This window comes from Nicotiana attenuata, chromosome 6, assembly GCF_001879085.1.
Source record: "Nicotiana attenuata strain UT chromosome 6, NIATTr2, whole genome shotgun sequence".
NCBI lineage: Eukaryota > Viridiplantae > Streptophyta > Magnoliopsida > Solanales > Solanaceae > Nicotiana > Nicotiana attenuata.
This window is the reverse complement of record NC_031994.1, coordinates 7,074,343-7,146,431: the sequence shown is the minus strand read 5'-3', so window position 1 is coordinate 7,146,431 and position 72,089 is coordinate 7,074,343. Positions and strand designations below refer to the sequence as shown.

Sequence of the window (72,089 nt, the reverse complement as noted above, 5' to 3'; positions counted from 1 at the left end):
GATGATTGGAGCAAGTTTGAATGATGTTTTAGGATGGGTTGGCACTTTTGGTTGAGGTCCCGGGGGCCTCGGGGTGATTTCGGATGGCCATAGGGGTGAATTTTGGACTTGTTGCATTTCTGAAGTTGCTGGTACCTGGTATTTCTGCCTTTGCGGAAAAGGGGCCACATATGCGGTAAGGGAGTTGCAGGTGCGAATTTTGGGTCATTAGAGGACTTTCGAAGAAGTGGATGGTGGTCCGCATATGCGGCATCCACAGAAGCGGATATAGACCGCAGAAGCGGTCCAGGCAGTTAAATGGAACTCCGCAGAAGCGGTGGAATTCCGCAGAAGTGGAAACCGCAGAAGCGTGTATGGGCCACAGAAGCGAAAAGGCCTTCACAGAAAAATGGTTTTAAGGTTTCATTTTGTTCCGCGAGCTAAGGTATTTTTCCACCATTTTTGAACAACCTTGAGAGCTTTTGGACGGGAATTGAAGGTGATTTCGACCGGGTGTGATTGGAGGTAAGTTCTCTGACCTAAATACATGATTTAATGGTAGAATTAACCTAGAAATTTATGAAAATTCATAAAAAAGGGGGAAAAAGCTAGGGCTTGGAATTTGATGGGTCATTTGGGCTCGGATTTGGGAGTTTTGGAATGTATAGACTCGTGGCGAGATAAGGAATCCGATGATGTTAAATTTTTTGATTTTTGAGAAGTGGGCCCGGGGCTCGGGTTTTGCAAATTTTGTGACCTTCGATATTTTTCGAGTCTATTCAATTGGGGTATGTTCCCTTAGCCTATTGTAACGTATTCATTGTGGTTTTGATTACATTCGACGCGCGAGGAGGTCGAATTGCGAGGCAAGGGCATAGCGAGCTAGGATTTTAGCCGGCTTGAGGTGAGTAATGATTGTAAATAATATCCTGAGGGTTTGAAACCCCGGATGGCACATCATAGTGCTATATTGATGTGACTTGCACGCCGGATAGCGAGCGTGGGGTAGAGCGCCGTTGGGGATTGTGACTTGGTCCGTCCCGATTGATGATTTTACCGCGTATTTGACTGAAAAATATTTGTTATTATCATGATTTGGGTTGATTGCCATATTTGGGCTTCATGCCAATTATCTGAACCCTTCAGGGATTTTTATCTCTATTTCCTCACTATTTGATATACTACTTGAACTAAGTCATGTTGATTATACTGTTTTACAAACTCAGCCGCTTTAATTGAACTTTGAGACTTAAACGATATTTCCACTGTTGTTTGGGCTGAGCACTACTATTTAATTGATGCCCGAGGGGCATATGATGTTTTCTAGACTGAGTGAGGCCGAGGGCCATATGTGAGGATATGTTGAGTGTGATGTGAGAAGGCTTTCAGGCATTGAGTGTGATGTGAGAAGGCTTTTAGGCATTGAATGTGATGTGAAAAGGCTTTCAGGCCTTGAGTGTGATGTGAGGAGGCTTTCAGGCCTCGAGTGTGTTGTGAGGAGGCTTTCAGGCCTTGAGTGTGATGTGAGGAGGCTTTCAGGCCTTATGTGTGATGTGAGAAGGCTTTCAGGCCTTATGTTGATATAGCGTTTGGGCCGTAAGGGACCCCTCCGGAGTCTGCACACCCACAGTGAGCGCGGGTACCCATGTGATATGATACTGAGCCCGAGGGGCTGATACTATTCTGAGTGACTGACACTGAGCCCGAGGGGCTGATACTGTTCTGAGCGATGGATATTGAGCCCGAGGGGCTGGTACTGTTTTGAAATATTGCCCGAGGGGCGAACTCTTATGTGCTCAACTTGCATATTTACTTGCCTTTTTACCTGTTATAATGTGGTATTTGTGCCCGAGGGGCGGATTTTTTCGTGCTTATCAGCACTAATGGTTCGAAATCATTTCGTAACTGTTGAAAATGTCATTTTCAAAAGAGATTTACACTGAGCCAAGATATTTCCAAAGATTTTACTTCTTCACTATTTTCTTAAAGGATTGTACCCTGCTTCTATACAGCATGTTGGTTGCTTTACGTGATTTCTTACTGCTCAGTTGTTATTTACCTTTATTACTCACTGAGTTGGAGTACTCACTTTACTCCCTACACCTCGCGTGCAGATGCAGGTATTTGTTCACCCGGTAGCGGGTTTTGAGCTTATTAGAGATTATGCTATCGAAGTTGAGCGAGGTGACCGCCAGCGTTCACGGCACCGCATTTCTTCCTTTTATTTATAAATCCTACTTTGTATATTTTCGGCTTGTAGTTGTATCTTCACACTAATAGATGCTCGTGACTTTTGGCACCCCGATTTGGGATGTGTCGGGATGGTTCTACTATTATTATCTATGTTTTCGTAAATTATTGTTCTTAAATCACGCTTCATAATTGCTTAATGGTGATTTACTGCTTAAAAGAGGTGTTCTGTATTGGTCTGGCTGGCTTTGTCTTCACGAGAGGCGCCATCACGATCGGGTTTGGGAATTGGGTCGTGACAAGTTGGTATCAGTGCCTAGGTTACTAGGTCTCACGAGTCATGAGCAGGTTTAGTAGAGTCTCGCGGATCTGTACAGAGACGTCTGTATTTATCCTCGAGAGGCTGCAGAACCTTTAGGAAAACGTCATATTCTTGAATTCTTATCGTGCGTTCTTGATTCAGCTTGAAAAGAAACTCTTGAAATTCCTTCCATGCGTTCGTAAGCGCGCATGAGCGTTCAGTATCAGATGTGCCTTGATGGCTTGTGATTCCCTGATCAAGGGGCGAGATATGTCTCTGTGAGTTTGATGTTGGGCCAGTCTGGAGGACTTGAGGCCGGATCTTTGCCTATGGCTTGAGCACTAATGTGCTGATTGTGTGAATAAGTGTTTTGAACTTATATGTTCGGTATTGTCCTTATTAGTGGAAGTGGCGGCTGGGTAGCTATGTAAAGAGTGTGTTAGTACTGCGAGATGTATCTGTGTGACTTGGGAGTGACGAGAAAGGCCTGCTGGATGATAGATGAACTATTGAGTTTATGATTTCCATTGTGATTGGATGGGTAGCTCCGAGTTATGGGCACGTGAAGAATCTTTTCATGTTTCCAGGCGAGAGTGAAGTAAGTTTTATGTTGCAGTACGAGTTCAGACTCAGGAAGACTAAGTGGCTGTGTAATGTGAATGGCGGTGGAAGGTATGCAGAAATGTTATATTGAAGCGAAGTAGGTGGGTGATCTCCTGCGAAGTGTCCTGAAGTGGTGCGATCCTTATGTGTATATTAGGAGATCTCATGTGCAGGTGGAAAGTATGTGTTGAAATTTAGAATTTCGGGTCGCTTAAGAGAGTGGTCTTAACTTTTGCAGGAATGAATGCGAGAATTGCAGAAGAGTTATAGTACAGGATGATTTGTGTTTTCACAACATATGAATGATTTGAGTTTAATCTCACTATGTTATTGTGGCATCAATAGAGTAAAAGTGTTATGAGTTATTGAGGGTATTTTGATCTATGGCTTCGAGCCAAGTGGGGGAGTCTACTGTGAGTAGTTGATTGCACGGTTAGGTGCTATGCTGGTTCCAGTTTGAGGTGTGCGGGTGAATCAGTTATGGCTTGTGGGAATTGAGACCGAGGATGTTGACGCAGGTTATATTATGCTTCATAGGGTAAGGAAATCACAGGATGTCTTAAGTTGTTGCTGGTAGAGAATGCTCAGTGCATACAGCAGTAAGTTGCTTGGGTGTATTAGGATGAGGATTTCAGTTTGCGGTATCGGGGTGCCAATGAGGCACGGGTGGTTCTGATCGTTAGGTCAGGTAACTTGCAGTTTGAATAAGAGTGTATGGCTTTCGAGAATGGTTCTAATGTGTTCTAGATTCTGCAGGAAACAATCAGGTATTTTGAAGTGGCACGCGTGGTTAGAAACTGTGTTTTCATTGGAAGAGGTTCAGATTTGTGGTATTTCTATGTTAATTATGGGGTTCTATGTATCAGTATCGGGAAAGTAAAGGTGACGGATTCGGATTTGTAGGAAGTTCTTCGGATCAAAGTATTCGGGAGCGTGACGTCTTGGGAATATTTAAGAGAGTATTCAACGGCTTATGGGCCTTAGACAGCATGGTCTTGTGCTTGGGTCTCGTGTAGTGCTTTGGGGTTGAGAGATTGTGGTACTACAGCAACAGGGCGCATCAAGTTGAAAATGAATCAGAAGGAAATCTAGATTAAGTAGCTTGGTAGTGGACCGAATCGGTATGGAAAGGATATGATTAATTCCTTGTGTGTGTTCGGGGTAATGAGTTCGTACAGGTATTTTGCAGCAAATCTCTTGAGTTCTGACAGCTTGCTTAGCTTGGTCTAGTTAGAAGGATTCAGTCCTGGCAGTTTAGCTTGTACAAATGGAATTGGGAGAGAGTTCTTGTTGGGTTTTACCGTGGTTTGGAGATGTATATTTTCTATGGGCAGGCGGAGCATGGGATGTGTAATGATTTCCTTCTAAATAGGATCAGTGGATGTTCTTGGCTAGATGAGTTACAGTTCAGTTCTGAAGAGAATTTCATAAAACTCCTAGGCAACGGGTAGCCTCAGGTAATCAAGGAAATGGTACTGCTAATTGGAAGTGATTTGACAGGAGTATATGTTTCAGAAAAAGGGTAATGTGATTAAACTGATGATACTTCGGTAGTATTGCGGCACTTTCTTGTTGGGTCGACTAGTGATCTTTAGGTTGCTTGGTGTCATAGGGAAATCTTAGAGTATCTATCGTAGAATCATTGGGTATTAAAGGTGTGGCATGTGTTCGGACGGTGAAATTGGGATCGGATATGGTGATTCATGTGCTGTGTGGATGTGGAGACGGAAGCTCTCCTAATCAGACTATGATGGGGTATGTTGGATCCGGATGTGATGTTGGGGTTGAGACTGGTTGTCTCCGTGTTGGGTTATTCAGGACTATTGCGCTATGGGCTATGCCGGAATGCCACGGGTTGAGTGGCAAGGTGTGTCGGAGTATATCCTGGTAGAGTGGTTTTATATTTCGAAGACCCGGCGGACGGCTGAGTGTGATGTGAGAAGGCTTTCAGGCCTTGAGTGTGATGTAAGAAGGCTTTCAGGCCTCGAGTGTGTTGTGACGAGGCTTTCAGGCCTCGAGTGTGATGTGAGGAGGCTTTCAGGCCTTATGTGTGATTTGAGAGGGCTTTCAGGCCTTATGTTGATATAGCGCTTAGGCCGTAAGGGGCCCCTCCGGAGTCTGCACACCCACAGTGAGCGCGGGTACCCATGTGATATGATACTGAGCCCGAGGGGCTAATACTGTTCTGAGTGACTGACACTGAGCCCGAGGGGCTGATACTGTTCTGAGCGATGGATATTGAGCCCGAGGGGCTAGTACTGTTTTGAAATATTTCCCTAGGGGCGAACTCTTATGTGCTCATCTTGCATATTTACTTGCCTTTTTACCAATTATACTGTGGTATTTGTGCCCGAGGGGCAGATTTTTCCGTGCTTATCAGCGCTAATGGTTTGAAATCGTTTCGTAACTGTTGAAAATGTCATTTTCAAAAGAGATTTACACTGAGCCAAGATATTTCCAAAAATTTCACAACTTCACTGTTTCCTTAATGGATTGTACCCTGCTTCTATGCAGCATGTTGGTTGCTTTACATGATTTCTTACTGCTCAGTTATTATTTACCTTTATTACTCACTGAGTTGGAGTACTCACTTTACTCCCTGCACCTCGCGTGCAGATGCAGGTATTTGTTCAACCGGTAGCGGGTTTTGAGCTGATTAGAGATTATGCTATCGAAGTTGAGCGAGGTGACCGCCAGCGTTCGCGGCACCGCATTTCTTCCTTTTATTTATATATCCTATTTTGTATATTTCCAGCTTGTAGTTGTATCTTCACTCTAATAGATGCTCGTGACTTGTGACACCCCGGTTTGGGCTGTGTTGGGATGGTTCTACTATTATTATCTATGTTTTCGCAAATTACTGTTATTAAATCAAGCTTCATAATTGCTTAATGGTGATTTAATGCTTAAAAGAGGTGTTCTGTATTGGTCTAGCTAGCCTTGTCTTCACGAGAGGCGCCATCACGATCGGTTTTAGGAATTTGGTCGTGACACATTCCCTATCTGTAGTATAATGAAAATCAATTTCATAAGGGTTGTAGCCCGGTTTAAACATTTCACATCAATCGTTCTGAATCACAAGTAATATTCACATAGTGCCAACTGAAACTATCAATTTTTCTATTTATAAATTCCGAAAAATAATTTCATAACACATAATGAACCCCCATCGGGTAGGGCATCAAATTCATAATTTTTAACCAAACTATCCCGAATTTATATCAAAACCCACTGTAGTGAGTAATAGAAAGTCACTTTTGGAATCACAACCCTTAATAGTGCACAAAATCACAAACTCACCATATATGGAGCATGATAGGAGGTCTCACCTCGATAATGGAATTGAACCAAATAAGATTAGTGCTCGTCTATTAAGAATTAAATTTTAACCGTAATGACACCATCTGGTGTAACGGATTTAGCCAATTCATAGCAATTATATCAACGGGGCCTCCCCCTCTAGGGCGCCCTCTACCGGCTTGTTCTCCACCTCTAGCTGGCTGTACAGGTGGAGTATTAACTGGAACGGGGCCTATAGCCTGAGTGTTCTGATGAAATTCACCTCTGCCAAGTCTGGGTCAATCTCTCATGATGTGCCTAAAATCACCACACTCATAACAGCCCCTCTGCGGGCGCGACTGCTCATACTGAGTCAATGCCGGATAACTGGAATAACCACTGCAAGAACCCCGTGCCAGTAGTGCACTAAAAGTATTAACTGAGTACTACGAGAACTCTGAATTGTGGACTAGGCTGACCGTCTGCCCGAACCTCCGTCATGATGAGTGTTAGATGCAGAGTAGAATCCACTAACAGATTTTTGAGACCTCTTGGCCTCCTTAGACTCCCTTTCATCATTCCCAACACGTTCTAACATTTTGGCAATCTACTACTTGCTGAAATAGAGTATCAGACTGCAATTCTCGAGCCATGAATAATTTAAGATCATAATCGAGCCCCTCAATAAATTTGCGGACTCGCTCTTTGACTTTAGGAACCAAAACAGGTGCATGACGGGTTACCTCACTAAACATGATGGCATAATCTGACACTATTATGGTGCCCTGATGCAACCATTCAAAATCCGTGCACCACGCATCCTAGAGAGTCTAGGGAACAAACACTTTCAAAAACATTTTCGAAAATTTATCCCAAGTATGTGGTGTTGTATCGGCTGGTCTACCCTCTTCATAAACTTGCCACCATTGATATGCTACATATGACAACTGAAATGTAGTAAATTCAACTATGTTCTCATTCACAATACCCATGGTGCGAAGAATACAGTGACACTTTTCTAAAAATCCTTAGGCATCCTTGGCAGTTGTGCCACTAAAAGTAGGTGGGCTATACCTCTTAAACCTCTCAAGTATCTTTTGTTCTTCTTTTGATGCCTCTCACTTCAGGCTGAACCGGAATAATAGGTTGTATCGGCACCACACCCAGAATCTGACCAATGTGAACATGTTGCTCTGGAGTATGGGCGGTAGGAGACTAAGCTCCTCCCCAATCTGTGAAATATTTGGTAAAACGGAGATTAATCTCGCCTGAGTCAAAGTACCAAACACGTTCAAGAACTGTGCTAAAGTCTCCTGAAGTCTGGGGGTAACAATAGGTGCTTCTGGTACTTTTCCCGTAACCGGCTACTAGCGGCTCCTGAACTGCTACTAACAGGTGCTCTAGCTGCGGCACGTGCCCTTCCCCATCCTCTACCTCAGCCCCGTCCTCTCGCAGCCCTAGCGATATGTGCAGGTGTACGCTCTGCTGACCCGATATCACGTGTCCTCACCATCTACGGGAGAATAGAGATACAAAGTCTTAAACTTCAAAATCAATAAATTCCACATGCTAGGAAAGAAAAAAAATGGAAATTTCCTAACAGTTCTGTAGCCTTACGAAGATAAGTACAGACAATTATGTATCGATCCGCAAGACTCTACAAGACTTGTTCGTGACTCGTAAAACCTATGAACCTAGAGCTCTGATACCAACTTGTCACGACCCAAAATCCCACCACATGCATCGTGATGGCCCTTAGTGTAATGACCCGACCGGTCATTTTGAGCTCTAGTGCATCGTTCGGTAATTTGGGGCCACGAGTAGCTTCACTTCAGGTATTATGATTTGTACGCATGGTCGGAATTGAAATTTAAAAAGTTCGGAGTTGATTTGGGAAGAAAATTCTCATTCCAGAAGCTTTAAGTTGGAAGAAGTGACTAAGGTTGGATTTTTGAGTAAAATACCTTGGGAGAAGCGACCCCGCAGAAACGAGGCAATGAACCGCAGAAGCGGCTGGGAGTGATTGGGGTAGAGGCCGCAGGTGCGAAGGAGTTTCCTCACCTGCGTGATAAGAGATGCGATCTTGGCAATGCAAAAGCGGATTGGGGCAGCTCCCGTAGAAGCGGAATTTGTACTGCACCTACGGAACCACAAAAGCGGTCTAGTGACCGCAAGTGCGAGGATCGCTTGGCAGTAGGCTTACTTAAGTACGGGATTTCGTCATTTTTCCTTCATTCTCTGTTGGTTGGGGCGATTTTGGAGAGCTTCAAAGGGGGATTTTTATCAAGCAACACAAGGTAAGTGATTCCCACTTATTATAAGTTAAATACATGGTTTTTTTAAGGATTTAAACATGGAAATTAGTAGAAATTATGGGTTTTGAATTTGGGCATGGAATTGAGAATAAATTATATATTTGAGTTCGTGAGGTTATGGGTAAAGTTTATCTTCGAAAATTTTCGGAATCCGGGCACGTGGGCCTGAGGGTGATTTTTATCGACTTTTCGAACCGAGCTGGAAATTATAGTAAATAGGATTATAATGAGTATTGAAGTATATATTTATGGAGTTTCTCATTTATTGACTAGTTTGGAGCGTTGGGCATCGATTTGAGTTGTTTGAAAGGTTTGGGAGCCGGCTATACTAACCTTGTAAGAAGAAATTAACCCCATAGGTGAAATAATTCAATTTGTGCTTCTATTCGTGGGGGGACACGTACGCACGAGGTTTCGAGAGTCCGTGCATAGCTACTATTATGCTTAAGTCCGGGTAGCCTAGGACCCAAATCATGCTATACTTTCGATGTTTGTGACCTTCTTGTTGACTGAATTGCTTAAATCATATCGAAACTTGGTAAAGGAACTTCAAAAGTTTAAACGTCATTCTTCTTGACCGTTAATGAGAATTTGTATTTCTTGAGTAATTGCCCTTAATAAATCATGAATTTGGTTGTTTTAATTGTATTTTCTTTGTTGTGGAGCGGGCCGAACGCCTCGGCAGATTAAAAAGATGAATCTATGGTTTGTGCCGTTCGACCCTCGGTAGTGCACCATTTATATTTATATGTTGGATCGGGTCGTACGATCTCGGTATGATTTGCACATGATTTAATTGATTGCGTTGGATATTATAATAAATGATATAGCCTCATTGGCCTGAGATAAATTTTTAAATGATGAGAAATAAATTTAAAGATTTCTTAATTATAAAGGAATTGCTTACTACTTCATAATATTGAGTTTACAACTGTTATATATAATCCATGTTTAAATTATATCATTGGCATTCTGTTCATAGCCCATAGTAAGTTTTGGAGTCGACCCCTTGTCACTACTTCTTCGAGGTTAGACTGGATACTTACTGAGTACGTGTTGTTTACGTACTCATGCTACACTTGCTACACATTTTGTTGTGCAGGCACCTACATATTTAGTGGCCTTGTTAGGCGTAGTGGCGTGGTTAATGCAGGGACTTAGGTGAGCTGCATTCCATATTACGAGCGGCAGCCAACAGAGTCTCCTTCAGAGTAGTTATATTTTTGTTCCTGTCCAAATTGTTTTGGACAGATGTTGTATTTTATTCTATTTCCTAGTTGATTCTCATGCACTTGTGACACCGGGTTCTGGGATGATTATGGGTTATTTAGTATTGAGATTTGTAAAAATATTATTATTTACTTTGTAATTTCTATCTTCTACTATTTAATTGAAGGAAAACTATAATTTCAAAAATATTAAAATGAGAACCAAATTAATTATTTATTGTTGGATTGCATGACAGCGGTGTCCGGCGCCATCACAACCTTTGATAGATTTTGGGTCGTGACAATATTGTATCAGAGCACTAGGTTCACTTAGGTCTCACGAGTCATGAGCGAGTCTAGTGGAGTCTTGCGGATCAGTACGAAGACATCTTCACTTATCTTCGAGAGGCTATAAGGCTGTTAGGAACACTCCCTTTCTTGATTCCTCATCGTGCCATTTGATTCCTTTGAGGCTTATGCCTTTGTTTCATTCCTATTAAATCTTATTGGACGTGAAGCACTTGTTATAAATCGGGAATTGAGGAATTGTAATGGTTGTGCAAATGTGGTGCGGGATGTTTCTCTCTAATTAATTGATTGGGCTATTGTCATCGCCTAATGGATGGTCGTTCTATCGTTCAGCTCAATATCAGTACTACTTATGGTTTTGAGATTTTGCATTATTTGTTGTGACAATTTGTGCGTTGCTATCGCACAGTGTTTGCGTAACTGTAGGATGCTATCTATGCGACGAAGCAGTAAATGACTTGGAAGTAGGTTTACTCAGTGCATGATTCAAAGATTCAGTATTTTCTTTCCGGCGGGGGAAAGGCAATCGAGCTATGAATGCCTAGATTTTGGTTGATGGAGTAACGAGACTTGGTATTTTCGAGCATGGTAGAATTCTCATCAGTAATGTGGTGTCTTCGCCCATGATTAAATATGTTAAGTTCTCCGATGTGATAGTCTTCATCAAATCTCCCTCGGGGTAGGGTAGTGTGAAATAGTACCGGAGAAGCAGCAATTAGAGATCGCGGTGTGCGGTGGTTCAGGATTGAATCGGTGTTCCTGGTGTTGATGGGTGATGGCTAGAGAAAGATGATATTCGAAGGGGTTTAAAGTGGTAGCGATCTTTTGGTTCAAGTGCTACAGAGAGGGACATTGACTTAAGGCAACAACTGGGTAGCGAGGATGAGGAAGGATATGTGGGAGGTGTATTATGGTGGCTAACTTCTAGAAGGCCAAGCGTGAGAAGCAGTAGTCGAGTGGTTGCTTAAAGGAGTGAGATTGTCCAAAGTGGGAGAGTGGCAGAGTAATATATGGGTTCTGTGGTAGGATGACTACACTCCTTGGGATAAGTTTAGAGTGATTCAGGATTCATGGTGGACAGTGACTAGGTCTACGGACATAATTTGGAATATTGGCTACTATACTAGGGGAAGATTGGATGCGACAGAAAGGAGTTTGCTTGATATGGAGATTAATACAACATGACTTTAGATTGGAATGTATTGTTGCACCTTTAGTTGATGTCAATGAGGAGTGAACAGACTTGTACAACTGGTGAATGAGCACGGGTTCAGGATGGGTTAGTGATTTTGTAAGTAATTGTACCTAGTGCAGCGACGTTGGTAGATGTCGGCATATGATTCCCACGGGTGGGTCATCTCCTCTGAGCAGGCTAGCGGTCACGTGGATTTGACGAAGCGTCTATGAAGAATTGTACTTGCTATCCGGTAAGAGGTTGAATATGTAAATGTAGCTAGTGATTCAGAGCGTGCATGAAATGTTAACAGAAGGATTTCGAGGAATTTGGCGGGTGGGTTGTGCAAGACAATGCCAATGGGGGATAAAGAATCTCTGTGGATTACAGAGCTATGTAATAGGTGGCTTCAATCTGAGCGGGAGAGCCCCACCGCCTACAATTAGATTGCATGGTTATCTAATTGTGAGGTTTCTGGTTATCGGCAAATTGATGGGTTATTACAACTAAGGAAAGAAAACATAAGTGGTAATTTGAGCAAGGGATTTTGGGAATGTGTGCTATATTTGGCCATATCAATTCATGTTAGGCTTTGGGAGGACTTAGTTTATGCTTCGTGTTGATGTGATCCACAAGGAAAGTGATTTAGCCGGGTGCTTCTTTGAGAGGGTGTTCATGTGCTAGCAGAGCCTTGAAGATGATTATATTCGGAACCAAGTCAGAGTGGGTGACTCTCGACAAAGGTCCTAGTGGATTCAAAAGTTAAAGTGTGGTGCCTAAGGATTTCGAGTCTGTAGTATGGTTGAGTATCGCGCTTTTGCAACGGATTATGAAAAGGGGCTTGGATTGTTCTCTATTATCTTCGGGCTGCCATGTAGCATGGGAGGAATGGGATAAAATGACTTCGGATTCATAGAGGAATTATCAGAATAAGAGTACCAGTTGAACATGGGAATATGCGCCACAAGGAGGGTATGAGATGGTTCGTGGGTTTTGAGACAACATGGTCTCGTGAAATAAGGTCACTCGGAATAAGTGCGGATGTGGGGTCGCAATGTTTGGAATGGATCTATTATTATTCCCAAGGCAAGTCTGGAGTAAATTAGAACAAAGTCAGATCGGTTCGCAATGGTTGAATTGGCATAATGGTTCGCAATGGTTGAATTGGCATAATGGTGGCAATGATCAGTTCCTTCAGTGTGTTACGTTATTCATGTGATTTGTGCCAATGCTTGCAAGGCTTGACGATTGCCGTGATTGATTTTAATTGGAGGCATTCGAGTATTATGGCATGTTATGTGTAGATGGATCCCGAAAGAGTTATGGTGGTATAGACCACTACTTGAGGTTTGTATTTTCTACGGTTATGGGAATTCAGTCGCGTGTTGCAATGGTTCTCTTGAAATGAGTTAAGTGAAAGGTTTATATATGATGAGGCGTGTACCCTATTAGTGATTCAGGAGTTATGATGAAATTATTGTATTCTTGCATATTGGCATGATTAGGTGCAGTGCATAGCATGGGAATTGGAAGTTGAGGATCAAGGTTGTGGTTCGGTGTTGACAAGAATGTCACAAGCTCGAATGAGCGGGAAAGGATTCAGATGGTTAAAGTAAGCTGGTATTGTAGAGTCACCTGAGATCGGTGTCATGTGTAAGAGGCCTTGTGTACGAATTTACTGGTTATTGATTCGTTTTGCAGCATTCGTGTGGCCAGTGGTATGGATGTGCAAACTTGTTACCTGGTGCGGAAGGTCGTGGGAGCGTGACCCACAGGAAGATTGTATAAGTGTGACATGTAGAAACTTGATTGATTGAATATTGAAACCAAGTATGGAGATTGTGTTACTACCGCTAATGTGAGAGTTTAGGCCTGGAAGGCGCTCTACTTATTTGGTTGTGAACTATGGATGTTTGTTCCGGATTTGATAACTATTCTTGTGTGTCATGGAAAAAGGGTTACTATGGACCCTTGAAAGGTCATTAGCCTAGTACGGTGCGACCGGATGTGTTCATTTCAGCATAACATTATTTATGGAAGTGTATTCGGACGTTGGATGTTATTTTATAGTCGGCTATTTAATGTAATCTCGATTGTGCTATGTGGGTTGTGAGGTGGTTTGATTATTCGCACTCGTATCGAGATCCCGAGTAGTTCTTGGTGCTATATGAGCAGGATGGCTCTCATTATACAGGTCATTTATTGCACCTTAGTTTTGCTCGGGTTTCGTGGTGTATGGCTATTTGTCTCCCTAGGATTTGTGTTATGCACTTCGCGTGCTTGTGGTTGATATTCGGGTATTTACAGGTATGAGCTTTTTTGCTCGGTAAGTATTTCCTTTATAGATTATTATGTATAGATCGGGTGGCATGCCGCCACGGGTATCATGGTTGGATCGGGTTGCACGCTGCAACAGTATTATGTGCGGATCGGGTTGCACGCCGCAATAGTGTGATGTTGAGTATAATCCCTTATATCTATTCTTATGTTTTTTTTTCTCATTTTCTGAGGAAGGTTCATAACACCTTTGCGGTTGTTTAATTAGTTACGTGGGTTGAGTAGTTCCTTCCAGGGTTTATTTTTCCTTTGGTATCACATTCGAGTTTGTAGCTTGTTGGCACATTGAGGCATCATATGAGACTTTTAGCAGTGTCTGAGGTGGCTTATTACCTTAGCAGCTTGTACTGGGTGAGACGAGATTATTGGACCTGGGATCGGTGCGATCAGATTTGTATGAAGCATATTAAAGAGCAAATATCGATATTCAGTCCAAAATGAGGTAATGGTTCTTGTCGGGAGGCTAGACTCCACGGATTGTTACTCGGTAGTAGGTCAAGAATTTCTACACATCTCTTTTGTCGTGGTAGTATTGCGAGAGTTGAAACAGGATTTATATGCGTCAGGAGGTGTGTTGTGGGCATCAGATTCGTGGGATTCCGGCTATCGTTATCAGAGGTTATGGTCATGTGAATTATGCGGTGCATGGTGTTAATTCAGTAAGAGTATACAATCATGTATTGATAAATCGTGTAGTGATTAATACGGTGTTCGTATGAAGGAAACAGGCCTGCAAGAGAATTCCGGATGATGGAATTGGGCTCTAAGGCTTATTTGACTACGTAAAAGGAGAATCTTCAGGCTGGCTCGAACAAGTGTGCTCAACTGAGTTATGGTAGCACAGGTAGGTGCACAAGGTATTAAACAATGATTTCGAACAACTCTAGAGCAGTTCTTAGCACGTTCGACGACGAACGTGTGTTTAAGTGGGAGAGAATGTAACGACCCGACCGGTCGTTTTGAGCTCTAGCGCGTTATTTGGAAATTTGAGGCCATGAGTAGCTTCACTTCAAGTGTTATGACTTGTACGCGTGGTCAGAATTGAAATTTGGAAAGTTCGGAGTTGTTTGGGAAGAAAGTTCTCATTTCAGAAGCTTTATGTTAGAAGAAGTGACTAAGGTTGGATTTTTGAGTAAACGACCACAGAATCGATATTTGAAGGTTCCAATAGGTTTGTATGATGTTTTCGGACTTGGGCGTATGTTCGGATCGAGTTTTGGATGTCCCGGGAGCGTTTCGGCGCCTATTCTGGAAGTTGGCATTTTGGAGGAATTTCATCAATTTGGGTTGAAGTGCATTTCAATGTTATCAATGTCCGTTTTGGATTTCGAGTCTGGGAATAGCTTCGTATGGTGATTCTGGTATTGGGAGCACGTTCAGAAATGGATTTGGAGGTCCGTAGGTCATTTGGGGGTCATTTGGCGAAAGTTAGAAATTTGAAAGTTTTTGAGAAGTTTGACTGAAAGTGGACTTTTTGATATTTAGGGTCAGATCGAGCGTGATTTGTTAGGTGTCAGCATTGAATGTTAAATTTTAAAGTTCTAAAGTTCATTTAGCTTTAATTGGGGTGCGATTCGTGATTTTGACATTGTTTGATGTGATATGAGGCCCCGAGCAGGTCCGCGTCATGTTTTGAAACTGGTTTGTATGATTGGACGGGGTCCCGAGGGCCTCGGGTGGATTCCGAGTGGTTAAACGATTAAATTTGGACTTGAAAGGAAGCTGAAGGATTCTGTCTGCTGGTGTAACCGCTTCTGCGGAAGCTTCATCGTAGAAGCGGCCCCACAGAAGAGAGGCAGTGAACCGTAGAAGAGGCTGGGAGTGAATGGGGTAGAGGCCGCAGGTGCGAAGGAATTTCCGCTGCGATCATCGCAACGCATAAGCAGACTGGGGCAACTGGGGGCATTCCCGCAGAAGCGGTCCAGTGACCGCAGGTGCGAGGATCGCTGGGCAATAGACTTACTTAAGTACAGGATTTGGTCATTTTTCCTTCATTCTCTCTTGGTTGGGGCAATTTTGGAGAGCTTCAAAGGGGGATTTTCATCAAGCAACATAAGGTAAGTGATTCCCAGTTATTATAAGTTAGAACATGGTTTGTATAAGGATTTAAACATGGAAGTTAGTAGAAATTGTGGGGTTTTTTGTAGAAAACCTAGAATTTGGTATTTTTGGATTTTGACTACGAATTCGGGCATGGAATTGAGAATAAGTTATATTTTTGAGTTCGTGAGGTTATGGGTAAAGTTTATCTTCGAAAATTTTCGGAATCCGGGCACGTGGGCCCGAGGGTGATTTTTATCAACTTTTCGAACGGAGTTGGAAATTGTAGTAAGTTGGATTATAATGAGTATTGGAGTATATATTTATGGAGTTTCTCGTTTATTGACTAGTTTTGGAGCGTTGGGCATCGATTTGATTTGTTTGAAAGGCTTGGGAGTCGGCTATGGAACTTCGGAGCGAGGTAAGTCTCCTTTCTAACCTTGTAAGAGGGAATTAACCTCATAGGTGAAATAATTCAATATGTGCTTCTATTTGTGTGTGTGTGTGGGGGGGGGGGGCTACATACACACGAGGTAACGATAGTCCGTGCATAGCTACTATTATGCTTAAGTTCGGGTAGCCTAGGTCCCAAGTCATGCTATACATGCGATATTTGTAACCTTCTTATTGAGTGAATTGCTTAAATCATATTGAAACTTGGTAAAGGAACTTTCAAAGGTTAAACTTCATTCTTCTTGACTGTTAATGAGAATTTGTATTTCTTGAATAATTGCCCTTAATAAATCATGAATTTGGTTGTTTTAACTGTATTTTCTTTGTTGTGGAGCGGGTCGAACGCCTCGATAGATTAAATAGATGCATCTATGGTTCATGTCGTTCGATCCTCGACAGTGCACGATTTATATTTATATATTGGATCGGATCGTACGACCTCAGCATGATTTAATTGATTGCGTTGGAAATCGTAATGAATGATATAGCCTCATTGGTCCGAGATAAATTGTTAAATGATGAATAATAAATTTGAAGATTTCTTAGTTATAAAAGAATTGCTTACTACTTCATAATATTGAGCTTACAGCCGTTCTATATAATCCATGTTTAAATTATATCATTGGCATTCTATTTATAGCCAATAGTAAGTGTCGGAGTCGATCCCTCGTCACTACTTATTCGAGGTTAGACTGGATACTTACTGGGTACGTGTTGTTTACGTACTCATACTACACTTGCTGCACATTTTGTTGTGCAGGCACCTACATATTTTGTGGCCTTGTGGGCGCAACGGCATCGTTAATGCGGGGACTTAGGTGAGCTGCATTCCATATTACGACACGCAGCCAGCATAGTCTTCTTCAGAGTATTTATATTTTTGTTCCTGTCCAAATTGTATTCCGGACAGATTATGGGTTATTCAATATTGAGATTTGTAAAAACATTATTATTTAATTTGTAATTTTCATCTTCTACTATTTAATTGAAGGAAAACTATGATTTCAAAAATATTAAAATGAGCACCAAATTAATTATTAATTGTTACCATGCCTGACAGCGGTGTCCGGTTCCATCACGACCTTTAATGGATTTTGGGTCGTGACACTTAGTCTATAAGACTAAGTAAGCCGATTACAATTACAATTCAAGCCTTTCTTTCCAATAGAATTTAATACAAGTGTTGAAATCAAAAGCGGAAACAATTATAACAACCTCCCAAGACTAGTAATACCGAGTCACGAGCTCTAGCTGAATACATGGAATGATCTCAAGGATCGAATATACAATACTGTTCGAATAATAATTAACGGTACGATACAATGAAAAACTCCAAGGGACTACGACGATCAAGTAGTTCTACCTTGAATCCTTACGATAAACACACTAACTCTGAGTCCAATATCTCCAATACCTGGCTCTGCAGATAAGTGTAGTATGAGTTCACCACGGTCAGTACTAAGTAAGTATCAAGACTAACCTCGGTGGAGTAATGACGAGGTACAGTCAAGACACTCACTAATCAAATAACCTATGCAGTATAGCAGTATACAATAGTACTGGAAAACAACTAGCAATGATAACAATGAAAATAAACTGGTAATATAAATAGTAGGGCAACAAGAACACAATAATTATTGCTCAAACGAATAAGGAACACAAGTACAACCTATTAATCGAGTCCTTCAAATATAAGTCTTTCACCTATAAGTTTTTCAAATAAAATTTTTTAGAATATAATCCTTTCAAATAAATATGTTTCCAATACACTTTTTTCAAATAAATATCTTTCCAATATAATTCTTTCAAATAAATATCTTTCAAATATAATTCTTTCAAATAAAAGTCACTCTATGACACCTCATTTCATAATCATAAAATACGGGCCTCAGCCCATTTTTATATTTTTGTAACACGGACTCAGCTCACTTTCATATTTTTCACGGCACCTCGTGCCCATTTTGCTATCATAACTGCACGGACAACTCACGTGCCAATAAATAAATCATCATTTACTCACGGCACCTTGTGCCCACATCTCATATCACAACTTCACGGAATGTTCACGTGCCAAAATAAATTTTTTTATATATCCTCGACACCTCGTGTCCATATTTCATATCATATCTGCATGGGCAGTTCATGTGTCAATAACATAATCCGACAGGCAATAGCCACAGGCTCACAAGTTCAACATGGATCGAACGATTACTATAATGACCCGACCGGTCGCTTTGAGCTCTAGCACGTCACTCGGCGGTTTAAGGCATTGGGTAGCTTCACTTGATGTTTTATGACTTGTACGCGTAGTCAAAATTGAATTTCGGGAAGCTCAGAGTTGATGCGGAAGGAAAAATTCTAATTTTGAAAGCTTTAAGTTGGAAGAGTTGACCAAGGTTTGAATTTTGTGTAAACGACCTCAGAATCAGTATTTGAAGGTCCCAATAGGTTCGTATGATGATTTTGGACTTGGACGTATGTTCGGGTTGAGTATCGGGTGGTCCGGGAGCATTTCCACGCTTATTATGGAAAGTTGGAATTTTGGATGAATTTCCTAAGTTTGGGTTGAAGTGGATTTTGATGTTATTGATGTCCATTTGGGGTTCCGAGCCTTGGAATAGCTTTGTAATGCCATTTATGACATCGTGTGCGAAATTCAAAGTCATTCTAGATTGAATTGTTACGTTTCGGCTTAAGATATAGAATTTGGAAATTTGAAAATCTATAAGTTTGATTCGAGGTGCCATTCATGATTTTGATGTTGTTTGACATGGTTAAGGCTGCGACTAAGTTCGTATTATATTTGGGATGTGTTGGTATATTTGGTTAAGGTTCCGAGGGCCTCGGGTGGATTTCGGATGGTTAACGGATCGATATTTGGACTTAAGGAAAAGCTGGAAATTTCAAGTTGCAGAAGGGATTGCTTCTGCGGAAGCTAGGTTGCAAAACAGACATCGCAGGATAGAGAATAGCATCGCAGAAACGGGGTAGGCTGGCTGGGGAAGGCTTTGCTGAAGCGGAAAAATAGAACGCTTCTGTGGCCTCGTAGAAGCAACAGAGTGGTCGCATAAGCAAGCTAGAGCGCAGAGGCGACTACGGCTTTGCTCTTGCGGTTGCGGAGAAGCGGGAAAGAGCCTGCAGGTGCGATGGGGCGGCTGACCAGTGGAATTCGCAGATGCGCATTTGTGGTCGCAAATGCGGCCAAGCTAATCGTAGAAGCGGAAAGTCGCCTGGGCAGAGGTGTTCTTTTTAAAAGCGGATTTGGCTCATTTTCATCTCATTTTCTTCCATGAGAGCCGACCTTGGAGCAATTTTGGAGTTCCATCTTCATCATCTATTATGGGGTAACTGATTTCTTCTTATTGCAAGTTAAATACATGGTTTATATATGGATTTAAACATGAAAATTAGTAGGAATTTGGGATTTTGGTAGAACGCCTAGAAATTGGTATTTTTGGATTTTGACAACGAAATTGGACATGGAATTAGGAATAAATTATATATTTGTGTTCGTGGTATTTTGGGTAATGATTATCTTAGAAAATATTCGAAATCTGGGCGAGTGGACCCGAGGGTTGACTTTATTGACATTTTGAGTGGAGTTGGGAATTGTTATAAATTAATTTATTATGAGTATTAAAGTATATTTTTATTAGTTAGCACATTGTTTGACTAGTTTTGGAGCGACGGGCTTCGGTTTGAGGTGTTAGAGTGGCATTGGAGTCGGTTAGGGAACTTCGGTGCGAGGTAAGTCTCTTGTCCAACATTGTGAGAGGAAAATACCTCCTAGGTGATGTAATTGTTATGTGCTACTAGTTGTGGGTGCTACGTATCAACAAGGTAATGAGAGTCTGTACGTAGCTAAAAGCACGTTTATGTCCTGGTAGAGTTAGGACTTTATCCTGTAATATTTGAATTATGTTAACTCATTCTGCTGGCTTAACTAATTGAATTTATGATTGAAATTGATTTAGAAATGCATATATATTAGTTTGAGCCTTATCACCTTGAGTAGTTTACAAGTTATTTAAGAAAACGGTAAAAGTCATATTCACTTTGTGCTCATATATACTGTATTTTATGCACGTGTCTCGTAATCCAAAAATCTCCTTCCTTTCTTGTGGAGTAGGACGAATGCCTCTGAGGTATAATAGATACATCTATCGTTCATGCCACTCAACCCTCGGCACTGTACACATTATTCTGGATCGGCCCGAATGACCTTGGCAGAATCGTGTGCTATATCGCTAGTAGTCCGAATATTCACGAGATTATCTTTCTACTGATGGGCACTTTACATGGTATTCCTTATCCGTTTGGTACTAGCACTTAATACACCTGAGCTATTCAGGTAGAATACAATATTGAGAAATTTATAGGTTTAAAAGAAATATTTGGGAGATTATGTAACTTACAAACTCACCCTATTATTGTTGTGTACTTCATATCTGCTTAGGATTTATTATATTGCTTTATTGGACCTCTAGTAAGTGTTGATGTCGACCCCTCATCACTAGTTCTCCGGGGTTAGGCTAGATACTACTGGGTACGCGTTGTTTTACGTACTCGTGATGCACTTCTGCACTAAATGTGCAGCATCTGCCAGGTTCATTTGGTGACCATCTTGGTGCGTAGGCGCAACTAGTGAGGAGACTTTAGGTGAGCTGCATTCCAGGCTACGCATCGCAGTCCACAGAGTCTCCATCATCCTATTTATGTCATCCTGTCTCATTTACATTCTAGATAGAGGTTGTATTATATTGTACTCCTTAGCGAATGCTCATGCACTTGTGACACCGGGTTTTGGGGTTATGCTTATTGATGTTTACGATTTCGTATATTATTAGCACTTTTCAATTATTTTATAAACTACAAATTTTATACGTTCCCATGGATTTAGAAGTATAAATTTCCTTCCTTATTAAAATGTATGATTTCAGAAGTACTAAAATGAGTAATTAAATTGGTAAATCACCGATGTCTTGCCTGACGGCGACGTTAGGCGCCATCACGACCTATAGTAGATTTTGGGTCATGACAACTTGGTATCAAAGCTCTAGGTTCACTTGGGTCCTACGAGTCATGAGCAAGTCTAGTAGAGTCTTGCGAATCGATATGGAGACATCTGTACTTATATTTGAGAGGCTATCAGGCTGTTAGGAGCACTTCCCTTCTTGATTCTTCATCGTGTGATTTGATTCCTTTGAGGTTTACGCCTTTATTTACTTCCTACTAAATCTTATGTGACGTGAAGCGCTTGTTATCATGTCACGACCCTATTCCTCGGACCCGATCGTGATGGCGCCTCTCGTGTAGACAAGGTCAGCCAATTAAACCCAATTTACCTTTTTAAATAGTTAAACAACACAAAGCAGTCTAAAACATGATTTAATAATTTAAGTAGCGGATAATATCAATAAAGTGCGGAAGTACAACCCAACACAGCCCTAACCGGGGTGTCACAAGTCACGAGCATCTAGCAACACTGAATACTCAAATGTAACTACAGAGTTTAGTACTGAAATAAGAATATAAAAAGGAAAGAGATAGGGAGGAGCTCCGGGCTGCGAACGCCAACAGCTACCTAAAGACTCCTCGAGATCCGCCTGAAGCTGGAATGAATCGGCACTCGGGGGCGGGTCCAACTATGCCTGAATCTGCACACAGGGTGCAGGGAGTAAAGTGAGTACTCCAACTCAGTGAGTAACAAATGTAAATAACAATTGAAAGTAAGGAAACACGTAAGGCACAAGGCATACTATAATGAAGCAGTAAAACCATTTAAAAAAGCAGTAAATCAGTGAAGAGTTAAGTAAAAATCCTTTCGCAGCAAATAAACAGGTAACTGACAGGCAATTAAGGTAAAGTAAACAAATAGAAGTTCGCCCCTCGGGCACAGTATCCACAAATCCGCCCCTCGGGCAACATCTCAGAAACAATACCAGCTCCTCGGGCTCAATCTCACATCACAATGGGTACCCACGCTCACTGGGGTGGGCAGACTACTGGAGAGGCCCCTTACCGCCCAAGCGCAATAACAAGCCAAATCGTGGCATCATAAACAAGATCTCGGCCTCATATCAATATCAAGCCACCTCGTGGTGTACATATCCCTGGCCCTCAGCCTCAAATCAATATCAGTGTAAACTCACAACATAGGCCCTCGGCCTTACTCAGTCAAAAATCCTCACAAGTCCCTCGGGCAATAATAAAACAGTATTTTTCAGCCCAAACATCATTTAAAATATCATTTTAAGTCTTAAAACTGAGTACGCATGGCTGTGTAAGAAAACAGTGTAAAATAACAGGACTGAGTTTAAGTATAAAGTCGAAACAGTGAGGAAATATCAATGAAAAAGCCCTGAAAGCTTCAAATAGTTGGCACTAGGCCCAAATATGGCATTCAGCCCAAATAATGATGATACCAAATAGTTTTTAATCAAACACACGATAAAATCTTCAATCGGGACGGACCAAGTCACAATCCCCAATAGTGCACGACCCCGCGCCCGTCATCAAGCGTGTGCCTCACCTCAACATAGCACTACGATGTGCAATCCGGGGTTTCAAACCCTCAGAACATCATTTACAATCATTACTCACCTCGAAGCAGTCAAATCTCTAGCTCGCTACGCCTTTGCCCCTCGAATCGGCCTCCACTCGCGTCAAATCTATCCAAAATCAGAACAAGGACGTCAAAATAGGCCAAGGGAACGAAGCCCAAGCAAAAACAATCAATAATTAACACAAATCCCGAAATTACCAAAACCCGACTCCCGGGCCCACGTCTCGGAATTTGATAATTTTTACACCAATAGATTCCTTATCTTCCCACGAGTTCATACATACCAAAAACTTAGAAATCCGACCTCAAATGTCCCATCAAAACCTCAATCATAGGTCTCCAATCCTAAACCCTAGCTTGCCCAAATTTCACCCTCAATTTCCATAAATTCTAGCTCTAATCCATGAAATAATAGCATAGGACCGAGTTTTAGGTGTAAAAATCCTTACCTCAATGTAGCTCCCTTGAAATCCCTCTTCCAAATTGCTCAAAAAGCTCCAAGGCCGAGTAAAAAATGGTGAAATAGCTCAAATTCGCGAAATGAAATAACTAATATGTTCTGTCCAGTCCTTTCCGCATCTGCGGCACTTCAACCGCATTTGCGGTACCGCATTTGCAGTTAATTCCTCCGCTTCTGCGGAATTCACTTAAAAGTCCAAAATCGCATCTGCGATAAGCCATCCGCACCTGCGACTCCGCAGGTGCGGTCCAACATTGCATCTTCGGCTCCTGGTAAGTCCTCAACATTCCGCTTCTGCGGATCCTCTTCCGCACGTGCGACGCCGCACCTGCGGTCCCCAAACCGCAGGTGCGAAAACACCAGAAGCAGCAATCTCAGCAGCTGCAGTAACACCTCAACCTCTCCGTTAACCACCTGGAATCACCCCGAAGCTCCCGGGACCTCAACCAAAAGCGTAAACATATCCTAATACCTTATTCAAACTTTTTCCAATCATCAAAACACTTCAAACAACATCAAATCAACCAAAACATCTCGGATTCAAGCCTAAGTTTCTAAAAACTTCCGAATTCCACTTTTGATCAAAAACCCAACCAAACCACGTCCGAATAACCTGAAATTTTGCACACACATCCCAAATGACACAACGGAACTGTTCCAACTCTTGGAATTCCATTCCGACCCCTATATCAAAATCTCGCCTATCAACCGTAAATCGCCTAAATATCAACTTCGCCAATTCAAGCCTAAATCTTCTCCGAGCCTCCAAAACCCATTCTGATCACACTCCTAAGCCCCAAATCACCTCCCGAAGCTAACCAAACCATCGAAACTCACATCCGAGCCCTCTAACACATAAGTCAACGTCCGATTGACTTTTTCAAACTTAAGCCTTCTTAAAAGAGACTAATTGTCTCAGCTTCACCAAAACCAATCCGGATTCAATCCGACCAACCCGATATCATAAAACACAGATAAAAAAAGCAATAAGAAGTCAGAAATGGGGAAACGAAGCGGTAACTCATGAGACGACTGGCCGGGTCGTCACATCCTCCCCAACTTAAACAAACGTTCGTCCTCAAACGAGTCAAGAAACATACTTGAAGCCTCAAACAGGTGAGGATATCTGCTTTGCATCTCCCGCTTGGTCTCCCAGGTAGCCTCCTCCACGGGCTGACCTCTCCACCGCACTTTCACTGAAGCTATATCCTTCGACCTCAACTTTCAAACCTGACGCTTCAAAATAACTGCTGGCTCCACATCATAATTCAAATCATCCTCCAACTGAACCGTGCTGAAATCCAGAACATGAGACGGATCTCCAATATACTTCCGGAGCATAGAAACATGAAACACCGGATGCACACTCGACAAGCTGGGTGGAAAAGCAAGCTCATAAGCCACCTCCCCAATCCTCCGAAGTACCTCAAAAGGCCCAATGAACCACAGACTCAACTTCCCTTTCTTTCCAAATCTCATAACACCCTTCGTGGGCGAAACCTTCAACGGAACCTTCTCACCAACCATGTAGGACACATCTGGAACCTTCCTGTCAGCATAACTCTTTTACCTCGACTGCGCTGTACGAAGTCTCTCCTGAATCACCTTCACCTTATCTAAGGTATCCTGCACCAAATCTGTCCCCAAAAGCCTAGCCTTACCGGGCTCGAACCAACAAACTGGAGATCTACACCGCCTCCCGTACAATGTCTCATATGGAGCCATCTGAATGCTCGATTGGTAGCTATTGTTATAAGCAAACTCTGCAAGTGGTAGAAACTGATCCCATGACCCTCCGAAGTCAATAACGCAAGCACGTGGCATATCCTCCAATATCTGAATAGTGCGCTCAGACTCCCCGTCCGTCTGAGGGTGAATCAACTCCACCTGAGTACCTAACTCCCGCTGGACAGACTTCAAAAACTGGGAGGTAAACTGAGTGCCCCGATCTGAAATGATGGAAACTGGGACACCATGCAACCGAACAATCTCCCGGATATATATCTCTGCTAACCGCTCTAAGGAACAAGTAGTACAGATAGGAATGAAATGCACGGACTTGGTCAGCCGATCCACAATCACCCAAATAGCATCGATCTTCTTCAAAGTCCGTGGGAGCCCAACTACAAAGTCCATAGTGATCCGCTCCCACTTCCACTCTGGAATATCCATCCGCTAAAGCAAGCCACCCGGTCTCTAATGCTCATATTTCACCTGCTGACAATTGAGACACCGAGCTACAAATCCCACAATATCTTTCTTCATTCTCCTCCACCGGTAATGCTATCTCAGATCCAGATACATCTTCGCGGCTCCTGGATGAATAGAATACCGCGAGCTATGGGCCTCCTCCGGAATCAACTCCCAAAGCCCATCTACATTGGGCACACAAATTCGACCCTGCATCCTCAATACCCCATCATCTCCAATAGTCACATCTCTGGCATCATCATGCTGAACTCTGTCCCTAATGTCAAGCAAGTGTGGATCATCATACTGGCGCTCTCTAATGCGCTCATATAGGGAAGACCGAGAAATCACACAAGCCAATACCCGACTGGGCTCCGAAATATCCATCCTCACGAACCGATTGGCCAAAGCCTGAACATCAACCGCATGAGGTCTCTCCCCAATTGGAATGTATGACAAACTCCCCATACTCACTGCCTTTCAGCTCAAAGCATCAGCCACCACATTGGCCTTTCCAGGATGGTACAATATAGTGATGTCATAATCCTTAAGTAACTCCAACCACCTCTGTTGCCTCAAATTAAGATCCTTTTGCTTGAACAAATGCTGAAGACTGCGATGATCGGTGAACATCTCACAAGATACACCATACAAATAATGCCTCCAAATCTTCAACGCGTGAACTATGGTAGCCAACTCCAAGTCATGAACGGGGTAGTTCTTTTCATGGGGCTTCAACTGACGAGAAGCATAAGCAATAACTCTACCCTCTTGCATCAACAAACAACCATTCCCTACTCTCGAAGCATAACAATACACGATATATGAACCTGAAGCTGATGGCAAAACCAATACTGGAGTTGTGGTCAAGGATGCCTTGAGCTTCTGAAAGCTCTCCTCACACTCGTCCGACCATACGAATAAAACACCCTTCTGAATCAACTTGGTCAAGGGCGATGTGATAGATGAGAATCCTTGAACAAACCGGCGATAATAGCCTGCCAAACCAAGAAAGCTGCGAATCTCTGTGGCTGAGGACGGTCTGGGCCAACTCTAAACCGCCTCTATCTTCTTTGGATCAACCTGAATACCCTCACTGGACACCACGTGTCCCAAGAATGCAATTGAACTGCGCTAAAACTCAAATTTGGAGAATTTTGCATAAAGTTTCTCCTCCCTCAATATCTGCAACACAACCCTCAAATGCTTTGCATGCTCCTCTTGACTACACGAATATACTAGAATATCATCAATGAAAACTATGACAAATGAGTCAAGATAAGGCCGGAAAATGCTGTTCATCAAATGCATGAACGCTGCTGGGGCATACAACCCAAAAGATGTAACCAGGAACTCATAGTGACCATATCTGGTCCTGAAGGTCATCTTAAGAATATCTGAATCCCTAATCTTCAACTAGTGATAGCCCGAACGGAGATCGATCTTGGAGAACACCCTCGCTCCTTGAAGCTGGTCGAATAAATCATCAATGCGAGGCAAGGGATACTTGTTCTTAATTGTTACCTTGTTCAATTGTCGATAAACAATGCACATTCTCATAGTGCCATCCTTTTTCTTCACGAACAGAACCGGCGCGCCCCAAGGCGACACACTAGGCCGAATGAACCCCTTATCAAGGAGTTCCTGAAGCTGCTCCTTTAACTCCTTCAACTCCGCTGGTGCCATACGATACGGCAGAATAGAAATGGGCTGAGTGACCGGCACCAGGTTAATACCAAAATCAATGTCCCTGTCCGGTGGCATGCCCGACAGGTCTGCAGGAAATACATCATGGAAATCCCTCACAACTGGGATAGAATCAATACATGGAGCCTCAGCTCCAACATCCCTCACAAAGGCTAGATACGAGTGAAAACCCCTCCCAACCATACGTTGGGCCTTCAAGAAAGAGATCATTATGCTAGGAACATAATCAGCCACACCTCGCTACTCAATTCATGGCACACCGCCAATGTGACTGTCTTAGCATGACAGTCCAGAATAGCACGACACGGAGATAGCCAATCCATGCCCAAAATAACATTGAAATCCACCATACTCAATAATAAAAGATCCACTCGGGTCTCCAGACCCTAATAGTCACCACACACGACCGGTACACACAGTCTACAACAACAGTATCGCCCACCGAGGTAGATACATGAACAGGTAGGGAAAGAAACTCACGGGGCGTACCCAAATAACGAGCAAAGTATGATGACACATAAAAATAGGTGGAACCGGGATAAAGTAATACAGAGGCATCTCTGTGGCAGACTGAAACAATACCTGTAATAATAGCATATGAAGCGACAGCATACAGTCTGCCTGGAAGAGCATAGAAATGGGCCTGACTGCCCCCTAATCGACCTCCCCCTCTGGGGAGACCCCTGGCTGACTGACCCCCACCCCTAGCTGGCTGGGGGGTGGTGGTGGAGCAACTGGCGCTGAAGCTGATGACTGGCCCCTCTGCTGGGATGAACTAGCAACACGATGGGGACACTGCCTCCACATATGCCCCATCTCTCCACACTCGTAACAACTCCCAGGTGCTGGAGAAGGGGACTGATGGGAACCCCTCACACCGGAGTGACTAGCAGATGCACTCGGCATAGAAGAGCCTTGAACAGATGGATCACGGGATGAGCTCTGAGCCGGAAGGGCACTAAGTGAAGAATGGCCCTGGTGTGAACTGTGAGAACCATGACCCGATGACGCCCCTCGATAACCTGGGCGATCAGACTGACCATGTCGGAACTGTCGTCCTCTGTCGTGCTGAAATTAGCCCCTCGAAGGAGCACCACTGTAGCTACCAGATCCTCGAGGCCTCTTGGCCTCCCTCTCCTCTCGCTCCTGGCGATGGACAAACTCAATCTCCCGGGCAATATCCACAACCTCCTCGAATGTAGCACCAGTCACCCTCTCCCTGGTCATGAGAATAGGGAGTTGATAGGTAAGACCATCGACAAATCTCCTAATCCTCTCTCTATCTGTTGGGACCAACCAGATGGCATGACGAGCCAACTTAGAGAACCTCAACTCATACTGTAACACGGTCATCTCCCCCTGACGCAACCACTCAAACTGCCTGTGCAGCTCCTCTCTGCGAGACTGCGACACATACTTCTCCAGAAAGAGAACGGAGAACTGCTGCCAGGAAAGGGGTGTTGCACCAACAGGCCTACGCCTCTAAAAATCCTCCCACCAGGTAAAAGCAGGTCCTAAAAACTGATAGGTAGTGAAAGCGACCCCGATGGTCTCCAGAATACCGGCTGTACGAAGCATCCTCTGACATTTGTCCAAAAAGCCCTGGGCATCCTCGCCCTCTCCTCCACTGAAGGCCGGAGGCTGAAGTCAACCAAATCTCTCCAACCTACACTGCTCATCCTCTGGCATGACAGGAACTAAATAGCCCTGAGCAGCGGCAACCGGCTGAGCTAGGCATGCCCCCAGCGTTTGAAGTCCCTGCACAACCTGCTCAGGTGTGCGGGCGGCGGGAGTCTGATTGCCTCTCCCGGCCTGAGAATTATCTGAGCCAAGGCCTCCTGAAGACTCGGAATCACAATAGGCACGGCTGGTGCCTGAGCTGGTGCTGTTGGAGGGTCCCCAGCTGGGACCTGGTCCTGAACTGGGGCAGCTGGTGGATCTGCAAGTACTTCCCTCGCTGCTCTGCCTCTACCACGGCCACGGCCACAGCCGCGTCCTTGGCCTCTAGTGGCCCCAGCTGGTGGTACCGGTGGTCGTCCACTCTGTCTGGTAGCGCGCATCCTCACCATCTGTGAGAGAATACAATAACAAAAGTTTAGTACTCGGATCAACAAATTCGCACGACAAGAAGTTCAAGAATGTGAAGTTTTCCTAAAGGTTTTGCAGCCTCTCGAGGATAAATACAGACGTCTCCGTACCGATCCGCGAGACTCTACTAAACCTGCTCATGACTCGTGAGACCTATGTAACCTAGGCTCTGATACCAACTTGTCACTACCCTATTCCCCGGAACCAGTTGTGATGGCACCTCTCGTGAAGACAAGGCCAGCCAATTAAACCCAATTTACCTTTTTAAACAGTTAAACAACACAAAGCATTCTAAAATATGATTTAATAATATTAAGTAGCGGATAATATCAATAAAGTGCGGAAGTACAACCCAACACAACCCTCACAAGTTACGAGCATCTAGCAACACTGAATACTCAAATGTAACTACAGAGTTTAGTACTGAACTAAGAATATAAAAAGGAAAGAGATAGGTAGGAGCTTTGGGCTGCGAACGCCAACAACTACTTAAAGACTCCTCGAGATCCGCCTGAAGCTGGAATAAATCAGCACTCGGGAGCGGGTCCAGCTACGCGTGAATCTACACACAGGGTGCAGGGAGTAAAGTGAGTACTCCAACTCAGTAACAAACAACTGTAAATAATGACTGAAAGTAAGGAAACACCTAAGGCACAAGGCATAATATAATGAAGCAGTAAAACCATTTAAAAAAATAGTAAATCAGTGAAGAGTTAAGTAATAATCCTTTCCCAACAAATAAACAGGTAACTGACAGACAATTAAGGTAAAGTAAACAAATAGAAGTTCGCCCTTGGGGCACAGTATCCACGAATCCGCCCCTCGGGCAACATCTCAGAAACAATACCAGCCCCTCGGGCTCAATCTCACATCACAATGGGTACCCGCGCTCACTGGGGGTGTGCAGACTCCTCGAGGAACCCCTTACGGCCCAAGCACAATAACAAGCCATCTCGTGGCATCATAAACAGGCTCTCGGCCTCATATCAATATCAAGCCACCTCGTGGCGTACATATCTTAGGCCCCCGGCCTCAAATCAGTATCAATGTTTCCTCAGAACATAGGCCCTCGGCCTTACTCAGTCAAAAATCCATACAAGCCCCTCGGGCAATAATAAAAAAGTATTTCTCAGCCCAAACATCATTTAAAATAATATTTTAAGTCTTAAAACAGAGTACACATGGCTGAGTATGAAAACAGTGTAAAATAACAGGACTGAGTTTAAGTATAAAGTCGAAACAGTGAGGAAATATCAATGAAAAAGCCCTGAAGGGTTCAAATAGTTAGCACTAGGCCCAAATATGGCATTCAGCCCAAATAATGATGATAGCAAATACTTTTTAATCAAATACGCGATAAAATCATCAATCGGGACGGACCAAGTCACTATCCCCAATAGTGCACGACCCCACGCCCGTAATCAAGCGTGTGCCTCACCTCAACATAGCACTACGATGTGCAATCTGGGGTTTCAAACAATGAGAACGTCATTTACAATCATTACTCACCTCGAACCGGTCAAATATCTAGCTCGCGATGCCTTTGCCCCTCGAATCGGCCTCCACTCGCATCAAATCTATCCAAAACCAGAACACGGACGTCAAAATAGGCTAAGGGAACGAAGCCCAAGCGAAAACAATCAATAATTAACACAAATCCTGAAATTACCAAAACCCGACCCCCGAGCCCACATCTCGAAATTCGATAATTTTTACACCAATTGATTCCTTATCTTCCCACGAGTTCATACATACCAAAAACTCAGAAATTCGACCTCAAATGGCCCATCAAAACCCCAATCATAGGCTCCAATCCTAAATCCTAGCTTGCCTAGGTTTCACCCTTAATTTCCATAAATTCTAGCTCTAATCCATGAAATAATAGCATAGGAAGGAGTTTTAGGTCCATAATCCTTACCTCAATGTAGCTTCCTTGAAATCCCTCTTCGAAATCGCTCAAAACGCTCCAAGGCCGAAGTTAAAAATGGTGAAATAGCTCAAATTCACGAAATGAAATAACTTATATTTTCTGCCCGGTCCTTTCTGCATCTGCGGCACTGTAACCGCATCTGCGGTATCGCATTTGCGGTTAAATCCTCCGCTTCTGCGGAATTCACTTAAAAGTCCAAAATCGGCATTTGCGATAAGCCATCCGCAGGTGCGGTCCAACACCGCATCTACGGTTCCTGGTAAGTCCTCAACATTCCGCTTCTGCGGCTCCTCTTCCGCACGTGCGGCGCCGCACTTGCAGTCCCAAACCGCAGGTGCGAAAACACCAGAAGCAGCAATGTCAACAGCTGCAATAACACCTCAACCTCTCCGTTAACCACCCGAAATCACCTCGAGGCCCGTGGGACCTCAACCAAAAGTGCAAACATGTTTTAATACCTTATTCAAACTTGTTCCATCATCAAAACACTTCAAATAACATCAAATAAACCAAAACACCTCGGATTCAAACCTAAGTTACTAAAAACTTTCGAATTCCGCTTTTGATCAAAAACCCGACCAAACCACGTCCGAATAACCTGAAATTTTGCACACACATCCCAAATGACAAAATGGAACTATTGCAACTCTCGGAATTCCATTCTAACCCCTATATCAAAATCTCGTCTATCAATCGAAAATTGCTAAAATATCAACTTCGCCATTTCAAGCCTAAATCTTCTCCGAGCCTCCAAAACCCATTCCGATCACACTTCTAAGCCCCAAATCACCTCCCGAAGCTAACCAAACCATCATAACTCACATCTGAGACCTCTAACACATAAGTCAATGCCTGGTTGACTTTTTCCAACTTAAGCCTTCTTAAAAGAGACTGTGTCTCAACTTTACCAAAACCAATACGGATTCAATCCGACCAACCCGATATCATAAAACACGGATAAACAAAGCAATAAGAAGCAGATATGGGGGAAACAAAGCAGTAACTCATGAGACGACTAGCCGGGTCGTCACATATCAATAGGGCATCGAGGAGTTATAGTGGTACTGGAGATGTGGTGCAGGATGTATTTTCCCTGCATATTCGGGCATGCTATTATCGTTGCCTTGCGAAAGGATGTTCTATCATTTTAGCTCAGTATTTGTATTTCCTATGGTTTTGTGGCTAAGCATAGATTACTATGATGTTCATGCGTTGTTATCGCATACCATTGTTATTATGGTAGAGTGCTTGTATAAGTGTCGAGGCAGTGAATGACATGAAATGAGGATTTCTCAATGCGTGGCTTAGAGGTTCGATATTTAATTCCAGCTAAGGAAAGGAAATCGGACTATGGGTGTTCAGGCTTTGTTTAGTGGAGTAACGAGACTTGGTGTTTTCGAGTGTGGCACCATTCTCATTTGTGAAGTGGTGTCGTTGTCCTTGTTTGAACGCTATAAAGCTCGCCAGTATTTTGGTTTGCTTGGGTTGCCTTCAGGGCAGGGTGTTGGGAAATGGTGCCTGAGAAACGGTTGTCGGAAATGGCAGTGTGTAGCGGTTTCACAATCAAATCGGTGTTTCTAGTGCTGATGGCTCAAGAAAGATGATCTTCTATGAGGCTTAAAGTTAGTAGCAATTTATCATATCAGGTGCTACAGAGATGGATTTTTCTTTGAGGCAGTATTTGGGTAGCAAAGGATGAGGAAGGACATGGTGGGAGGTGTCTCACGGTGATTGAATTTCTAGTAGGTCAAGTATGGAAAGCAGAGGTCGAGAAGTTGCTTAAAGGAGAGGGTTTAACCAAAGTGGGAGTGGCAGATTAGCATATGGATTCTGTGGTAGGATAGCCACATCCCTTCAAGAAAGTTTAGAGTGATTCGGGAATCATGGTGGACAGTGACTAGGTCTACATATTTTATTTGGAATGGTGGCTACTATGCTAAGGAAGGTTGAATATGACAGAAAGAAGTTGCTTGGAATGAAGAGGGCTGTGAAAACTTGATTATCGTTTTTGGGGGCAACATGACTTCGAGTTTGGAATGTATTGTCAAATTTTCAGTTGATGTTAATAGGGTGTGAACAGACTTGTACAGCTGGTGGACGAGCATGGCTCAAGAGGGTTTACTGATTTCGTGATAGTTGTACCCAGTGTAGCATCATTGGAAGATGTCGGTATAGAATTCCTCAGGTGGTATATCTCCTGTGAGCAGCTCAGCAGTTACGTGATTTTGATTAAGTTTCTACGTAGAGTTCTACTTACTACCCGATAGGAGGTCGAATATAAGATTGTCGCTGATGATTCGGAATGTTCATGAAAAGTTTAACATGGGATTGCAAGAATTTGGTGGGTTGATGGTGTGAGATCATGGTAATAAAGAAGGAGAAATCGTTGTGGGTTCTAGATTTATGTGATTGTAGTCTACGGCTATGTAGGAGAGACCACTATCTACGATTGGAGCGCGTGGTCGTCTGCTTGTGTAGTTTTGGGAAGACTCAGAGTTTATGCCTCTTGTGAATATGATGTACAAGGAAAAGAATTCATCTGGTTGCTTCTTTGGGAGTGTTCATGTGCTAATAGAGCTTTGGATTTTGGTTGTATTCGACCAGGTCAGAGTGGGTTCCTCTCAACAACGGTTCTAGTGGGTTCAAGAATTAAAGTTTAGTGCCTAAGGATTTCGAGTCTGTTGTGTAATTAAGTATCGAGTTTTAGTAGTGGATTATGAAAGGGACTTGGAGTGTCCTATGTTATCATCGGGTCTGCGTTGCAGTATTTGAAAAAAAAGGAATTAGCTTCGGGTTCGCGGAAGGTATTGCAGAATGGGTGTACTAGTTTGAGATGCTATGGTGCGCTTGAGGAGGGAATGAGATGGTTCATATATATTGAGACGATATGGTCTCATGATTCGGGTCACTCGGGATGAGTACAAATTGAGTTCGTTATGTGTTGATGGATCTCGGAGGAGTTATGGGGTTTAGACCACAACCTGAGGTTTGTGTTTTCTACGGTTATGGGAATTCAATTGCATGTTGTAATTGTTCCTCTGAAATGCGTTGAGTGAAAGGGGTTCTCGATGATGAAGTATTTATTCTATTGGTGGTTTGGGAGTTATGATGAAATTCTTGTACTGTCACGTAGCGGCATGTTAGGTGCAGTGAACAATATGGAAATGGATGTTGAGGATCAATATTGCGGTTCAATTTTGATAGGATGTCCCGAGCTCGTAGGAGTAGGGAGGAAAGGATTCGGTGTTCAGAGTAAGCTGGTATTTTCTTTAGCGTCACCTGAGAATGGTGTCCTGTGTAAGAGGCTTTGTGTACTGATTTATGGATTTTCGATTTGCTTTACAACATTAGTATGGCTAGAGGTATGGATGTGCAGGCCTTGCTACCTGCTGTGGAAGGTCGTGGTAGCGTACCTCACGGAAAGATTATATAAGTGTAACATGTAGTCACTTGATTTTTAAAGATTGAAACCAAGTATGGATATTATAGTACTATCTCTAATGTGAGAGTTTATGCCTGGAAGGAACTCTATTCATTTGGTCGTGGACTATGGCAGTTTGTTCCGGATTGGACTGCTCCTTTTGTGTGTCAAAAATAGGGCCATTGTGGATCCTTGAAAGGTTGTTGGCCTAGTATGGTATGATTAGAGTCGGGTTGAGTTCCATTGGTGGGCCTAATGTGAGTATTTACTCTATGTCAGATCGGATGTGTTCATACGGCATAGCATTGCTTACGGAGAAGTCTTTGGGCGTTGGATGCTTTTTCCGTCATCAGCTATTCCATGTAATACTCGATTGCGCCATGTGGGTTATGAGACGGTTTGATTATTTACACATGTGTTGTGATCCCGTGTAGCTTGTGGTGTTGTGACAGCAAGATGACTCTCGAGATGCAGGTCAGTTATTGCACCTTAGTCATGCTTGAGTTTTGTAGCATATGGTGCTCTCCATCTCCCCAGGGATTGTATTATGCACTTGGCGTGCTTGTGGTCGATATTCGAGAATTTCGTAGGTATAAGTATTTTGATTGACAGGTATTTCCTTAATTATAGTCATGTGTTGATCGGGTGGCACGCCGCCACGGGTATGTTGTTTGGATCGGGTTGCATGCCGCAATGGTATCATGTGTGGATCGGGTTGTACCCTGCAATACTGCGATGTTGAGTATGGTTCCCTATATCTATTTAAGAGGAGAGACTCAATGAGTTTCTACACATCTCTTCCATCGTGGCAGTATTGCGAGAGTTAGAACATGGCTTATATGTGTTATGAGGTGTATTGTGGGCAACTGTACGTGAAATTCCAGCTATTATGGCCAGAGGATGTTATTATAGGCAACCGACTTATGTGGTGCATGGTGCGATTTCAGCATAGGTGCACGGTCATGTTGGGTACAGTGCGTGGTAATTGATACGGTGTTCGTATGTTAAAATCAGGTCTGGTAGAGAAATCGGAGGTTGGAATTTGATTCTAAGGCTTATTGACTAAATATAAGGGATAATCTTCAGTCTGACTTCAGCTGATGTGCTCAACTGGGTTCTGGTGGCACGGGTAGGTGCACGAGATGTTAAACATGATATTGTGGACAACTCCGAATCAGTTCTAGGCATGTTCGAGGACGAACGCATGTTTAAGTTGTGGAGAATGTAACTACCCGACCGGTCGTTTTAAGCTCTAGCGTGCCGCTCGGCGGTTTGAGGCCTTAGGTAGCTTCACTTCATGTTTTATGACTTGTACGCGTAGTCGGAATTAAATTTCGGGAAGTTCGGAAGGACATATTCTAATTTCGGAAGCTTTAAGTTGGAAGTGTTGACCATGGTTTGACTTTTGAGTAAACAACCTCGGAATCGGGATTTGAAGGTCCCAATAGGTCCGTATGATGATTTCGGACTTGGGCGTATATTCGGGTTGAGTATCGGATGGTCCAGGAGCATTTCGGCGCTTATTATGGAAAGTTGGTATTTTGGATGAATTTCATAAGTTTGGGTTGAAGTGAATTTTGATATTATCGATATCTGTTTGGGGTGTCGAGCCTTGGAATAGCTTCTTTATCTATTTTGACTTGTGTGCAAATTTTGAAGTCATTCTGGATTGATTTGTTACGTTTCGGCACAAGATATAGAATTTGGAAATTTGATAATCTATAAGTTTGATTCGAGGTGCTATTCATGATTTTGTTGTTGTTTGGCGTGGTTTGAGGCTTCAACTATGTTCGTATTGTATTTTGGGACGTGTTGGTATATTTGGTTAAGGTCCCGAGGGCCTCGGGTGGATTCCGGATGGTTAACGGATCGATTTTTGGACTTAGGGAAAAGCTGGAAATTTCTGGTTGCTGGTGCGATCGCTTCTGCGGAAGCTGGGTCGCAGAAGCGACTTCACATGAGCCACATCACAGGAGCGAGAATAGTATCGTAGACACGGGGAATACTGGATGGGGAAGGCTTCGCAGAAGCGGAAAAATTGAATGCTTATGCGGCCTCGCAGAAGCGACGGAGTGGTCGCATAAGCGAGATCGAGCACAGAGGCGACTATGGCTTCGCACCTGCGGTTGCACGGAAGTGGGAAAGAGACCGCATGTGCGATGGGGTGGCTGAGTAGTGGACTTCGCAGATGCGCATTTCTTGTCGAACAAGCGACGCTGCAGAAGTGGCCAAGCTAATCGCAGAAGCGGAAAGTCGTCTGGGCAGAGGTGTTCTTTTTAGAAGCAGGATTTGGCTCAATTTCATCTCATTTTCTTCCATGAGACCCGACCTTGGAGCAATTTTAGAGTGTCATCTTCATCATCTATTATGGGGTAAATGATTTCTTCTCATTGTAAGTTAAATACATGGTTTGTATATGGATTTAAACATGGAAATTAGTAGGAATTTGAGATTTTGGTAGAAAACCTAGAAGTTGGTATTTTTAGATTTTGACCACGAAATTGGACATAGAATTAGAAAAAAATTGTACATTTGAGTTCGGGGTATTTTGGGTAACGATTATCTTCAAAAAATTTCGAAATCCGAGCACGTGGCACTTTATATGGTATTCCTTATCCGTTTGGTACTGGCACATAATAAACTTGCGTTGATGAGGTAGAATACAAGACTGAGAAATTTATAGCTTTAAAAGAAATATTTGGGAGATTATGTAACTTACAAACTCACCCTATTATTGTTATGTGCTTCATATCTGCTTAGGATTTATTATATTGCTTTATTGGACCTCAAGTAAGTGTCGATGTCCTCCCCTCGTCACTACTTCTCCGAGGTTAGGCTAGATACTTACTGGGTACGCATTGATTTACGTACTCATGTTGCACTTCTGCACTAAATGTGCAGGATCTGACAGGTTCATTTGGTGACTATCTTGTCGCATAGGCGCAGCTGTTGAGGAGACTTTAGGTGTCTAGACCCAAATCATAACATGTCGTGATGGCGCCTATCAAGAGTACTAGACAAGCTGACATTTTAAAAACAATTCCAATATTGCACAAAAGGTAAATCAAAAGCTCGTAAATAAAGCAGAATTTTCAAAAACAAAGCTCAATCTCAAAACACAAGTGCGGAAAAATAGTCCCTACTTCGGGGTGTCACTAACTCATGAGCATCTAAACATAACCGGTCCAAAAATAACGCGACTATCATAGTCTGAAATCCAAATACAATGAAATGAGAGATAAAGAAGAAGAAAGCAAGGTTGTGAATTCCCGGCAGCTACCTCGCTATCTTCAATAATCAGTTACGAGAACTATCAACACCCTCCGCGTCTAGAAACTCCTGGATCTGCACATGAAGTGCAGGGTGTAGCGTGAATACAAGAAACTCAGTAAGTAACAATAATAAATAAGAAACTGAAAGATAGTGACGAGCTACACAAATATATTGCATTTTCAGTAGTCTCAGCAAGGAAAATAGACATGCTTCCCAAATCCGGTAAATCAAGTCAAATCAGTTTGTTTAAGTCAAGTTCAAGTAAAACCGGATAACAATATCTATGAGAAGTTTTCAAACAATGATGTAAGGCAACTGTGTGCATCAATAATGAAATCATATACAGCCTCTCAGGGCAATCATCACTTAGTTCTCCCATTCACTCCAACCTCACAATCACTCATCCCTCACCATTATTCATTCCTCACGATCACTCAACACTAGGCACTCACACTCAGTAGGTACCTGCACTCACTGGGGGTGCGTACAGACTCCAAAGGGACTCGTACAGCCCAAGAGCTATATCAAGCCAATCATGGCACAATCAATGAAACATGCTGCGGCCTGCAGCCCAATCCCATAGATATCCTCACAATCAGGCCCTCGACCTCACTCAGTCGTCAATCTCTCCAGTCTATCGGGCTCTCAAAAATTAGAAAAATCAGCCCAAACACTAATAAATGTATCAATAAGAATAACAGAGACTAAGATATGATATGCGAGTAAAAACTACGACTGAGTACAAATAGCATTTAGCAGGCAATTCAACATGTAACGGTGCCTCTATGGGACCCAACAGTGCCAACACATAGCCCTAAACATGGTTTGTACATGATTTACAGTCAAATTTCTATAACACATCGAGAGCATATAGCTAACAGCAAGTTATTCAATTTTACAGTTTCACAGGACGGACTAAGTCACAATTCCCTCAGTGTACGCCCACACACCCGTCACCTAGTATGTGCGTCACCTCCAAAATAATTACATGACACAAAATCCGGGGTTTCATACCCTCAGGACCAGATTTATAACTATTACTTACCTCAATCCGAGCAAAACGCTACTCCAAAATGCCTTTGCCTCGCGAGTCGGCCTCCCAATGCCCCGAATCTAACCACAAATAATACAACACAATCAATACGGGCTAAAGGAATCAATTTCACAAGAAAAATATGAGATTATTGCTCAAAATCCGAAATGGACTCAAATCCGGCCCCCGGGACCATCTCGATATCCGACAAAAGTCATAAAACCCGAAAGCCCATTCACTCACGAGTCTAACCATACAAAATTTACCAAAATCCAACACCATTTGGTCATCCAAATCCGCAAAATTTACTCTCCAAATCCCTAGCCTCAAATCCCAAATTTCACCCCAACACCACATAATCTAGGTGGGAAAAATAATGGGAAAAAGATTTATGATAAAAAAAAAAAAAACGAGTACAAAAGCTTACCTCAATAATCCCCTCAAAAATCCTCTCCAAAATCGCCTAAGTCTGAATCCAAAATGTTGAAATGAGACTAAAATCGCGAACCCTTGTTTTTAAACATTCTACCTAGGCTTTTCGCACCTGCGGCCATTTATCCGCAAATGCGGAACCACTTCTGCGGTCAATACTCCGTTTCCGCGAAATTCACTTAAATCACTGGGCTCGCACCTGCGGAGGCGCTTCTGCGGCGCTTCGTCTGCTTATACGGAAACAACCAAGCCTTCCAACTTCGCATCTACGGGCTCGCATATGCGCATTCTCCTTCGCACCAGCCTTTGCCCCATTCCAGTCCCAGCTCCGCATCTGCGCCAACCCTGCCGCACCTACGGCTAATACCCTCGCATGTGCGATTATACCAACAACAGGCCAACTTCAGCAATTCCACCAACTCAAAGTCAAGTCCGTTAACCACTCAAAATTAACCCGAGACCCCGGGACCTCAACCAAACATACCAACCAGTCTTATAACCCAGTACAAACTTGATAGAATTCTCAAACAATATCAAAAACACGAATTACACACAGATTCAAGCCAAATGAACTTCAAAATTTTCAAATTCTACAAACGAAGTCAAAACCTATCAAATCACGTTCGATTAACTTCAAATCTTGCACACAAGTCATAAATGACACCACAAACCCACTCCAACTTCCGAAAATCCAATCCAACCCTGCTATCAAAAAGTCCACTCCCAGTCAAACGTTCCAAAATTCTAACTTTCGACATTTGAAGCCTAATTCTACTACAGACCTCCAAATCACAATCCGGACACGCTCCAAAGTCCAAAATCACCTAACAGAGCTAGTGGAACCATCAAAATTCAAATCCGACGTCATTTACACATAAGTCAACATCCGGTTAACTTTTTCATCTTAAGCTTTCTATTAAGAGACTAAGTGTCTCAATTCATTTTGAAATCATTCCGAACCCGAACCAAATAACCCGATAAATCATAATACAGCTCTAGAACACAAAAGGAGCAAAAATTAGGGAACGGGGCTACAACTCTCGAAATGACCGGCCGGGTCGTTACATTAGGTGAGCTGCATTCTAGGCTACGCATCGTAGTCCACAGATTCTCCATCATCCTATTTTTTTCATCATGTCACATTTACATTCTAGACAGAGGTTGTATTATTATTTTACTCCTTGGCGAGTGCTTATGCACTTTTGACACCGGGTTTTTGGGTTATACTAATTGATGTTTACGGTTCTGTACATTATTGTCGCTTTTCATTTCTTTTACAAACTACAAATTATGTACGTTCCCGTGGATTTATAAGTGTAAATTTCCTTCCTTAATAAAATACTAGTTGCAGCAGGCCCGGGCCCAAACTCAAGATATTTTCATAGAATTAATAATTTTATTTTAATTAAATAAGTTTAATTCGTATCACATTCTTTTACTGCATAACTAATTTAATATAGTGACACGTCTATCAAGTCTTGTTGATAGGTCTTCGTAATTATTAAAGTTTCTTAGTCACATAATTAAATAATTTTGTTAAAGAAAAAAAATATTTATGAGGAAGCAAGTTTGGTCGGAGAATTAGCAAATACCAAAGGGACACAAGTGATTCAATATTCTATAAACTAATATGATTTAAAGTGCTCAAAATAATTACAACTCGGACAAGATCATAGATTGAAAAATATTTGGCATTTTTATGAATTTGCGAGCATATAATTTCTTTAGTTATAGATTTTTTTTTGTATTTTATTACTTGTTCACTCATAATTTCACGTGGCACGCGTTATGTAGTTAAATGTGGGGTTTTAAGCTTAGTTTAGACGAAATTAAAAAAGAAACCTAAATTTATCAATGTGAACCTTAAGGATGATTTTATTTTCATATTTTACGCTTAAAAAATAATTCTAAGTTACCAACCAAGAAATTTTAAGTAGATTCGATTTTGGCTGATAACACTACCTTTATTATCAATGTTATAACGTGGCACTGTCAATAATTTATACTTTTAGTATTTGTAATGCATCATAGATATTTTAAAGGCGATGGATATGATTATTCATAAAAAGATTCAATTCAATTCAATGAGCTAAGAAAAAAAGTTAAATAAATGAGAATCGTGCTTGGTTCAACAAGAATAATATATCAACTTTTAATATCAGCAAAAATTAGGATAATTTTACATTTTAACTCCTTCTCCTTTTCCTATTCTTCATCCCCCAATGTAATTGACATATTTTAAAAAATATAAAGGTTATTACTATTTTTCTTTCATAAATGCTAATTTATTAATTATTGAAAACATATTTTATGCACTTTAGGTTAAAAACAGTTAGAAAGCTTATAAAAAATGACTTCGCATGCAAAGGAAGAAAGTTCAACCAAAACCAGAATCAACATAAGTTTTTGAAAACAACTCTTATTCATTAAAAGATCTTAAGTGATTTTTAAATAATTTATACCAATTAGATTCAATTAAACCCATAAAATAGTAGGTTTTAATTTTCTTTGAAGTAAAAAAAAAGGTGCATCGAGAAATTAGTAGTAGATGAGATAAATACTTAAAAACACGTAAAAAGGCAATCACAAATAGTAACTTAAATTTTAAATAACTATATTTCCAATATAGAAAAGCGAAATTTATTTTAATCCTTTAAAATCATAAATTTGTTTTAGTCCTTTAAAATCTTAATTTTCAGTGTTCATGAAATTATTTACTTCAGACTCAGGTTATGCTTATTATCAACTCATTTAGGATTTTAATAATATATTTTAATTCACCCATGTTAACGAAGACCCATATTTTTATCTTTTAGAATCCTCTATATAACACCAGTAAACTTTCTTTAGTTTAGAGTCTTTACATAAATTGACCTAATATTAGTCTTATAAGTATATAAATAAAAAATAATTCAAGTACATTAATAAATAAGAGATTTAGAACTACCCGAAAATAATTTTGACATGTCTTTATTAGTACATATATGAGCTCTAGAGAGATAAGAATATGAGTAGGAACATATGACGTGGGACATGTCTAAATGTATAGCAAGACCTAACAAATTGTCGACTTGGAGAAAAAATTTGGCATACTTTGCCTAAATTTACTGAAATGTATCAGGTCAAATAATGTAAAAAGTAACCTAAGGGCAAAAAAAATTCATAGGAAGTTATATTTGCCAATTTCAAAGGCCCAGGTGGGAGCGGTCTTTAGAAAAGAAATATTTATGCAAAATATCCATTGAGATTAAACAAATACGCTCTTTTATCCATTTGAAAATTATTTACAATATATACCTACCAAATGAAACTAATTATATCTACCTACCCATACCCATCTCAACGTTTTTTACCCATTGACTTAGCTTAGCTTGATTTCACTTGGCTTTGTTTGACTTGGTTTGAATTGACTTGACTTGATTAGGTTTAGCTTGGCTTGGCTTGGTTTGAATATGATTGGCTTGAATTAGCTTGATATATAGCAGCTTGAATTGACTTTATTTGGCTAGGTATTAAAATAATGGGGAAAGGGCAAAGTAATGGGTAGGAACGAATAAATGTTATCCGCTCCATGGGTATTTGCTAAAATTTTCGAAAATGAGTGATTGACAAAAATGAGATATGCAGGGAAAAGACAACTACATTAGCCATGTGTAGCAGTTTCACATCATTAAAAACAGAAAAAATAAGGCAGGACAGCTTTTAAGAAGTAAATAATAAAATAAAAAGTAAATTTGACTTTAAAAAATAAAGTTAGGACCTAGAAGTAATTAATTAAAAAGTTTACATTTTTTAGGAAACTTTTGTGAGGACTACTAAAGTCCTTGGTTCTCCCTTATTATATATAGTAATATTACTAGTTGCAGGAGGCTCGTGCTAAGCCCGGGCCCAAACTCTATATATTTTTCTTAGAATTAATAATTTTATTTTAATTAAATAAGTTTAATTCATATCATGTTTTTTTTACTGTATAAAAAATTTAATATAGTGACACACCAATCAACTCTTGTTGATAAGTCTTCATAATTATTAGTGTTTCTTAGTCACATAATTGAATAATTTTTTTAAAGAAAACATATTATATATGAGGAAGCAAGTTTGGCTGGAGAATTAGCAAATACTAAAAGGGACACAAGTGATTCAATATTCTATAAATTAATATGATTTAAAGTGTTCAAAATAATTACAGGTCGGTCAAGATCATAAATTGAATATATTTGGCATTTTTATGAATTTGTGAGCATATAATTTCTGTAGTTATAGATTTCTATTTGTATTTTATTACTTATTCACTTATAATTTCAAAGGCGATGGATATAATTGTTCACAAAAAGATTCAATTCAACTCAATGAGCTGAGAAAAAAAATTTAATTAAATGAGAATCGTACTTGACTCGGCAGGAATAATATATCACCTCTTAAAATTAGCAAAAAATAGGATAGTTTTAAATTTTAACTCCTTCTTCTTTTCCTATTCTTCATCCCCCAATGTAATTGACAAATTTAAAAAAAAATATAAAGGTTATTACTTTTTTTCTTTCATAAATGCTAATTTATTAATTCTTGAAAATATATTTTATGCACTCTAGGTTAAAAATAGTAAGAAAAGTTATAAAAAATGACTTGCGCATGCAAAGGAAGAAAGTTCAACCAAAATCAGAATTAACATAAGCTTTTGAAGACAACTCTTATTCATTAAAAGATCTTAAGTGATTTTCAAATATTTTATACCAATCATATTTCAATTAAACCCATAAAATAGTAGGTTTTAATTTTCTTTAAAGTAAAAAAAAAAAAAGATGCATCGAAAAATTAGTAGTAGATGAGATAAATACTTAAAAAAAACACGTAAATGACAATCTCAAATAGTAACTTAAATTTTAAATAACTATTTTTCCAATATAGAAAAGCAAAATTTGTTTTAGTCCTTTAAAATCGTAACTTTCAATGTTCATGAAATTATTTATTTCAAACTCACGTTATGCTTATTATGAACTCATTTAGGATTTTAATAATATATTTTAACTCACCCGTATTAACGAAAACCCATGTTTTTATCTTTTAGAATCCTCTAAATAACACCAGAAACTTTCTTTAGTTTAGAGTCTTTACATAAATTGACCTAATATTAGTCTTATAAGTATATCAATGAAAAAAATTTCAAGTATATTAATACATAAAAGATTTAGAACTACCAGAAAAAAATTCTAACATTTTTTTATTAGTACATATATGAGCTCTAGAGAGAGAAGAATATGGTGTCAAGATCCAATTCCCAAACCCGGTCGTGATGGCGCCTCTCGTGAAGACAAAGCCAGCCAGACCAATACAGGACACCTCTTTTAAGCAGTAAATAACCATTAAGCAATTATGAAACATGATTTAATAACAATAATTTGCGGAAACTTAGATAATAATAGTAGAACTATCCCGACACAGTCCAAACCGGGGTGTCACAAGCCATGAGCATCTATTAAAGTATGAATACAACTACGAAATCTGAAGTATACAAAATAGGACTGATAAACAAAAGGAGGAAATGCGGTGCTGCGAACGCTGGCAATCACCTCGCTAAACTCCGATAACTAAGCCTCCGATCGGCTCAATCCCGCTACCGGGGAAACAAATACCTGCATCTGCACACGAGGCGCAGGGAGTAAAGTGAGTACTCCAACCCAGTAAGTAATAAGAGTAAATAAAGACTGAGCAGTAGCAAACAGTGAATCCACATTCACGTTAGGCTCAATAAACACAACAGGCTTTCAAATCATAATACGGGTCAACCTTCCTTTTTAAATCCAACTTTTAGTAAAAATCATTTTGAAATACCTCCCAGCAGTTTCAATAGGGGTTCAATACCATTTAAAAGAATAATAGCGAATAAATCCATAATCGGCCTCTCGGGCAAAGCATAGTTCATAAAACAGCCCCTCGGGCAAAACAGTAATTATAGACATTTCATAACTTGAAAATCTCGGTGGAAATAACCCAATGCCAAATCAATGATAAATTTCTGAACATCTCATAAACTCCAGTTTAAATAAAGGTTGTTTTTAAAACATTTGTTCAACTTTCCGATAGAGGCTCAATATAAAGATGAGTGAAAACAGTTGATAAATCAACATATTCGATAGAAACTCACTTTAAAGGGGAGTGAAATCAATAAGTTCATAAACAGGCCTCTCAGGCAAACATCACTAACATGCATGTATATAATTATTGCCCCTCGGGCTAGCCTCTCTGTCACTCATGACTCAACTCTTACCAATCAGAACTCGTACTCAGCATTTACGCTCAATAGGTACCATATAGTAACCGCTACGGCGTGCAGCCCGATCCATATATCGCTGCGGCGTGCAGCCCGATCCATAGATATATAATCCTCACAACTAGGCCTTCGGCCTCTCTCGGTCATTAACCTCACCATCACACTCTCAGTCTATCTCAATCATAAATCTCACAGTCAGACCCTCGGTCTATCTCAGTCATCATCTCACGATCACTCGGACCATCAGTAAAATAGGAAGCTAAGCCCAAAACAGTTTCCACATGTTTAAGAATATAGCGATAAAGCCAGATTTGAGTAATAAACAGGTAAAACATGACTGAGAATATGCTTCCAAACAAGTAGAATGAGAAAAGATAGTACAAATGCCCCTAAGGGTCTCAACAAGTCGGCACAAGGCCCCAAACATGGTATACAGCCCAAGATATAATAGTATCAAACAATTAACTAACAAGTGCGCTTTGAAATAATCGTTCGAGATGGACTAGGTCACAATCCCCAACGGTGCTCTACCCCATGCTCGTCATCTAGTGTGTAAGTCACCTCAAAGTAGCACAACGATGTGTAATCCGGGGTTTCAAACCCTCAGGACAGTATTTACAATCATTACTTACCTCAAGCCGGCCAAAATCCTAGCTCGCTATGCCCTTGCCTCGCAAATAGACCTCCTCGCGCGTCGAATCTGATCAAAACCACAACGAATACGTTACAATAGGCTAAGGGAACATACCCCAATCGAAAAGACTCGAAAAATATTGAAATTCACGAAATTTGCAAAACCCGAGCCCTGGGCCCACTTCTCGAAAATCAGAAAATTTAACATCATCGGATTCCTTATCTTGCCACGAGTCTATACACACCAAAAACTCTCAATTCGGACCACAAATGGCCCCTCAAATTCCAATTTACAATCTTAAAATCCCAAGCCCTAGTTTCGTTCAATTTAGCTAAATTCTCAAGAACTTCAAGGATAATTCCACAATATAATCGTGTTTTTAACTCATAAAACTTACCTCCAGTCAATCTCCTTCGAATCCCCCTTCAAATGCTCCCAAGTAGCTCCCACAATGCTCAAAAATGGTGAAAATTAACTTTTTCTCACGGAACAAAAATGATTTAAAAGAACCCCTCTGCCCAGACCTTTTCCGCTTCTGCGGTTAAATAACCACTTCCGCGACACCGCTTCTGCGGCAAAAGTTTCGCTTCTGCGGATATCACTAAGGCCCCCAAGAACCGCTTCTGCGACTCAAATTCCGCATTAGCGGTACCGCTTTTGCGGTCAACCTCCCGCTTCTGCGGAAGTCCACTTAAAGTCCAAATCTCGCTTCTGCGGCCTCCCTTTTCGCACATGCGACCTCGCTTCTGCGGTCCAAATTCCGCAGAAGCGGAAATACCAGAAGCAGCACACTTTTTCCCTTTTTATAAGTTCAAAACTTCCCGTTGACCATCCGAAATCACCCCGAGGCCCCCCGGGACCTCATCCAAAAGCACCAACACCTCCCATAACATCATCCGAACTTGTTCCAATCATTAAAACACCTCAAATAACACCAAAACAATCAAATTACATCGAATTCAAGCCTAAGTTCTTCTAAAATTTCCGAATTACGCATTTGATCAAAAACCCGACCAAAACACCTCTAAATGACCTGAAATTTTGCACACACATCCCAAAATCACATAACAAAGCTACAGCAACTCTCGGAATTCTATTCCGACCCTCGGATCAAAATCTCACCTATCAACCGGAATTCGCCAAAATACTAACTTCGCCAATTCAAGCTTAATTCTACACCGGACCTCCAAAACCAATTCCGATCACGCTCCTAAGTCACAAATCACCTAACGAAGCTAACTTAATCATAAAAGCTCCGATCCGAGATCTTATACAAATAAGTCAAACCTTGGTCAAACCTTTTAAATTCGAAGCTTTCAACTGAGACTGTTCCTTCAAATTTCATCCTGATTCTCCTGAAAACCAAAACCAACGATCTACATCAGTCATAATACATTACACGGGGCAAGCCATGCCCAGGAACTGGCGATGAAAGTGCAAAAGCTCAAAACGACTGGTCGGGTCGTTACATCCTCCCCCACTTAAACACACATTCGTCCTCGAACGTACTCAAAGTTGATTTAATAGCCCACCAATAGCTGAATAACCTTACAATGCATATACCCGGGGGTGATCCCACGTCGCCCTATCTCATATAGATCCGATAACACATTTTGACTAAAATCACACAATCCAGCCTAGCCCATAAATCATAGAACCACATTGCCCTTTCCGAAATCATACACAAGATCAGAACCTCACATCTATACTCAGAATAAGCCCGAACTAGCTGTAATAACCCATACCTGCAACCTCAGGTGCAATCATATGATATACTACATAACCCAAACACTCGAAACGATAACTTCTATTCACAACAGTTGCCCACAACACCCGAATACCGGTAGAAAACCTCTTATCAACTAATGTTTTATTCCAACACTTCTATATACTGCTAATGATAAATGACACATGCAATAACCGTAACCATCTCTCAGGTCAACCATCCATGAAGTCACTTCCCTATTGGCTAATCCCACAGCAGATTTTCGAGCCGAACCTCGATATTAACCTTCCAACAAGCTGAAATCAGATCCGTTCGCATTCATTAATGACCCCAACGATCACCTCGAATACAACACACCTCTCCGCCAGAGGCATCCCTGTGGCAGACTGAGATAATACCTGTGAGGACTGCATCTGATGCACTGGCGTCTCTCCTATCCAGAAGAGCATAGAATCAAGCCTGACCACCGCCAGTACGGTCCTCACCCCTGGGGTGACCTCTGGCTACCTGACCCCCACTCGTAGTTGACTGAGTGGGTGCTGAAGAAACAGGAGCAGAAGATGAGGGTTGATCCCTCTGCTGAGACTGTCGACTACGGAACCGAGGACACTGTCTCCTCATATGACCCAACTCACCGCACTCGTAGCAACGACCTAGAGCTGGGGAAGGGGACTGATGAGAACCCCTCGCTGCAGATGAACCCTGGGCTGAAGAAGCAGGAACACAGCTCTGAGCTGGAAGGGCACTCAGTGCAGGCTGGCTCTGCTGATGACCCTGATGACCACGGCCTGACGAAACCCCACTGGACTCTGAACGACCTGACTGAGGAGGTCTGAAGGAACGACCTCTGCTGCGCTGGAACTGGCCCCTAGACGGAGCACCACTGAAACTACCTGAACCTCGAGGTCTCTTAGCCTCCCTCTCCTCACGCTCCCGACGACGATCTGTCTCAATCTGACGAGCCGCATCAACTACCTCCTCAAATGTAACTGTCGTAGCCCTTTCTCTAGTCATCAATATGCGGATCGGATAGTTGAGGCCATCCACAAACCTTCTGATCCTCTCGCGATCTGTCGGGATCATCCACGTAGCATGCCGAGCTAGCTGTGTAAACCTCAACTCATACTGAGTCACTGTCATACCTCCTTGAGTCAACCACTCGAACTGACGACGCAGCTCTTCCCTGTGAGACTGGGGTACATATTTCTCCAAGAATACCGTAGAGAACTGCTGCCACGTGAGGGGCGCGGCTCCAATAGGCCTACGCCTCTCGAACTCCTCCCACCAATTAAATGCAGGCCCTGTGAACTGGAAGGTAGTAAAAGCCACTCCACTAGACTCCAGAATACCCGCAGTACGAAGCATACGCTGGCAGTTATCCAGAAAACCCTGGGCATCCTCGCCCTCAACACCACTGAATGTCGGGGGCTGAAGCCTACCGAACCTCTCCAACCGACGATGCTCGTCATCCGGCATAGCTGGAACCACATGAGCTGGAGCTGGTGCGACTGGCGCAACTGGAACAACTGCTGCAACTGGTGCAGCTGGCTGAACTGGCTGAGCTGGAGCTACCCCAGGTGTCTGTAAGCCCTGAACAACCTGCTCGGGTGTGCGAGCATCGGGGGTCTGATGACCACCCCCGGTCTGAGAAGTAGCCGCCGCTGTAGTAGCTGATACCGCTTGAGCCAGGCCAGTGCAGACGTACAAGATCTGAGCCAAAGCCTCCTGGAGACCAGGAATCACGATAGGCACTGCCGGTGCCTGAACAGGTGCTGCTGGAGCATCTACAACTGGAATTTGACCCTGAGCCTGGTCAACTGGTGCTGGAATCTGACCCTGAGCCTGGTATGCTGGTGGGTCAGCAGGTGCTGTTCCTGCTGCCCTGCCTCTACCGCGACCACGGCCTCTAGGTGGCACTGGTAGTCGTCCGCCACGTCCGTTAGCGCGGGTTCTCGCCATCTGCGAGAGAATAGAATACGGAAATTTAGTTTTCTCATAATAACAAGCCGCACGATTTGAATTTCAAGAAAGTGAGGTGTTTCCTAAATGTTCTGTAGCCTCCCGAGGATAGATACGGACGTCTACGTACCAATCCGCGAGACTCTACTAAACCGGCTCATGACTCGCGAGGCCAAGTAACCTAGGCTCTGATACCAACTTGTCACGACCCCAAACCCGGTCGTGATGGCGCCCAACAACATTGCTAGGCAAGCCAGACCACAATCGTTCCCAAATTAACCGTAAACCTCAAACCGACAATCTAAAGAGATTATAATAGTTTTAGAATAATAATCCAATATTTATAATAGAATAATACTTAGAAAATACGAAGTCTGATAAAACGCTCCCAAAGACCTGGGGTCGCGAGTCTAGAGCCTCTAAAACAATCTGAATAAAAATATCTGATTTTGCACGCATATCCAAAATCACCTAACGGAGCTACTGCAACTCTCGGAATTCCATTCCGACCCTCGGATCAAAATCTCACCTACCATCCGGAATTCGCCAAAATTCAACCTTAGCCAATTCCAGCCTAATTCCACACCGGACCTCCAAATTCAGTTCCGATTGCGCTCCTAAATCACAAATCATCTCCCGAAACTGGTCGAATCATCGGAAATCCATTCCGAGCCTTCTAACTCATAAGTCAACATTCGGTTGACTTTTCCAAACTAACCTTATCATAAAGAGACTTATTGTCTCATTTCTAACCAAACTCTATCCGAATTACTTCAAATTCTCCAAACACGTATAATGAAACATATAGAAGCATAAAACGGGGAAAACGGGGCGGTAACTCTCGTAACGACGGGTCGGGTCGTTACATTAACACGGAGGTCATCCAAGTGATTCTGCAACGACTTGGAAGACTCCGGAATCGGAACTGTGGAATCCTTACAAAAATCACTCCGGGATAGGGTGCGTTGTGGCAGCAACACTTCCACGGTAACAGGACTCATATCTTCTTCCTCCTCCGCCCCACTACTATCGGAAGGGGGTGGCGCGTTCGACGGGACAGCCGCTGGGATCCTCTCATTACCACGGCGAGGTTTAGGCATGATCGCAATGAAAAAAGAGTTACGCACAACACAGGGAAGGAAGGTTCTCGATCAGAAGGATCACACCGGGAGATGGAATGTATTTGTAAATGATCAAAAGTTTGGGTCAAGTTAAACCCCTCCCCTATTTATAAGGATTGGGAAGCGCTAGAATCGAAGAGACAGAATTCGAACCAGCGCGGAAACCAAGCGCCGGAGCTGTCGATTTCCTACCTCGAGAATACGCGTAATGATGACGCCTGCGGATGCTGACATCATATGGGGAAAGGCGTCACGCTTTGGCGATCTGACAGTCATGATGAATGCCTCCTATATGTCACATCACAGTCCCTTGGTAGGGTCAAACTCTCCCAAAATGAAGGTGTTAATTCCGCCCATCGAGGACGCACCTCACTGCGACCCCGACGAGCGGAGGGACTAACTGTATGGGGTCGAATTTGACTGATCACGTCCCCAAGTAAGCACGACCAACCGTATACACACAAGTCCGGCTGAAGGAATGACTCAAGGACAATACAAAGGACGACCTCGCAATCACGTCGGTCCCTCTATAGCATTTATTTTTATCTTTATCTTTTTGGCAGTTAAAATAGAGCCCCTCCGCTATATAAGGGGGGTCTCAGTTGTGTAAAAGAGGGGGGATTGATTATCAATAATACTCTCTATCTCTCTCTATCTGACTTGCTCTCTCTCATCTCTCTAATATCATCATATTTCTCTGTTTCCCAGTTCATCTTCTCATTACGAATCAAAGTGCAAAAATTATCCTAGAGTCAATTATTTTCGATTACGATTTACCCCTCCTTGTATATTGATTGATTTGCTTAAAAATTGTTCGATAACTTTTTAAGTCAAACAGACATTATTAATCTTATTGCAAGTAACTAATAAGAGTAAAGTTGCTACTCCGAAGAGAGCTACAACTATTTTATTTATGAATAAAAAAACAACAATTTTATTTTAGGAATATCCAACTTTCACCCCTTGCTACTGAAGCAATCTCGTTGAAAGATTTCAGAGCCAACTTTATATTTTATCCTGTAATTTCTCCACAACACTGATCAAATTTGACACCTTTTCATACTGCAAAAGAAAAAAACATATAAAAAATAATAATTAATATATATGGATATTTAATGAGATGAAAATTAAAGTTTGAAAACTAACCTCAGCTTCCAATTGGGCAATCTCCATTGTTTCAAGATGTTTCTTGTGTTCTTCACTACAAGTACATGTTGGAATGTTCTTCAAACATTCATTCAGCAATTTGTGTTCCAGAAGGAGCATTTCATGATTGAGCTTAAGTACCTTATTTTCCAACTTTTCCCTAAGATTTAAAAGCACCATAAAAGCTTTACGAAGATTGTAAATTAATTAACAAGCAAAAAAAAAAAAATTGAAAAGAAACTCACCTGATAAGTTCTAGTTTTGAACTAGAACCCTGATTTCCAGAAGCCATTAGTTAGAAAATAGAGAAAATTAAGATAAACCTTTTTTTTTCTTGAATTTGCTATATGATAAGTTGCTTCTCATGAATAGAGGAGAAAGCCCTTTAAATAGATGGTTTTCACAATGTTCTTACCAAATATAGTTTGGAAAGTTCATATTATCATAATATGAAATTAATAAATTCTTAATAATTGGAATATCTTGAGAAAATGGTAACAAATTGATTTTATTATTCAATTTTCATGAGATTAATTGAATGTAACCTAAGAAGGCTTAGATTGGAACTTTAGATCATGAAATATAGTTTTTTAGGAACAAATTTAAAATTCGGCAACTACTGTCCAAATGTTGGTACATAACCAAATACTGTGAGTGCCAAATTTGAGTTCAGATTAGGATACCGCTTATATATGAAAAACTCTAGGTACGCAACTAAAATTGGACATGCCCGACTCGAAACAACTTTCAAATATATATATATTTTTATATATATACATATAAGCAATTAAAAAGCAATTTTATGTATAATACATATATAGTTTACAAGAAATTGCTTTAGATTAAAAATTTTAAAAAAAAAAATAGCCCGGAATGAAAAAGCATGTTAGGCCCGTTTAGGCCCGCGGGCCCGGCCCATTTAGCCCGGGACCATGTGGGCTTAGGACCACAGTGGGCTGGTTCCACCCATTAGGCTCGTTAGGCCCGGGACCGCCTAAGCCTAGGCTCGTTTGGCCTATTTAGGCCCGGGCCCGGACCAAAATATAGCCTTACTAACAACACAATGACCTAGTTTCTTACGGTCACACATATTAATACAACTTGAGTAATTACTTCTAATTATAATTTTTCTATAAATAATCATCTTTCACATATGCTCTATCTGAGCGTCCTAAGTATAGCGACTTTACCTACGGTATAATGTTTGTCAGAGAAAAAGGACACAATTTAAAATATTTTAATTTTTAGAACATAATATTGGTTGAAATAGAATCATAACCAGTTTATTGATATGGAAGATAAATTAAAAAAAGATCTGACAACTAGAAAAATCTTCCACGTATTTATATATTTAATTATTTACTTATCTACTAATTTGTTAATTTATTTATTGTCTGTTAGGCCAACCATGTTGTATGGTGCAGAGTGTTGGCCAGTTAAGAACACCCATATCCAGAAGATGAAAGTTGCAGAAATGAGGATGCTGAGATGGATATGCGGGCACACTAGGTTGGATAAGATTAAGAAAGGAGATATCCGAGTGAAGGTAGTCGTGGTTCTCATGGAAGACAAGATGCAGGAAACTAGGGTTAGATGGTTCGGGCACGTGCAGAGGAGAATCCTGGATGCCCCGGTTAGGAGGTGTGAACGGCTGACCTTGACGGGTATGAGGAGAGGTAGAGGACGGCCTAAGAAATATTGGGGAGAGGTGATCAGGCAGGACATGGTGCGGCTGCAGATTTCCGAGGACATGGCCTTGATAGGAAGTTTTGGAGGTTGAGCATTAAGGTTGTAGGTTAGGAAATAGGAGACTAGTCTGATATTGTTTTATTTTAGGTTCCTAGTGGCTCCAGTTGGCAGTTGTGTCCTTAGTACTTCGTTAGGGTTGTAGGTTAGGTTGCAGGAAGATAGTCTGGAAGTATTTTCTGTTCTGATGTTAAGGGCTCTTGTTGTGTCCATATTATTCCATCGCGTCTGTAGTATTGTGCCATTGTTACTGCTTAGTGTTATTACATTTCTCTCCCTTTTTCAGGTTATTACATTGCTAGTGTTATCTTTCTGGATTCCTTTGCTGTTACTGCCACACTGTCACGTTTTCATCTTATTGTGCCTGACAAATTAGCTGAGGAAATGAAGAAGGTGAGCTCACCTCGAGTGAGCTCTAATGGCGAACAAGAGCAGCCATATACGAGAGACTTCTGGAAGTTTCTTTTCTACTTCACTAGAGAATGAACTTAGCTCAAAATGTAAATTGATACAGGACAAAATGAATATTGTGCAGTAGAGGAAAATATCTACCCTTATTTATACTTCATACACCTACCATTACATATACCTACAGTTGTACATAACTACCAACTCACCTGTATAACTAATAACTACACACGTGTGTCAATACCCCCCCCCCCCAAGTTGTAAGGGAGGAACTCACAGCCAACTTGCTAAGTAAATTGCAGTGTTTTACCCCTGTGAGAGGCTTAGTGAATATATCAGCCAGCTGTTCATGAAAATATGGTGCAGTGTGATGAGCCCCTCATGTACTTGATCTCTCACAAAATGGCAATCTACTTCTATATGCTTTGTGCGCTCATGAAACACAAGATTCCTGGCTATATGCAGTGCTGCTTGACAGTCACAGAAAACTGGCACAGGAAATGTCAAGGGGGCTGTAAATCCTGCAAGTAACCTCAGTAGCCATACCAATTCTCCCACAACTTGTCTGGCAGCCCTGTATTCTGCTTCTGCTGAGGACAATGAGATAGTGTGTTGCTTCTTTGATTTCCAACTGATAGGTCCATCACCCAGCAAAACAACATAACCACTAACTGATTTTCTTGAGTCAGGGCAAGCTGCCCAATCTGAATCACAAAAGGCTCGAACTCTATAATCTTTGTTGGACAAGAAAATCCCTAGGTTTGGATCACCTTTGAGATATCTCAGCACATGATATGCAGCCTTCAAATGTGGCTCCCTAGGACTCTGCATATACTGACTCAAACACTACACACTATAGGATATATCAGGTCTTGTGTTAGTCAGGTAGTTCAATTTTCCCACTAGTTTTCTGAAGTGTGAAGGATCAGGCAACAAAGGCCTCTCTTCTGCACTTAGCTTGACTGCGGGATCTAGTGGGGAGGTTAAGGATGAATACTTCATACAATCAAATTTTGATAGTAAGTCTATTGTGAATTTCCTTTGTGATATCAACACTCCATCACCTTTATACAGAATTTCTAGTCCTAGAAAATAGTGTAGTCTTCCTAAGTCCTTTATTCTGAAGGTCTTATGTAAGTAGGCCTTTAGTGCTTATATTTCTTGCAAATCAGTCCCTGTCACTAAGACATCATCTACATAGACAACCATAAATACCACTGAATCTCCATGCTTTTTGTAAAATAAGGAATAGTCTAATAAAGAGTGTGTATATCCCCTGGAACAAAGTGCTTCAGTCAACTTTTCATACCATTGTCTACTTGCTTGTTTTAACCCATACAAGGACTTATTCAATTTGTATACCAAAATTTAAGTTTTCCACAGCAAGACCTGGAGGTACATCCATGTATACCTCTTCATGAAGGTCTCCATGAAGGAATGCATTGTTCACATCCAACTGAAAAATGTCCCAGCCTTTCTTTACTGCTATCCCAACTAGAGCCCTAACAGTTGTCTTTAACTACTGGTGAAAAGGTCTCTGTGTAGTCTACCCCAGCCTCCTGAGTGTATCACTTTACTACTAGTCGTGCATTTAATCTCTCTATGCTCCCATCTGCCTTGTGCTTCACTTTGTATACCCATTTACAGCCTATTTCCCTTTTTCCACTTGGAGAGGCACAAGACTCCAAGTGTGATTGGCATAAAGGGCTTCAAACTCTTGATTCATGGCTGCCTGCCAAGCAGGATCAGCAGCTGCCTCCTCATATGAACTGGGTTCAGTCTCATGAGAAATATTCTTGATCGGCTGCTGACTATCAGAACTCAAGGCATTGAGTGATACACATTGGGCATTAGGTATGGATGCATTGAAGGAAAGAGATGTGGTGCTTTGGTTACTACTGGAGGGAGAGTCAGAATGATTTGTTTGTAATTTGGGTAGTGAATAGTTATAATCTTTCAAGTCAGTGGGGACTTTGAGTGTTCTGGATGGCCTTCCTGAAATTTCATTAGGTTCTTGTATTATTGAATTAGGGGTGTTGTTAGACACAGCTTCATTGTTATCAGATAAGGAAAAATGCTCTTCTAAACTTGAAGTCATATAAGGGTTAGGTTCCATTGCCCCTGGTGATGAAGGATCAGATGACATTGTTGGAAGTGATGTACTAGGAGTAGTAGGAATAGGTGTTGACCTATGAGAATGAAACAGTTCTTGTGCTAACTCTGTACTTACTTGTGGAAATGAAGGAAAGACTCTGTTAGAGCTAGAGTGCAAAGCAAAAGAAAATACACCTTCATGAAACACAACATCCCTTGAAACATGAATTTTCTTTGTGACTAGATTGAGTACCTTGTAGCCCTTTGTCCCAAAAGGATATCCCACAAATACATGAGGTAAGGATCTAGATTCAAATTTATCTTTGTGAGGTTTTAGGTTTGTAGGAAAACAGAGGCATCCAAAGCTTTTGAGGTGAGAGTATTTGGGTTTTCTCTTGTATAGTAGTTCCAGTGGACATTTGTTTTTAAGAGTGGTAGAAGGGAGTCTGTTGATCAAGTATGTTGAGGTGAGAATACATTCTCCCCAGTATTGCATGGGGAGTTTGGACTGATACAACAGTGCACTGGCTGTCTCCAAAAGGTACTTGTGTTTTCTCTCGACTATGCCATTTTGTTGAGGTGTGTAGGGACATGATTTGTGGTGTATAATTCCCTCAGACTGCAAGAAAGAGGCAGTCTCAGAATTTATGAACGCAAGGCCATTGTCTGTTCTAGTGGTCTTAATGGAACAATTAAATTGGTTTTTCACCACGGCAGAGAAGGCTTTGATTACTTGCAAGGCATTGCTCTTGCAGCTAAGAAGGTGTGTCCAGGTGCACCTGCTGTAGTAATCTACTAGGGTGATGAAATACTTGTTCCTATCATGAGTTGGCCTGCTGTAGTCATCTACTAGGGTGATGAAATACTTGTTCCTATCATGAGTTGGCACATGATAGGGCCCCCACAAGTCTACATGTAGGATTTTAAAGATCTTAGTTGTTACTGTAGTTCTTTCTGGGAATGGCAGCCTGTTTTGTCTAGCCATTGGGCATATTGGACAAATGAAGGACTGTTTGGGTGAAAATTGAAAGGGTATGGATTCAATACCTCTCATTTTGGAAAAGGGTACATGTCCTAATCTATTGTGCCACAAGAGATCAATCATGTGTTTATCATTCATAGATGCATTTCATGTGGGACTAACATTTCCTTTATATTGCACATGAGAGCTGGTGACAACTTTATTACATTCAAAAGAGGAAGTATGGGATCTAGATGTAGTAGGAGAAAAGGAACTATGTATACTAGATGCAACGTGTGAATCAGAGTGTGGAGTAACATTACTGCTGCTAGTTATACTAGATGGAGTGATTACATCACCTTAATTTGATGCACTAGAAGAATTATCAAAGACCAGGGAATTAGGCTTGCAGAAATCTGAAGTGTTGGACTTGCAAGAATCTGATTTGTAGAGATATAGACCATCCTTACTTTCACCAATTGCCAGAGGCCTCTTCAGTGAAGGGGCCTGCAGAAGGATGCAAACAGATTTGGTGAATATAACAAAACAACCAAACTGGACTGTCAAATAATGTACTGAGATTAGGTTGAACTTGAAACTAGGAACAAAGAGAACTGTTTTCAGAGTGAACTTAGGGCTCATTACTACATCTCCCATCAATGTCACCTTCACCTTATAACCATTGGGCAAAGTAACTAGGAAAGGGTAAACTAAGGTTTTCACATTGATTAACATGGATCTGTTATATGTCATATGGTTTGATGCCCCAAAGTCAAGTATCCAAGAGTCAGCAACAGACATAGAACATTCATGTGAGCTAGAACCAGAATCAAAATGAGTTGAACAAGCTGAGATACCTGCAAAGTTCACAGCTCCTACTTTCATTTCATTTCTTGCATTTCCAGCATGAAAATTCTCCAGGATGCTCACCAGCTGATTATATTGTTCCTTAGTGAGATTCTGCATAGTTCTATCTTGTTCCTGTGCAGATCCATTGTTTCCATTTCCACCTTCAATGACACTCTCTTCTTGACCTCCATGTACATTGACAGCAATTCTCTTTCCCTTATTAAACCTTGAATCTTGAGGGTAACCATGCAATTTGTAGCATCTTTCCTTAATGTGACCTGGTTTCTTATAATAGTCACAAAAAGGTCGTGGCCTATTCCCAAATTGTCCTCCCCTATAGTTGTTATTTCCAGTTCTGTTTCCCTGTTGATTGTAGTTCACATATCCAGTGTTGTCTGCAACGTTTGTCTGTTGACTAAAGCTTGTTCTGAAGTGATTTCCTCCTGATCTATTAGCACTCAAGGCAGTAGACTCAATCACAATTTGATTGTTTGGCTTGACCTCTCTTTGTTTCTCCTCTTGGATAAGAATTGAAAAGGCTTGTGCGAGTGAGGGTAATGGATTCATCATTAAAATGCTTCCCCTGACCACAGTGTAGACTTCGTTTAGTCCCATTAAAAACTGAATCGGCCTTCTATATTGCTCAGCTTTCTGCATATTCGCCTTGGCACCACATGTGCAATTGCATTTGCACTGAGCGTGTGCATTCAATGTGTTTAGTTCTTCCCAAAGTTTTTTCATTTTAGTATAGTATCCAGTGATGTCAGGGTTCCTTGACTCAAATCATTTATCTCCCTCTGCAACTGATACAATTTTGCCCCGTTTGTTTGATCATATCTGTCTTCAAGTTCTTTCCAAAGTTCCTGGGCATCATTAACATATTGTAGACTATCCGCCAAGTCCTTTGAGATAGAATTTAGGATCCACGATGTGACCATGTCATCGCAACGTTCCCATTGATCGTAGCTAGGATCTTGAGGATCTAGCTTTCTGCACTTTCCGTTTATGAATCCTACCTTATTCTTCACTGAGAGAGCTCTCAGAACTCCTCTTCTCCACGATCTATAGCCCGATCCGTCGAACAGTCCCGATACAAGCATAGAACCAGTGCTTTCAGATGGATGCATGTAGAGTGGATTTGTCGAATCCAAGGACGGATTTGTGGAATCCATTGTATTTTCATCAACAGCCATGATTATCAAGGGTCAATTTGAGAAGAAAAGTTGAGAAAAATTTCAATATTCGTACAGAAACACTCCGTGGAGATACGCTTCGAATAGAAGGAAAAATTGACTGATTGAGCTTAGGATCGAGAGCCTAGCATTGATACCATGACAAATTAGCTGAGGAAATGAAGAAGGTGAGCTCACCTCGAGTGAGCTCTAATGGCGAACAAGAGCAGCCATAGACGAGAGACTTCTGGAAGTTTCTTTTCTATTTCACTAGAGAATGAACTTAGCTCAAAATGTAAATTGATACAGGACAAAATGAATACTGTGCAGTAGAGGAAAATATCTACCCCTATTTATACTACATACACCTACCATTACATAGACCTAGAGCTGTACATAACTACCAACTCACCTGTATAACTAATAAATACACACGTGTGTCAATAGTGCCGAGGGTCTATCAGAAACAACCTCTGTACTCTTTCAGAGTAGGAGTTAAGTCTGCGTACAAACTATCCTTCCCAGACCCCACTTGTGAAATTTCACTGGGATGTTGTTTTAAGTTTGGAAGAAAATAGTTTTCACCGATGAGGTAACAGAAGGCAAATTTTGACTTTTCTTTCCTTGTGAGTAGTTTGTATTCAATGGATTTGAGATAACACTATACAGTTAGGAATTAGACATGATTCAGATTTAATATTTGTTAAAAAATTTGTGGATCTTCAGATAAAATCTATACCTCACATCGAAAAAATGTTGTGTTCGAAACTTTGAATGAACTCGATGCTGAAGAAATTTTCTCATTTGTATTTTTCCTACTAGTGTGTACTAGATATTGCTTAATTTGTTAGTAAAATTTGTAAGTACTCTTACTTTTTGCCTAAAAAAAAAAAAAAAAAAAAAAACTCGACAAAACTATGCATGATAATAATTTGGTTTCGCCGAAGGTGCATGAGAATCAAATATGGAAAAATTATGTACTATTGGACGTGATAATTCATGACTATTTTGTTGAAACTAAGAGCTCAGAATGTTGGTGCCCCAATTTTAATTCATCATTCATTTTGTTTAGTGGTAAAACTATTGGCAAGGATTAATATCCTTATTTCTGTTGATTTATTAAGCCTTAAGTTACAAACTCAAGATATATATTTTTTTCTTAAAAAAAGGGCCATATTTGTTCCTTTACTATCACAAATAAGCTACATCTACGCTCCGTTTTAGAAAATCATTTATCGATGCACCAACTCATGTTGTAATTATTACAAAAGCCACTCATTTGAGATTTTCAATCACTAACCTCCCGCGGAAGAGGGCAAGAGCAAATAAATTAGGAGAAAAGACACTACACTAGGCTTGCCAATTTACAGTTTAGCCGTGTGTTTACCCTAAAAAACGGAAAACAATTAAATTTGTAACTGGTTTTAAGGTTACATTCAATATAAACGATAAATATCGCTATATTAAACAGATAAAAGATGTAATAAATTTTCAAACCACTCGATTGGGGGGGGGGTGATTCTGGACTCGACGACAGCCTTAACAAGATATCCGTCCTCGATCCAAGATTTATAATAATGAAACACTGATAAACAAATGTAAGAACTTTGAATAATAGAAAAATAATAGTATATTGCCTTGATATGTGTATTACAGTGTTCTTAATGAATAGGGGAGTCTGTCACGACCTAAAATCTACTGGTCATTATGGCACCTAACCCAACCCTCTAGGTAAGCCAATTTAACAATTATCCATATTCAATTAAATTAATAAACAATTAAATGGAAGAAGTTATCTGAAACTTATACATTTTCCGAGGATTGGTAGTACAAATCATGAACTTCTAAGAATAGAGCTTATAAAACTGATATGAAGTAAATACATCTTCTGTTTGAAAAGTATATAAACAGAGTTTTGTTAATTCTACTGCTACCATGAACAAGCGGCAGCTACAACAGGAACGCAGGTATACCTTCAGATCCAGCTCCCATCGAACACAGCAACCTCAGCAGCCAATATCTGCATGCAATGTGCAGAAGTGTAGTATCAGTACAACCGACCCCATGACATACTGAGTAAGTAACAAACATAATCTTAGGTTCAAAGCACTGACGAACTGGAGCATAGGTCGGGTCCAAAACCAATAACCAACAGCAGTTCATAACAGTGTAAAGCAAGTAAATAAAGAAGTAGCTTAGAGATAAAATGCTCAGCATTTTCATAGTTTTCCGAAAACAGTTCCGCTTTTCAAGTATATTAGTGAAAACCCAAATCCTTTACCGAAATCTTCAAAAATATGAGTAAGTTTGAAACTGTAACTTTTTCCCAAAAACTTTTCATAAGATAAATGTTTTATTTTCAGATAGCATGAGAAAATTACATCTCTATCCCTACATGTCAAGATACATGTAACAATCATGAATGTCACCAAAAACCGGGCAGCAAAAAGGAAAATGCATCTCTATGCATGTCTCTCAAGTACGTATGGCAAATGCAATGCCCCTCAGTGATGAACTCATGTACTCACACTCTCAGAGTACTCAACCTCACGATCTCGAATTATCTCTTACCGTGCTCAATACTCGGCACACTCAATCACTCAGCAGTGTATAGTATTCGTTGTGGCGTGCAACCCGATCCACACACACACACACACACACACACACACATATATATATATATATATATATATATATATATATATATATATATATATATATATATATATATATATATATATATATATATATATATACGCACACATAGTCGACTGCGCTCACTGGGGGTGTGCAGACTCCGGAGGGGCTCCTTCAGCCCAAGCGCTATAATCCGCACGGACAACTCACGTGCTGCACAGACAACATGAAGGAAAATGATCCGAAAATAATCCGAAACACGCCCGAGCCCCTCGGAACCCTGTCCAATCATAACAACAAGTTCCAAAACATAATACGAACTTATTCGCGGCCTCAAAACACACATAGCAACATCGAAACGACCAATCACACCTCAATTCAAATTCGATGAACTTGAAACTTCATACTTCCACAACCGATACCGAAATCTATCAAGTCACGTTCGATTGACCTCAAATTTTGCACACAAGTCACATTTAACATTACAGACCTGCTCCAACTTCCGGAATCGGAATCCGACCCCGATATCAAAAAGTCCACTCTAAGTCAAACTTTCCAAAATTTCAATTTTCGTCATTTCAATCTAAATTCTACTGCGGATCTCCAAATCACAATCCTAACACGCTCCTAAGTCCAAAATCACCCAATGAAGCTAGCGGAACCATCGAAATTCCAATGCGAGGTCAAACACTAACAAGTCAAACTTGGTCAAACCTTTCAAATTAAAAGCTTTTAGCTCGGAATCATTCTTCCAAATAAATTCCGAATAACCTGAAAACCAAACCGACAATTCACATAGGTCATAGTACATCATACAGAGCTACTCATACCCGAAAACTACCAAAGGAAGTGCAATTGCTCAGAACGACCGGTCAGGTCATTATAGAGTCCTATTCTAGGTACAATTTCATAAAAGGCAAAAATCTTAACTAATCACCAAATTTCTGCCGGTACGTGCCGAGATCCACGCCGTGATACCTGGATGAACACGGATATCATGACCTTATGTTAATCGTGTTCGATTTCTCGATAATGCTCTCTGATGTCTTTTGGGATTTGGACCGATCCTAGAGTCATGACCCCGATATTCCCGAGGGCGGGCGTAGTGCCCCCGGAACCTGTCTCGATGAGACCCTAGCCTCGATTCCGACTCCTTGTCATCACGTATCTTGCTCAATTTCCCTTATCGGAATACGGGGCGTCTCAAAGGTCCGGTTTCACCCGTATACACCGTGATTTTATGATAACTGAAGCTCTAGGGAAAGAGCATTGATGCCATCTAACGTTGATAGCTTTTATTACCAAACGTTGTCCCCAACTTTCTCTAATCGCCACAATGCCAAGGTTTTGCAATTCGTGAGAAATCAGACATGCAACATTTTGAGACTATGAGACTGCGGGACTTAAGTTTTCTTTTTTTTTTTGGGAGGGGGGGTGTTCGCATGGTGGTGGGTTAATAAGCTGGGTCGGGTAGGTTTATTGGATGTGGGCAGGTTATTTTAAGTGAATGAGGGCGTGCCACATGTGTTTTTCAAGTTAGAATGAAGGAATTAACGGATAAGCAACAAATTTGATCCAAAAGTATAACGGTAGTGATATATATATCTATACTAAGAAACATAAATGAAGGGTAGATATAGCTTATTTTCGATAGTAGAGGGACAAAATATGACCCTTTTTCGTTTTTTTCTTTTTGTATAATTCAATTTTTCATATGTTTACATAAGTGCAGATCTTGTTTCATGAAAATATCATAAATAATTTCAACAAAGGGAAGGTACGAGAAACATAATGGCAAATAAATCTGAAATCGAGCATTGCGGTACCACTTTTTATTTTACCAAAAAAGATTACAATAGAGGAGGAACATTATTAATCTTATTGCAAGTAACTAATAAGAGTAAAGTTGCTACTCCGTAGAGAGCTACAACTATTTTATTTATGAATAAAAAAACAACAATTTTATTTTAGGAATATCCAACTTTCCCCCCTTGCTACTGAAGCAATCTCGTTGAAAGATTTCAGAGCTAACTTTATATTTTATCATGTAATTTCTCCACAACACTGATCAAATTTGACACCTTTTCATACTGCAAAAGAAAAAAACTTATAAAAATAATAATTAATAATATATATATATATATATATATACATATATATATATATATATATATTATGTGTGGATATTTAATGAGATGAAAATTAAAGTTGAAAACTAACCTCAGCTTCCAATTGGGCAATCTTCATTGTTTCAAGATGTTTCTTGTGTTCTTCACTGCAAGTACATGTTGGAATGTTCTTTAAACATTCATTCAGCAATTTGTGTTCCAGAAGGAGCATTTCATGATTGAGCTTAAGTACCTTATTTTCCAACTTTGCGCTAAGATTTGAAAGCACCATAAAAGCTTTATGAAGATTGTAAATTAAATAACAAGCAAAAAAATAAAAAAGGAAATTGAAAAGAAACTCACCTGATAAGTTCTAGTTTTGAACTAGAACCCTGATTTTCAGAAGCCATTAGTTAGAAAATAGAGCAAATTAAGAAAAACCTTTTTTTTTTGAATTTGCTTTATGATAAGTTGCTTCTCATGAATAGAGGAGAAAGCTCTTTAAATAGATAGTTTTCATAATGTTCTTACTAAATATAATTTGGAAGTTCATAATATCATAATATGAAATTAATAAATTCTTAATAATTGGAATATCTTGAGAAAATGGTAACAAATTGATTTTATTATTCAATTTTCATGAGATTAATTGAATGTAACCTAAGAAGGCTTAGATTGGAACTTTAGATCTTGAAATATAGTTTTTTAGGAACAAATTTAAAATTCGGCAACTACTTTCCAAATGTTGGTACAAAACCAAATACTGTGAGTGCCAAATTTGAGTTCAGATTAGGATACCACTTATATATAAAAAACTCTAGGTACGCAACTAAAATTGGACATGCCCGACTCGAAGCAACTTACAAATATATGTAATTGTGGTGTGTGTCATATATTGATCGAAGAATTTATTGACTACATATTGATAGCGAGGACTCTTCTTTTTAACATATGATAAATACCTAAACAAAATAAAACACAAAAATAACATATGTGCAATGGTATACGTATGTTTTCTATGACAAAAATATTTTTAATTTGTCTGATAATTCTAAAATTTGGAACTCCGATGCCTTTTTCTATAAGCTTTTTAACTTTGGTTTTAATGCATAACGGGGAATTTTCTTCAAATTTAGCCTATTATGTCATGAGTAATATTAAAATTACTAACAAAGATTTCAAGTGGATGGAAACTCAATGCACAGAGTAAATTAAATACTTTTTATGGCTATATTTATCATAAATAGACTTTGAGCAGCTAGTGCGGCCTGTGGTTAATAAAGTAAAAGAGAACTATAAACTCTTAAGTTCAAATCTCAGCAGAGGCAACAAGAAAGCCTTTTCTTTATGATCATAAACTCCGCTGATCTACTCCCATGGCAAAGCTTACGTTCGCTCTGAGATACTTTCAGCCCCTCTCTATAAAAAAGCCCTTTCCTCTTTTCATATATTTATTATAATGAAAAAATAGGAAAGGTCTGCTTCAGCCCCGGCCGATCGCTACTGTTCCCATGACCATCAACTGGATCTTTCGCTGTATCAGTTTGGCCTTCAACTTGCTTTAATGGACAGTTATCATCCTTTATGATTTCTTTCGATTTTCCTAAGCTTTGATAGGCTGTTGAGTTTAAATACTTTTGGGATTGTATTAAACTTTTAACATTTTTTTTTTAGTTATAAATTAATAATCGAATTCCTTCTCAATTTATGATCTAGAGAGTGATTCTCAAAAAGATATTCTTTTCTCAATTATACTCAACAGTTTGATCTTACTTTTTATTATGAAATTTGTACTTTCTCATTTATAATATTAAATATTCTTTTAAAATTAAATTACCATATAATCTATTAGGAAAATTTGGGGCCTTTGAAGAAAAAAAAAATTGGGGCCCCAGAAATTATGGGGCCCAAAGAAGCTGCTTTAGAAGCTTCACCATTGGGCCGACACTATATGCATGCTGACCTAGATTCCACTGTCATAGAAAATAAAGACTTCCAACACTTGATGACCTAATGTTCGATATATTTGATAATATGTCAACTTTGAACCAAAAGAAAAAAGAAACTACTAAAGTTGCAAAATTATCGTGAACCGCGACCTAAAAATTTATTTCTTGTATTTGTCGAGTATACTCACCTATCATGGATATTAGTAGTATATTTTAACCTGTAATGTTTCAGAGAAGAAAGTTGCAAATATGATTGCACCAAAATATGATAAAATAAAAAGAAAACAAATTGACATGCTTGCTAACATCACAATGACCTAGTTTCTTACGGTCACACACATTAACACAAATTGAGTAATTACTTCTAATTATAATTTTTCTATAAATAATCATCTTTCACAGATGCTCTATCAGAGCGTCCTAAGTATAACGACTTTACCTAAGTTATAACATTAGTCAGAGAAAAAGAACATAATTTTAAAATATTTCAGTTTTTAGAACATAATATTGGTTGAAATAGAATGATAACCAGTTTATTGATATGGAAGATAAATTAAAAAAAGATCTGACACGTCCCCAAGTAAGCACGACCAACCGTATACACACAAGTCCGGCTTAAGGAATGACTCAAGGACAATACAAAGGACGACCTCGCAACCACGTCGGTCCCTCTATCGCATTTATTTTATCTTTATCTTTTTGGCAGTTAAAATAGAGCCCCTCCGCTATATAAGGGGGGTCTCAGTTGTGTAAAAGAGTGGGGGATTGATTATCAATAATACTCTCTATCTCTCTCTATCTGACTTGCTCTCTCTCATCTCTCTAATATCATCATATTTCTCTGTTTCCCAGTTCATCTTCTCATTACGAATCAAAGTGCAAAAATCATCCTAGAGTCAATTATTTTCGATTACGATTTACCCCTCCTTGTATATTGATTGATTTGCTTAAAAATTGTTCGATGACTTTTTAAGTCATACAATTTGGCGTCGTCTTTGGGGATTTCGGTAGTCGAAATCCTAGTTCACATCTAGGATATCGAAAACAACAATCACTATCCTTCAAACTCCGTAGAACCAGCAAATGGCAGATAAAGAATCTAGGCTGAAGATGATAGCAAATGTCTCAACCAACCTCATAGGCCCCCTCAACGAGGCCGGTAGAGAAAATATTGCGAACGTAACACCAAGTAGTGTTCCGGAGGAGGAAATTTCGCCCTCCTCACTCGAAGATCTAACGATCTTGCACGAAAGGGGGGCTTCAACGTCTGTAGTAAAAGAAACGCCTCCAGCAGTCAAAAAGTTACTGGAGGAGTGGTTGACGAACACCCTAAGTGGCCTGCTCGAGAAACCTTCCCCGGGAAATCTCAAAGACTCATCAACGGCAGAAATCGCTGCGGCCGCCGGTGAACCAAGTGTTATACGAACGAGCAGCGCCCGCACGGACATCAACACAAGCGACAATGCACTCGTGACCGTCCTTAGAAAAATGGAAGAAATGGAGAATGAGAATAAAGCGCTCCGTGACCAAATGAAGGAGCATCAGGAAAGGGTAGACAAAATACCTGGTGTCCCGAAACTACTGCCAAAACGCGACGTAGGAAGATTCGTCAAGCAACCGTATAGCGAGGAAGCTGCTCCTCACCGAATCCCTAAAACCTTCAAGATGCCCCCATACTTGAGAATATATGACGGGACCACGGATCCGGAAGATTATCTGATCCACTATGTAACCGCTGTAAAAGGAAACGACTTATCAAAAGAACAGGTGCCGTCTGTGTTGCTGAAAAAGTTCGGAGAAACTTTGACAGGAGGAGCGCTAACATGGTACTCACAACTACCAGCTAGATCGATATCGACGTTTGAAGAGATAGCGGATAAGTTCGCCACCGCTCATGCAGGAGCAAAGAAGGCTGAAGCAAGGGTCAAAGACATCTTTGCAATCAGGCAAGCGACGGGCGAAAGGCTCAGGGACTTCCTAGCACGATTCAACAGGGTAAGAATGGGCTTGCCTAACGTATCAGAAGGAATGGCGGTCGCCTCCTTCCAAAACGGGTTGAACAGAGATGGGTCGAAAGCAACCAAGAAGCTACTCAGCCGACTCATGAAGTATCCCCCCACTACATGGGAGGAGATCCACAATGCCTACTGCGCAGAAGTAAGAGCAGACAAAGACGACCTTAATGGTCCAACCCAACGATTGACATCAGTGCAGTCAGATATCAGGAGGGATCGACGCAATGACGGGCGACGAGAACCACTCCTACAGTTCAACAGAGAAAGGCATCAGCCCTATGTCAGAGCCCCTAATCCACCTCCTCCGAGATACCCGGACGCCTTGCAACGACATACCGCCCCGCTTCGGAATGAAAGAGGTATGCCTCCGTTATTATCCGCTCACAACTTTTGTGTCTCACCCTCAGAAATAGTGTACGCACTGGAGAAGATGGGCACGAAGGTACAATGGCCGCAGAAAATGAAATCAGATCCTAGCGCAAGGAAATCAAACGTCCTATGCGAATTCCATCAGGAAAGGGGACACAGGACCGAAGATTGCATAGGTCTACGATAGGAAGTAGTCAGAATGCTGAACCAAGGATACCTGAAGGAGCTGCTCAGCGACAAAGGGAGAGCCAACTTCGCCAGGGGACGTGATCAATCCCAAGGACCACCAATGCCACCATCCCCAGCACGAACCATACAGATGATCATCGGTGGCAGTGATGACTCGACGATCAACCACGTAAAATTCACCACCACACACAAGTTGAAACGCACAATCGCTCACGAACGGTATGATGACTTCGAAGATAGTATCACCTTCGATAAATCTGATGCCGACGGTTTGTCTTTCCCTCATTATGATGCTTTAGTTATAACTTTATGCATTACTGATACTGATGTAAAAAGAATCATGGTAGACGACGGAAGCAGCGCGTGTATTATCCACCCGAGGGTTCTCACGCAAATGAGGCTCGAAGATAAGGTAATACCGCGCTGCATAACATTGACAGGTTTTAACAATACAGTAGAGCGTACCTCCGGAGAAATATCACCGCCAGTCCTGGCGGGAGGAGTCACGCTGGAAACCACATTCCACATCATGAACCAGGAAACAGCTTACAACATCATCATAGGACGTCCATGGATACACGCCATGCGAGCCATCCCCTCGAGTCTCTATCAGGTAATCAAGTTTCCCACCCTATAGGGAATATTCAGTATCTGGGGTGAACCACGCGCTGCTAAGTTTCTTGGACGCATACTCTGGCTACAATCAGATCCTGATAGCCGAAGAGGACCAAGAGAAGACGACTTTTATTACCCACCAAGGGACATACTGCTATAAGGTGATGCCCTTCGGCTCAAAAACGCGGGTGCAACATACCAGAGGTTGGTCACCAAGATGTTCAAAGAGCAGCTCGGCAAGACAATGGAGGTCCACATTGACGACATGCTAGTAAAGTCGGCAAAAAAGGAGGATCATATTGACCATTTAAAGCAAGCCTTCGAGATACTAAGATAGTACGGGATGAAGCTGAACCCAGAAAAATGCGCCTTCGGTGTGGCTTCGAGAAAATTCCTGGGTTTTCTCGTATCACAGCGAGGTATCGAAGTCAACCCGGACCAGATCAAGGCCATAGACACGATACCCGAGCTCCTAAATAGCAAGAAGCAGGTGCAGAAACTAACAGGGCGAATAGCCGCTTTATCCAGGTTCATCTCGCGATCCTCGGACAGATGCCACAAATTCTTCAGTGTGTTGAGGAAAGATCGAGGGCTGCAATGGAACGAGGAATGCATCGAAGCACTAAGAAAATTGAAGGAATATCTATCTTCGCCACCTTTGCTCATTAAAGCAGATCCAGGCGAGTGCCTACTCGTGTACCTGGCGGTGTCCGAAGTCGCTGTCAGTGCCGTCCTAGTTCGCGAAAACAAAGGTACACAATCCCCTATTTACTATATCAGCAAAACTTTAATAGATGCCGAAAAGAGGTACCCGCACCTCGAAAAGCTGGCTTTGGCATTAGTCGTAGCTCCACAAAAGCTTAGACCCTATTTTCAATGCCATCCCATAAAAGTAATAACGACCTTCCCCCTAAGGGGCATCCTACATAAACCCGAACTCTCAGGTAGGCTCGCCAAATGGGCCATAGAGCTCAGCGAGCATGACATAACCTATCATCTAAGAACCGCCATCAAGTCACAGGTACTTGCCGACTTTGTCGCCGACTTCAGCACGGGGATATTGCCAGAGGTGGAACAAGAGGCCCGCCGCGCCTCCACCCACACCGACCTCTGGACCCTCTACACTGACGGCGCTGTGAATGCCTCGGGATCGGGACTGGGACTCGTCCTTGAAGTCCCCACGGGAGAAGTAATTCGCCAGTCCATACTATGCCCCGAGATGACTAACAACGAGGCCGAGTATGAGGCTGTGATTGCAGGCATGAAGCTAGCCATCAGATACGGAGCCCGTCGGCTCATCCTCCATTGCGACTCTCAACTCGTAGTAAACCAAGTCGCCGGAACATACCAAATCAAAGAGCAAAGGCTACAAAAATACCAGTCAGAAATCCATAAGTTGATGCCGGAGTTCGATGAATGTCGCTTCGAGCAAATTCCCAGGGGACAAAACGTCGAAGCAGATAGCCTAGCAAAGCTGGCCGCGGCCACCAAAAATATCAACAAAGAAAACGTGGTCACTCTCCTCCATTCAGCCGTCGACCACGTCGAGGTACTCTCTTTAAACTTGACTTGGGACTGGCGCAATCGGTTTGTATCCTACCTGCAGGACGGGACACTTCCATGCGACAAAAAGGAGGCCAAGAAAATTCGAGTGCAAGCGGCCCGGTACAGCCTAATAAATCACGATCTCTACAAGAGAACGTTCGGCGGTCCCCTTGCTAAATATCTCGGGCCACATCAGACGAGGCAAGTATTAGAAGAAGTGCATGAAGGCCATTGTGGCGCCCATACAGGGAACCGCACCCTTGTCCGATGCCTCATACGCGCCGGCTACTACTGGCCCACCATGAAGAAAGAGGCAGCGGATTATGTCCGAAAATGTGAACAATGCCAAAAGTATGCCCCTATGATACACCAGGCAGGGGGACTCCTCCATTCAGTCACCTCGCCATGGCCATTCATAAAATGGGGGATGGATATAGTCGGCCCTCTACCGGCAGGACGAGGAAAGGTACGCTTTCTGTTGGTTTTAACTGATTATTTTTCTAAATGGGTGGAAGCAGGTACGTACGCACAAATTGGGTTTTCTCGGGAAGGTTTTTAACGAGGCGACGAAGGGGACGCCCGATGGAACAAGAAGCGCAAGTTCACTATATCGGCCAACCGACACGGTCCGCAGGCCAACATAGTGAAGGGACTACCATAGATTTCTCCATTGTATGAACAGAATTCTCCATTATACGAACGAAATTCTCCATTGTATGAACGGAATTCTCCATTGTATGAACGGAATTCTCCATTGTATGAATAAAATATTCTCCATCGACTGAACAAAATCTCTATTACACAAACAGGAAGTAATAGACATTGGTTCGACCTTGTTCAAACCACGACGGATACTACTTCGACGACAGCCGAAGTAACATCCTAATGGCTAAGGCTATCGACATTGGTTCGACCTCGTTTAAACCACGACGGATACTACTTCGACGACAGCCGAAGTAACATCTTAATGGCTAAGGCCATCGACATTGGTCCAACCTCGTTCGATCCACGACGGACACTACTTTGACAACAGCCGAAGTAACATCCTAATGGCTAAGGCCATCGACATTGGTCCGACCTCGTTCGAGCCACGACCAACACTACTTCAACGACAGCCGAAGTAACATCCTAATGGCTAAGGCCATCGACATTGGTTCAACCTCGTTCGAGCCACGCGGGACACTACTTCGACGACAGCCGAAGTAACATCCTAATGGCTAAGGCCATCGACATCGGTTCGACCTCGTTCGAGCCACGACGGACACTACTTCGACGATAGCCGAAGTAACAT

General features: G+C 41.4%; 1 protein-coding gene across 1 annotated transcript; it reads right to left on the bottom strand.

Moving 5' to 3' along the window:
• Nucleotides 57,711-58,940, bottom strand: LOC109227611. The gene has a single exon (XM_019392809.1). The coding sequence runs from the start codon at nucleotides 58,938-58,940 to the stop codon at nucleotides 57,711-57,713; it is 1,230 nt and encodes a 409-aa protein (XP_019248354.1).

Coding starts and splice junctions, on each gene's coding strand:
- LOC109227611 (XM_019392809.1), bottom strand. CDS start 58,940: ATGAAAAAACTTTGGGAAGAACTAAACACATTGAATGCACACGCTCAG.